Source organism: Nerophis ophidion, linkage group LG05 (genome assembly GCF_033978795.1).
Source record: "Nerophis ophidion isolate RoL-2023_Sa linkage group LG05, RoL_Noph_v1.0, whole genome shotgun sequence".
Lineage (NCBI taxonomy): Eukaryota > Metazoa > Chordata > Actinopteri > Syngnathiformes > Syngnathidae > Nerophis > Nerophis ophidion.
The window spans coordinates 70813414-70885502 of record NC_084615.1 but is presented as its reverse complement, the minus strand read 5'-3'; the positions used below and the strand labels follow the sequence as shown (position 1 = coordinate 70885502).

The 72089-nt window shown below is 42.7% G+C and overlaps 2 long non-coding RNA genes across 2 annotated transcripts in view; both read left to right on the top strand.

The window, feature by feature from the left end:
* Positions 1–4164, top strand: part of LOC133552408 (uncharacterized) — a 50241-nt gene extending 46077 nt beyond the window's left edge. The window contains exon 3 of the long non-coding RNA XR_009806709.1: positions 3895–4164. This is a non-coding gene — a long non-coding RNA (uncharacterized LOC133552408). The remainder of the gene's footprint in view (positions 1–3894) is intronic.
* Positions 4165–25355: 21191 nt separating this feature from the next.
* On the top strand, positions 25356–52971 carry LOC133552407 (uncharacterized). Its single transcript, XR_009806708.1, has 2 exons — positions 25356–25597; positions 52419–52971. It is a non-coding gene; the product is annotated as an uncharacterized LOC133552407 (long non-coding RNA).
* Positions 52972–72089: the final 19118 nt, after the last annotated feature.

Sequence of the window (72089 nt, the reverse complement as noted above, 5' to 3'; positions counted from 1 at the left end):
GTTACTATAACAATCTACAAGGTTAATACAGTTCGCTTCTCCTTCTATCCCTCCATTTATCTGCTTTCTTTTGTATTCGAAGTTATCAGTAAATATATGTATTGTTGCATTTGAAAAAATCGTATTGTTGATAATAGAGGTTAATTATTGTTATTTGTCATTATTAATAGTGTTATTTATATTTGTATTTTATTGCACCATTTGTAGTGCAATTATGTTCATTGTCATTTCCGTGTTATTATTTATTTCACTAACTGCTTGTATGCTGTAATTTTTCGTATCACATTTGTACAGATCGTATTTGCTAATGTTGTTCCGTTGTTGTTGTTGTTATTGTTGTTGTCTCTCTGTCTTATCACCCTCGTCTTGACTTTTCATCCCTAGCTGTAAATAAATGTTTATGTTTTAGCAATAACTTAGGAGTCAAAAGTATTTTGTATTCAAATAAGTGATCATGTAAGGCATGGGTGTCAAACTCTGGCCCGCCGTGTAATTTAATTTGGCCCTTAAAGCAATAGCATTAGAGCTGCCCCCCCCCCGGTGTATTAGCGGTGAATGCGGTGTTACAGCGGCACCGACGCTGTAACACCGCATTCACCGCTAATACTCATACTTGCCAACCCTCCTAATTTTCCCGATAGACTCCCGAAGTTCAGTGCCCTCCTGAAAATCTCCCGGGCAACCATTCTCCCGAATTTCTACTGATTTCCACCTGGACAACTATATTGGGGGCGTGCATTTAAGGCACTGCCTTAAGCGTTCTCTACAACCTGTCTTCACGTCCGCTTTTCCTCCATACTAACAGCGTGTCACATAATATTTGTGGCTTTTACACACACACACACACAAGTGAATGCAAGGCATATTTGGTCAACAGCCATACAGGTCACACTGAGGGTGGCCGTATTAACAACTTTAACACTGTTACAAATATGCGCCACACTGTGAAACCACACTAAACAAGAATGACAAACACATTTCGGGTGAACATCCGCACCGTAACACAACAGAACAAATACCCAGAACCCCTTGCAGCACTAACTTTTCCGGGGTACTGACCAATAATTAACGTTTTATTCATGCATTTTCTCTTGCTACTTCAAGGCTTGAATGTTTGGTTCATTCATTATTGTTATTTTATTTTCAAATGTATTATTAGCCTGTGGAAAAAATCAGATTTTTACCTCAGAAGATTGCAGATAGAAAAAAAGACATAACATTTTTATTTACATTTTATTTGATATGCCATTGATGTTCTTTCAATTATTATTATTTGAAACTGGATTTTGCATGTCATTAAAGTTATATAAGCCTTGCTTCTTTATTATTCAATGCAAAACTTGTTTGGGTCCCTATTAAAAGGTTAATTTTTTCAACCTCAAGCTTTGTTCCGTTTAAAATTTTGGCCCACTCTGTATTTGAGTTCGACACCCCTGATGTAATGACATTAAGACCGTAATGATCAAGGCGAGGCTGAGCATAACGCTTTACACACACGTCGATCGAAATACGGGCTGACAATTTAAAACACAGATCTGATGACACACACGGAGAATAATATACAGACACACACATCCGTACACACACATGAATTGCATTACACATGCCGAGATTGAGATACGCGTCTGCAAATGATTTTGCTACAGTAATTCTTCCATAAAAATGGTTTGTTCCACCTTGATGGCGGCAAACCTAACTTGGAACACTTCACGCTACATCGACGGCAGAACGTCAAAGCTCACATGCAAGCGTTCGCACACTGATCCGACATTTTGGAACAAGGATGAGGTGATAGTAGAAAGGTTAGTATGATTATCCACCTGTGGCAGCATAGTATAAAGTCATGTACAAGTTTCACATTTGCATCTCATTGCCCATAACTGTGATGCATTCAAGGACCCTGGATTAAAGTTAGAAACAGAGTTGTCACGAGATTTTAAAGATAAATTAATAAGAAATAATGTAATATCAAGATTTATATTATCCACAATTGATAATCCTACAGTATGTGTATCAACAAATCTCTACCTTACTCTCTGAAGTAAAGGGACATTTGACTTTTGATTGATTGATTAAAAATTTTTTTAGTAGACTGTATTGATCTGGCCCGGATAATATTATGATTAGATTTTTGAGTCTTTTGTGTTTTCTGTTGCTTTTGGACTCCTTCGGTTCCTGTTTGTGCACCTCTCAGTTGGTTACCATTGTTACTTATTATTTTCACCTGCCACTTGTTCTGAACGCACACCTGTGTTTTGTAATCACTGACATTATTTAAGCCTGCCTTCCCCCGTCAGTCAGTCTGGCTTCCTAGTTTGTCTTCGTACAAGTAATGCCGTTCCGTTTCCTGCTCGCTACCTGCTAGCTTCCACGCTAGGCTCTTTATTTTCTCGCTCCCATGCTAGCTCTTTGTTTTTTGCCTTAAGTGCTGAGCACGTTTTTCTTTGTTCTGTCTGATTTATTTCTTAATAAATCATTTTTCCTATATGCCCGTCTGCATTCCTGGGAGAACGAGCCCCCCATCACGATGCGACCCGGTCGTTACGTAGACTGCACAGTTCAGTGCATATTCCGTACAATTAACCACTAAATGGTAACACCCGAATAAGTTTGTCAACTTCTTTAAGTCGGGGTCCATGTTAATCAATTCATGGTAATCAGTGTCAAACTCATTTTAGCTCAGGGGCCGCATGAAGGAAAATCTGTTCACGTGGGCCGGACTATTAAAATCATGGCATTAAACTAAAAAATATAGACAACTTTAGATTGTTTTATTTGTCTTTCTTTGGCCATAACTAGAACAAACACATTATGAAAATCCATCGTTCCATCCGTCCATCCATTTTCTACCGCTTGTCACTTTTGGGGACGCAGGGGCTCTCAGCAGCCTATCTCAGGAGCCTATCTCAGCTGCAGTCGGGCACCCTGGACAAGTTGCCACCTCATCGCAGCATTATGAAAATATTACAATAAAAAATATAGAAAAAAAATACCTGGTGGTAAAGTTTAGATCCATGAAGGAAAGAAGAAAGGGAATGAATGTTTAAACTAAATACATTTAGCATAAAAAAATATTTTCTCTTGTATTATTTTTTTTCAATGAATTAAGTAAAGTTTTTGACAACCTTTTTCCAAAACACTATATAGAATGTGAGATATAACAGGATAATGCATACATTTATCATTTGTTTTCAAAACGCTTACAAAAAATTCCTAGCGCCAACACTGATGGATTATTGGTGCTTGCAAAACAGCAGCAGGTGGCTGTGGCCTGCGGGCCGTTTCTAATACTAATCAAATTTTAGACCGGGGCTCATGGATAATTTATTTACAAACCGGATATAGCCTGCGGGCCTTGACTTTGACACCCCTGATTTAATCATATTCTAATACACCGTATTTCCTTGAATTGCCACAGGGCATATACTGTAGTATGCGCCTGCCTTGAATTACTGCCGGGTCAAACTCGCTTCGCAAAATAATTAGCGCATGCTTAGTATTACCGCCTGGTCAAACTCGTGACGTCACGAGTGACACTTTCCCTGTCATCATTTTCAAAATGGAGGAGGCTGATTTCAATACCGGTAATTTGAAATCGCATAAAGGGAAGAAGATTAAGAGCAATTCAGTAGGATTTAAAGGACCGAGCTTACATCACACTCAGATTTTTACTGCATGCCTTTGGTAAGTGCCGGAGTGAGAAGAAGTTTTAAAATAATTAGCGCATGCTTACTTTTACCGCATGCCTTTGGTTAGCGCAGGAGTGAGGGGAGGTTTTAAATTAATTAGCGCCCCGGCGGCAATTCAAGGAAATACGGTAATTCCAACTTTTGGAGGCATTTTGTGTAAAACAAATCAAATAAAAAATTGGGTTTATGTAAATATGTTCCATAGATGAAGCGCTAGGTGTTCAAACTCAGGACCCGGGATGGACCACTCATCTGTGCATCAGTTGGGGACGTCTCTGCACTGCTGACTTGTCTCCACCCAAGACGATCTCCGGCTGGACCCACTATGGACTGGACTCTCACACTTTGTTCTAGATCAGTGGTTCTCAACCTTTTTTCAGTGATGTACTCCCTGTGGACATTTTTTTTTATTTAAATACCCCCTAATCACAGCAAAGCATTTTTGGTTGAAAAAAAGAGATAAAGAAGTAAAATAAAGCACTATGTCATCAGTTTCTGATTTATTAAATGGTAAATGCGTTGTACTTGTATTACATTTTATAACAGTGCAAAATATTGCTCATTTGTAGTGGTATTTTTTTCAACTATTTGGGGAAAAAAGATATAAAAATAAATAAAAACTTGTTGAAAAATAAACAAGTGATTCAATTATAAATAAAGATTTCAACACATAGAATTAATCATCAACTTAAAGTGCCTTCTTTGGGGATTGTAATAGAGATCCATCTGGATTCATGAACTTCATTCTAAACATTTCTTCACAAAAAAAGAAATCTTTAACATCAATATTTATGGAACATGTCCACAAAAAATCTAGCTGTCAACACTGAATATTTCATTGTTGCGTTTCTTTTCACAGTTTATGAACTTACATTCTTATGTTGAAGTATTATTCAATAAATATATTTGTAAAGGATTTTTGAATTGCTGCTATTTTTAGAATATTTAAAAAAAAATTCACGTACCCTTTGGCAAACCTTCAAGTACCCCCAGGGGTACGCGTACCCCCATTTAAGAACCACTGATCTAGATCCACTCGACGTCCATTGCACCGGTCCCCCAGGAGGCAATGGGGTCCCACATCTGCGGGTCCCCTCCAAGGTTTCTCATTGTAAACCCATTGGGTTGAGCTTTATCTTGCCCTGATGTGGAATCTGAGCCGAGGATGTCGTTGTGGCTTGTGCAGCCCTTTGAGACACTCATGATTTAGGGCTGTATGAATGAACTTTGATTGATTGATGTGAATTATATTTACATAGCGCTTTTTCTCGAGTGACTCAAAGCGCTTTACTTAGGGAAACCCAATATCTAAATTACATTCAAACCAGTGTGGGTGGCACTGGGAGCAGGTGGGTAAAGTGTCTTGCCCAAGGACACAATGGCAGTGACTAGGATGGCGGAAGCTGGAATCGAACCTGCAACCCTCAAGTTGCTGGCACGGCCACTCTACCAACCGAGCTAAATTCTAGGTATGTAAATCTCCTCTTAAAAAAGTCAAAAACCTAATTAAGATTTGCATGTGTTTAAAAAAAAAAGCTAATTTCAACAAAATCCCAGCCCTAATTATTTTTTAACACATGTAAACTTACAAAGAATTTGTGTGTGGAGCCCCCTGACTGCAGCAAGGCTGTCCATCACATCTCCAATGTTTAACCACGGTCTTCCGTGGGACTCCATATTTGAATGGCTGACATCACATGGTTGCAGTATAAGTCATTTACATGCACCATTACGTGGATCCGACTCCGACAGGTGATGCAAAGTTCTGTGTCTCAGCCTGCAGTGAAAACTGCTAAACTGGAGAGGGTTTGGGTGGGTTAGAGAGGGATGGAAGGCCTCCGCAGTGACACACGAGTCTGTGTCTCATCCTTCAACCAATTTCCTTCAACAATACTCCGGGGAAGGCTCTGATTTGCACCGGCTGCCTTCTCTGAGAAAGTGTTTATCCTGTTTTCACAATTAGATCTGGCTCCCAGTCGCCGCATTAATCAAATGGCCGGACGAACGCCCTGCGTTGGCGAGATTGAGGGAATGTGTCCGGCATGTCTTTCTTCGCTAACAGGCTGTGCAGCAACGCTGATATGACACGATTTTCAGGATGTTCTAAAAGGAAGCCAGAGTGACGGTCATTTTGATGCATGGTCAAAGGAAACGTGTGTACAACCTATGTAGTCAACAGATAGAATATTGCTCATATCTACCTCGGTATGACATTTTGTTTTGTGTTGGGTTTTTAGAATAGAATAGATTAGAGTTTTATTGTCATTATTGCAGTCACCAGGTTCAAAGAACAACGAAATAGGAGCAGATCCCCTAAGGTGCATACACAATTTGGTAATATAAAAAGTAAAAAAATAGATAGAAATAAAAGATGTATGTATATATATATGTATATATATCCACACACATGCATATATGCGTACATATGAATATACATATACTAGAGATGCGCGGATAGGCAATTATATCATCCGCAACCGCACCACCAAAGTCGTTATCCACCCGCCGTCCACCCGAACCCACATTTTATCAGAACCGCAACCGCCCGCCATCCGCCCTTTGAAATACATCCCAGATCGACCACCTTTACCACTCAAAGAGCTATTTAAGCCCGTTTCACAGAGTAAAGAAGACAATGGGAGCCGCTAACGTTCTCGCGAATATCCAATGGTGTTCATCCTGATGACAAGAATAAGGGCGTGCTGTGAAGCCATTGCCTTTGACACCTTCGACAACATGTACAAACCGATTGTTAGTCCAGCAACATGTTGTGTTCAGCTTCCGCAATCACACGTACAAGATTGAGAGGCATACTGGGTGATACAGAGTACACTGATGGTTGTGATATAAACAATTTTAACACTCTTACTAATCTGTGCCACGCTGTGAAGCCACACCAAACAAAAATGACACACATTTCAGGAGAACATCCTCCCAGTAATACAACATAAACGCAACACCACAAATACCCAGAATCCTTTGCATCCGTGAAAATTCCTGAATATATTTTACACCCCCGCGCCCCCAACTCCGACCACCTTACCGACGCACGGGGGTTGGGGGGGTTTGCTACTAGTGTGGTGTATAAAATAGTCAGGGGTGCATCATGGATGCAAAGGATTCTGGGTATTTGTTGTGTTGTATTTATGTTGTGTTACTGGGAGGATGTTCTCCCGAAATGTGTTTGTCATTCTTGTTTGGTTTGGCTTCACAGCGTGGCGCATATTACTAAGAGTGTTAAAATTGTTTATATCACAACCATTAGTATACTCTGTGTCACCCAGTATGCCTTGCAGTCGTGTGCGTGTGTCAGCGGAAGCGACACACAACATGTTGCTGGACTGACAAGCAGATCGTACATGTTGTAGAAGGCGACAAAGTCAATGGCTTCATAGCACGCCCTAATACTTATTAACTGGGTGACTGCCGGCAGTCATTCTAGAGAATGTTTGCGTCTTCTTCGCTGTTTGACACGGGTCTCAAATGGCTCTTTGAATGGTAAAGGATATCGATCCCAGAACCATGTATATCAAATATTTCCGAATGGTTCAACCGCCACCCGCCCGAATTTAATTAGAATCAATTTTTTCGTCATGTCACCCGCCCGACCCGCGGTTTATCTGCGGGCTCCGCGGATGAGACCGCAAACCGCGCATCTTGAATATATACACACATACATATAACATTATTGCACATTATAGTCCGAAAAAAATAAAAACAATTAAAAGACATGACACATGAGGACATGATGGACATATTGCTACTATGGCTCTTGGGTAAAAGCTGTTTTTTAGTCTATTTGTGGCAGCTTTTAGCACCCTTTAGCGTCTGCCCGAGTTCTAGGTGGCAGTGCCCGGGGTAAAATGGGTCTTTCAGGATGCTTTGTGCTTTCCTGAGACAGCGGGAGCTGTACAGGTCAGCCAGGGAGGGGAGGGGGCATCCGATGATCTTCTGGGCGGTCTTTATGACCCTCTGGAGCGCCGTTCTCCCTCCGGCCGTGCAGCTGCTGAACCACACGCAGATGCAGTATAGCTCAGGATGCTCTCAATGGAGCACCGGTAGAAGGACACCAGCAGTTCCTGAGAGAGGTGGTTGTTCCTGAGAATTCTCAGGAAGTGCAGTCTCTGCTGTGCCTTCTTGATGGTAGCCGTGGTGTTGGTGCCTTAGGATAGGTCGTCGGCCAGGTGGACTCCCAGGAGGCGGAAGTCGGAGACCCTCTCCACGCAGTCACCGCTTATGATCAGGGGCAGGATGTCCGTTTTATTCCTCCTGAAGTCTATGACCAGCTCCTTGGTCTTGGAGGTGTTCAGGGCTAGGTTGTTGACTGTGTACCAATCCGACAGCTTCTCTACCTTGTCCCGATATGCAGCCTCGTCTCCCTCCGAGATGAGCCCCACTACGGTGGTAGCCGTGGTGTTGGTGCCTTAGGATAGGCCGTCGGCCAGGTGGACTCCCAGTAGGCGGAAGTCGGAGACCCTCTCCACGCAGTCACTGCTGATGGTCAGGGGAAGGATGACAGTTTTACCCCTCCTGAAGTCTATGAACAGCTCCTCGGTCTTGGAGGTGTTCAGGGCTAGGTTGTTGACTGTGCACCAATCTGACAGCTTCTCTACTTTGTCCCGATATGCAGCCTCGTCTCCCTCCGAGATGAGCCCCACTACGGTGGTAGCCGTGGTGTTGGTGCTTTAGGATAGGTCGTCGGCCAGGTGGACTCCTAGGAAGGCGAAGTCGGAGACCCTCTCCACGCAGTCACTGCTGATGATCAGGGGAAGGATGACAGTTTTATCCCTCCTGAAGTCTATGACCAGCTCCTTGGTCTTGGAGGTGTTCAGGGCTAGGTTGTTGACTGTGCACCAATTGACAGCTTCTCTACCTTGTCCCGATATGCAGCCTCGTCCCCCTCCGAGATGAGCCCCACTACGGTGGTAGCTGTGGTGTTGGTGCCTTAGGATAGGTCGTCGGCCAGGTGGACTCCTAGGAAGGCGAAGTCGGAGACCCTCTCCACGCAGTCACTGCTGATGATCAGGGGAAGGATGACAGTTTTATCCCTCCTGAAGTCCATGACCAGCTCCTTGGTCTTGGAGGTGTTCAGGGCTAGGTTGTTGACTGTGCACCAATCTGACAGCTTCTCTACTTTGTCCCGATATGCAGCCTCGTCTCCCTCCGAGATGAGTCCCACTACGGTGGTAGCCGTGGTGTTGGTGCCTTAGGATAGGTCGTCGGTCAGGTGGACTCCTAGGAAGGCGAAGTCGGACACCCTCTCACGCAGTCACCGCTTATGATCAGGGGCTGGATGTCCGTTTTATTCCTCCTGAAGTCTATGACCAGCTCCTTGGTCTTGGAGGTGTTCAGGGCTAGGTTGTTGACTGTGTACCAATCCGACAGCTTCTCTACCTTGTCCCGATATGCAGCCTCGTCCCCCTCCGAGATGAGCCCCACTACGGTGGTAGCCGTGGTGTTGGTGCCTTAGGATAGGTCGTCGGCCAGGTGGACTCCCAGTAGGCGGAAGTCGGAGACCCTCTCCACGCAGTCACTGCTGATGATCAGGGGAAGGATGACAGTTTTACCCCTCCTGAAGTCTATGAACAGCTCCTCGGTCTTGGAGGTGTTCAGGGCTAGGTTGTTGACTGTGCACCAATCTGACAGCTTCTCTACTTTGTCCCGATATGCAGCCTCGTCTCCCTCCGAGATGAGCCCCACTACGGTGGTAGCCGTGGTGTTGGTGCTTTAGGATAGGTCGTCGGCCAGGTGGACTCCTAGGAAGGCGAAGTCGGAGACCCTCTCCACGCAGTCACTGCTGATGATCAGGGGAAGGATGACAGTTTTATCCCTCCTGAAGTCTATGACCAGCTCCTTGGTCTTGGAGGTGTTCAGGGCTAGGTTGTTGACTGTGTACCAATCCGACAGCTTCTCTACCTTGTCCCGATATGCAGCCTCGTCCCCCTCCGAGATGAGCCCCACTACGGTGGTAGCCGTGGTGTTGGTGCCTTAGGATAGGTCGTCGGCCAGGTGGACTCCCAGTAGGCGGAAGTCGGAGACCCTCTCCACGCAGTCACTGCTGATGATCAGGGGAAGGATGACAGTTTTACCCCTCCTGAAGTCTATGAACAGCTCCTCGGTCTTGGAGGTGTTTAGGGCTAGGTTGTTGACTGTGCACCAATCTGACAGCTTCTCTACTTTGTCCCGATATGCAGCCTCGTCTCCCTCCGAGATGAGCCCCACTACGGTGGTAGCCGTGGTGTTGGTGCTTTAGGATAGGTCGTCGGCCAGGTGGACTCCTAGGAAGGCGAAGTCGGAGACCCTCTCCACGCAGTCACTGCTGATGATCAGGGGAAGGATGACAGTTTTATCCCTCCTGAAGTCTATGACCAGCTCCTTGGTCTAGGAGGTGTTCAGGGCTAGGTTGTTGACTGTGCACCAATTGACAGCTTCTCTACCTTGTCCCGATATGCAACCTCGTCTCCCTCCGAGATGAGCCCCACTACAGTGGTAGCCGTGGTGTTGGTGCCTTAGGATAGGTCGTTGGGCAGGTGGACTCCCAGTAGGCAGAAGTCGGAGACCCTCTCCACGCAGTCACTGCTGATGATCAGGGGAAGGATGACAGTTTTATCCCTCCTGAAGTCCATGACCAGCTCCTTGGTCTTGGAGGTGTTCAGGGCTAGGTTGTTGACTGTGCACCAATCTGACAGCTTCTCTACTTTGTCCCGATATGCAGCCTCGTCTCCCTCCGAGATGAGTCCCACTACGGTGGTAGCCGTGGTGTTGGTGCCTTAGGATAGGTCGTCGGTCAGGTGGACTCCTAGGAAGGCGAAGTCGGACACCCTCTCACGCAGTCACCGCTTATGATCAGGGGCTGGATGTCCGTTTTATTCCTCCTGAAGTCTATGACCAGCTCCTTGGTCTTGGAGGTGTTCAGGGCTAGGTTGTTGACTGTGTACCAATCCGACAGCTTCTCTACCTTGTCCCGATATGCAGCCTCGTCCCCCTCCGAGATGAGCCCCACTACGGTGGTAGCCGTGGTGTTGGTGCCTTAGGATAGGTCGTCGGCCAGGTGGACTCCCAGTAGGCGGAAGTCGGAGACCCTCTCCACGCTGTCACTGCTGATGATCAGGGGAAGGATGACAGTTTTACCCCTCCTGAAGTCTATGAACATCTCCTCGGTCTTGGAGGTGTTCAGGGCTAGGTTGTTGACTGTGCACCAATCTGACAGCTTCTCTACTTTGTCCCGATATGCAGCCTCGTCTCCCTCCGAGATGAGCCCCACTACGGTGGTAGCCGTGGTGTTGGTGCTTTAGGATAGGTCGTCGGCCAGGTGGACTCCTAGGAAGGCGAAGTCGGAGACCCTCTCCACGCAGTCACTGCTGATGATCAGGGGAAGGATGACAGTTTTATCCCTCCTGAAGTCTATGACCAGCTCCTTGGTCTTGGAGGTGTTCAGGGCTAGGTTGTTGACTGTGTACCAATCCGACAGCTTCTCTACCTTGTCCCGATATGCAGCCTCGTCCCCCTCCGAGATGAGCCCCACTACGGTGGTAGCTGTGGTGTTGGTGCCTTAGGATAGGTCGTCGGCCAGGTGGACTCCCAGTAGGCGGAAGTCGGAGACCCTCTCCACGCAGTCACTGCTGATGATCAGGGGAAGGATGACAGTTTTACCCCTCCTGAAGTCTATGAACAGCTCCTCGGTCTTGGAGGTGTTCAGGGCTAGGTTGTTGACTGTGCACCAATCTGACAGCTTCTCTACCTTGTCCCGATATGCAGCCTCGTCTCCCTCCGAGATGAGCCCCACTACGGTGGTAGCCGTGGTGTTGGTGCCTTAGGATAGGTCATTGGGCAGGTGGACTCCCAGTAGGCGGAAGTCGGAGACCCTCTCCACGCAGTCACCGCTGATGATCAGGGGAAGGATGACAGTTTTATCCCTCCTGAAGTCTATGACCAGCTCCTTGGTCTTGGAGGTGTTCAGGGCTAGGTTGTTGACTGTGCACCAATCGTCTCCCTCCGAGATGAGCCCCACTACGGTGGTGTCATCCGCAAATTTGATGATGGAGTTGCTGGAGTGGGCAAGTGTGCAGTCGTATGTGTAGATGGAGTAGAGAAGGGGGCTCAGCACGCAGCCTTGTGGAGAGCCAGTGCTGAGGTACAGGCTCGATGTCCTTAAGAAGTCCTTAATTCACATGCAGATGGAGTTCGATAGACCCAGGTCCGACAGTTTGGACACCAGTCTATCAGGTATAATGGTGTTAAATGCCGAACTATAATCCACAAAAAGCAGCCGCACGTAGCTCCCCCCCGTCTCCAGGTGACCCAGGGAGGAGTGTAGGAATGTGGCGATGCCTCCTCTGTGGACCTGTTGGCTCTGTAGGCAAACTGGTGTGGTTCGAGCTCGGGAGGGAGGACTGAGGTAATATGGGTCCGTACCAGCTTCTCGAAGCATTTCATAGCTATAGGTATTTAATATCCTCAAAATGTGTTTTGACATCTTTCAAAAAAAAATGCATAATGGAAAATCCTGTTTTATAGGAAGGACTTGTAATAATATTTCACCTGTTGTATCAAAAAGGACAGGAAGTGGCACTACCGGGTATTAAAAATGTACCTTCTAGCACAGGCCTGGGCAAATATTTTTACTTGGGGGCCGAAATTTTGAGAAACAAATGTGTCTGGGGGCCGGTATATCTATTTTTAGGAAACTAATACAAAACCTTTCCTAAAAAAAAAAAAAGTTTGATAGACTTTGTATTAGGAAACTAATTGTCATGATCCACGTCTTGGATCATGGCATATTCTGGTTTTGGTTCTGTTTATCACATTCTGTCTAGTATTTGTCTTCCTCAGTTCTTTGTGGCACTTCCTGGTTTTGTTTCCGTTGTCATAGTTACCCATTTAGTGTCACCTGTCTCTGCTTTGATCACGCGCACCTGCCCTTGATTATTTATCTCCCTATATAGGCACGCCTCTGTTTGACATTCAGTCTTGGACTCTTGTTTGCTCCCATGCAACAGATGACGTCACATTCCAGCAGTGTGGTAACTATTAGCGCTCGATTAGCTTCCACGCTATTTTGTTTGTTCTTTTCCCTAGTTCTCACGCTAGCGCTTTCTGTTCTTCCTAGCTTCCACGCTAGTTCTGTTGTTTTGTTTGTTAGTGCCTTCGTGCAAAGTGTTTTGTTTCCTAGTCTGTTTTATTTTGTTCTTTAGTGTGTAAATAAATCATTATCCTTACCCTCACGCTGTGTTTCATCTTCTGCTGCACTCTCGAGAGAACAACTCGTCACCACAATGCCACCGAGACTTCACACTAATACAAAACCTGGCTTCACGGTGGCAGAGGGGTTAGTGCGTCTGCCACACAATACAAAAGTCCTGCAGTCCTGGGTTCAATCCCAGGCTGGGGATCTTTCTGTGTGGAGTTTGCATGTTCTCCCCATGAATGCGTGGGTTCCCTCCGGGTTCTCCGGCGTCCTCCCGCCTCCAAAGACATGCACCTGGGGATAGGTTGATTGGCAACACTAAATTGGCCCTAGTGTGTGAATGTGAATGTGAATGTTGTCTGTCTATCTGTGTTGGCCCTGCGATGAGGTGGCGACTTGTCCAGGGTGTACACCGCCTTCCGCCCGTTTGTACCTGAGATAGGCGCCAGCGCCCCCCGCAAACCCCAAAAGGGAATAAGCGGTAGAAAATGGATGGATGGATAATACAAAACCTCACATTAAATTCAGATTGAATGATAAACATGTTATGACACGGGATGGAATATTTTTTTTTCTATGAACGATAAAACCCTGAATATTGACAACATACGAACGTCACACCCGCTCTCAATCGACATATTTTACAATCAAGCCGAATACAACAAAAATTCAACAAACACTGCGGAATATGAACACAAAGGGAAAAACAAAACAAAAAAACATCTACAATCTGATTTATCTGATGCATTTCGAAGCTTTAGAACTTTGTTAAAAAAAAAAAAAAATCTCCTTTAGGTTCTGTCCCTGACTCCAGCATTTAAGGCTGGCCGCTCTGGAAACACTGTGGAAACACTCCTCTCCCAGACTGCTTGTGGTCTCGTCTGACCTGCTGTGACGTAGATTTCCATAGTAACTAGTAGGTTTGTACGGATATACGGGTATTAGTATAGTACCGCGATACTAATGAATCATATTCGGTACCATACCGCCTCTGAAAAGTACTGGTCCACCACACCCTAAGATTTCTTTGTTAAAGGGGAACCTTATCACAATTTCAGAAGCGTTAAAACCAATAAAAATCAGTTCTCCGTGGCCTATTTTATTTTTCAAAGTTTTTTTCAAAATTTTACCAATCCCGGAATATCCCTAAAAGTGCCTGATTTTCGCTATCTGTGAAACCACCGTCCATTTTCCTGCGACGTCATCCAGTGATGCCAATACGGCTAGCACAGCAAGATATAGCGACATTAGCTCGGATTCAAACTCGGATTTCAGCGGCTTAAGCTGAATCCTGATAAACATCTTGACCCTTATTAAAAAAGAAAATGTTCTTAATCTCATAGGATTTATTAAAGACATCGGTATAGCTCGGTTGGTAGAGCGGCCGTGCCAGCAACTTGAGGGTTGCAGGTTCGATCCCCGCTTCCGCCATCCTAGTCACTGCTGTTGTGTCCTTGGGCAAGACACTTTACCCACCATCTCCCAGTGCCACCCACACTGGTTTAAATGTAAAAATTAGATATTGGGTTTCACTATGTAAAGAGAAAAAGCGCTATATAAATATAATTCACTTCACAATGACTTTTACGTTTTGTTTGAACAGCCGTTTTACTGCCGGGTTTCAGGCACCGTCAGGAAACATTTAAGGTATGTAAATAAATATTTCATTTCACAACGTACCAGTATGTATCTGTGGCTTATACTCCAAGCCGGCTAATATATTTGTATATATTTTTTTTCTTCTAAAATTTAGTGGGTGCTGCTTTTATACCAATGTCACTTATAGTCCGGAAAATACGACACTCTGTTATAATATTTGCAATATTTTTGAAGTATTTTAATTACTAGTCTGTTCAACTTGCATGTCGCAAAAAGTCATAGTTTTAAAGTACCAGTTCAAGCACCAATAAGTAGAAGCATTTAAGTCTCACCTTAAAACTCATTTGTATACTCTAGCCTTTAAATAGACTCCCTTTTTAGACCAGTTGATCTGCCGTTTCTTTTCTTTTTCTTCTATGTCCCACTCTCCCTTGTGGAGGGGGTCCGGTCCGATCCGGTGGCCATGTACTGCTTGCCTGTGTATCGGCTGGGGACATCTCTGCGCTGCTGATCCGCCTCCGCTTGGGATGGTTTCCTGCTGGCTCCGCTGTGAACGGGACTCTCGCTGCTGTGTTGGATCCGCTTTGGACTGGACTCTCGCGACTGTGTTGGATCCATTATGGATTGAACTTTCACAGTATCATGTTGGACCCGCTCGACATCCATTGCTTTGCTCCTCTCCAAGGTTCTCATAGTCATCATTGTCACCGACGTCCCACTGGGTGTGAGTTTTCCTTGCCCTTATGTGGGCCTACCGAGGATGTCGTAGTGGTTTGTGCAGCCCTTTGAGACACTAGTGATTTAGGGCTATATAAGTAAACATTGATTGATTGATTGAATAAAGTACCATCAACATTTCAAAAGTACAGATTTGGCCCAAGTATCAGATAATATTTAAATTATCGGTAACAGGACAATATATTTTATTTATATGTGAACTCTGTAATACACCGTATCGCCGTCACTCCGTGTCTGAAAAGGAGTTTTTGTCCCTGAGTGCATTGTGGCCTTCGTTCGACTCGAACATGCTGCCCCCAAGCAAACGTGCATCTTTGTGGGCCAACAAACTCTTGCCCTAATTAGCCACAAATCATGAGTGCATTTGAAAATCATCACAAACCTTACCTATAAAGAACCACGATAAACATGAGCAGGTCTTCGACAAAAGCATTTAAAAGGCCATATATAAAGTGGGGTAGAGGACTACATTAAGTGATTGTGGTGGATTTAGATTGACATTATGTTCTGAAGCGAGAGAAATGCTTGCACACACACACACACACACACATATTTTTGTATTTCTTACCTTCTTGAGACCTCCGAAAAATGCCTACCTCTTTCGGACCACCCTTTCTAGATATATCAAAAATTGTATTTACAACATTAGTAATATAGACACACTATGCAAATATGAAAAAGGTAAGCTTTTAGTAAAAATTTGTTGTGTCATTTTTTGTTTGTAATCATTTTTTAATCTTCATTATTTACTTGAAGTTATTACAGTATAGTTATATATGTCAGGCTTGGACTGTGGATGTTTGTACTTCTTCGATGCAAGGATCAATCAATCAATCAATCAATGTTTACTTATACTGCCCTAAATCACTAGTGTCTCAAAGGGCTGCACAAACCACCACAACATCCTCGGTAGGCCCACATAAGGGCAAGGAAAACTCACACCCAGTGGGACATCGGTGACAATAATGACCCAGTGGGACGTCGGTGACAATGATGACTATGAGAACCTTGGAGAGGAGGAAAGCAATGGATGTCGAGCGGGTCCAACATGATACTGTGAAAGTTCAATCCATAATGGATCCGACACAGTCGCGAGAGTCCAGTCCAAAGCGGATCCAACACAGCAGCGAGAGTCCCGTTCACAGCGGAGCCAGCAGGAAACCATCCCAAGCGGAGGCGGATCAGCAGCGCAGAGATGTCCCCAGCCGATACACAGGCAAGCAGTACATGGCCACCGGATTGGACCGGACCCCCTCCACAAGGGAGAGTGGGACATAGAAGAAAAAGAAAAGAAACAGCAGATCAACTGGTCTAAAAAGGGAGTCTATTTAAAGGCTAGAGTATACAAATGAGTTTTAAGGTGAGACTTAAATGCTTCTACTGAGGTAGCATCTCGAACTTTTACCGGGAGGGCATTCCAGAGTACTGGAGCCCGAACGGAAAACGCTCTATAGCCCGCAGACTTTTTTTGGGCTTTGGGAATCACTAATAAGCCGGAGTCCTTTGAACGCAGATTTCTTGCCGGGACATATGGTACAATACAATCGGCAAGATAGGATGGAGCTAGACCGTGTAGTATTTTATACGTAAGTAGTAAAACCTTAAAGTCACATCTTAAGTGCACAGGAAGCCAGTGCAGGTGAGCCAGTACAGGCGTAATGTGATCAAACTTTCTTGTTCTTGTTCTTGGGACGAGTCAGGCATGAATGTAAGTACATGATATTTATTAAATAAACAAACAAACTACAAAAAGGCAAACCAAGGACGCGCTCTGTGGCGGATAATAATCTATACTAAACTTAAAACAAAACAGCACAATGGCATGACTATATACTAAAAAACAAAAGATACTATCTATGGCATAAACAACAAGACTTACTCGGCGTGGACCAAAACCAACAACAAGGCATGGAACGGATTATCGAGGTCGTGAAGGAGGTGCAGCATGGGTAGGGTGCGTGCGAGTGTGGGAACTAATGCGTTGGCATGGAAACAAACAAAACCAGGAAGTGCAAAACGTGACTGAATGTCCAAAATCAAAACATAACATGACAAAACAAAATATGATACATTTTTTAATTTTTTTATAATTTTGGCCCAAGGGGTGGCATTTCAATTTCTGACACACACTTGTTATTACATATGTTGGCCAGAGGGGGGAGCACTTCAAATTTTGACACACACTTGTTATTTCATAGACACACAGTCAATTTAAAAAATCAATTTAAAACAGACACACAGTCAATTTGAAAAAATCCCTCCTTTTTGGGACCAAACATCATTTTGATAGATTTCCTCACCAAGGGGTGCAAAGGAGATCTGTTTTTATTTTTGTATTTTTTATTTGTAATGTGCTTGTGGAGAGACGCAGCCGACGGGCCGACAGCCGGCGGACAGAGGCGTTCCGGACCAGAATGGAGGCCAGGAGGCGGGGTATGCGGCGGCGAGGAGAGGCAGGACGGCAATCGGAGTCAGGTGCGTAGGACACACACCTGCTCACAATCTGCGCATCTGCTCCTACACTTTAAGAGAGGTGAAGGGGCCACGATTGAGAGAGAGAGAGAGGAGGAAACCACGGCAACCCGACCACGAGCACGACAACAGAAGCACGGCAAGACGAGTCCCCGCCACCGACGCGGCAGGCGAGCACCGAAGGGTGCAGCGCGACCAGGAAGCACTAGAAATGGGCCCGAAGAAAGGTTGTGCGAACCAATAAAAGTCAATCAAACCTGCTACGGCGCGTCGTGTGTCCAGTGTCACCGCAACCCACACGAGGACGGCTGGGAGTCCGTCACAGTGCTTAAAGGCCAATGGCATACGAGTCAAGGACCACGGATGGCCCATGTGCCGCACTTTGGGCAACCCAGCTGTAGAAGCTAACTGTTAATGGTCATTATAGCCTTAGTACCGTGGTGTATTTGTACATCCTATGGTCAAATTTAGGAAGAGACGCGCGTTATCTTACATCAGCACCGGAAGTCGTAAAACCAGCTGTTCACTTGGCGGGGTTTTTTCGAGGATGAATAAGAAAAGTCCTTCTTTAGCTGCTGTCTCGTTTCATCCTATATTGCTGCCGTTGCACCTGTCAATGTTTACTTCTGTATGCACTTTAAAATCAAACAAAAAAATCTGACTTTGGAACAATGTTCACGGATTTTAGTATTTGGCTCCCTATTAGATGCAATGGTTTTCCGTATTGGGACCATGATTTCGGTCCTAACTTGTTCATCGGTCCTCATATGGACGATACTTTTCCTTGTTGATGTCTCAGGAATATCAAAAACTATCAAGTCTGTAGTTTTCGACTACATTCATCTTATTTATTGTGCTTGGCTCTGCCTGACATTATTTTACATACACTATTTCCTTGCTAAGCATGTTTATCCATCCATCATCTTCCGCTTATCCGAGGTCGGGTCGCGGGGGCTTCGTCCAGCTCTTCCCGGGGGATCCCGAGGCGTTCCCAGGCCAGCCGGGAGACATAGTCTTCCCAACGTGTCCTGGGTCTTCCCCGTGGCCTCCTACCGGTTGGACGTGCCCTAAACACCTCCCTAGGGAGGCGTTCGGGTGGCATCCTGACCAGATGCCCGAACCACCTCATCTGGCTCCTCTTGATGTGAAGGAGCAGCGGCTTTACTTTGAGTTCCTCCCGGATGGCAGAGCTTCTCACCCTATCTCTAAGGGAGAGCCCCGCCACACGGCGGAGGAAACTCATTTCGGCCGCTTGTAACCGTGATCTTATCCTTTCGGTCATGACCCAAAGCTCATGACCATAGGTGAGGATGGGAACGTAGATCGACCGGTAAATTGAGAGCTTTGCCTTCCGGCTCAGCTCCTTCTTCACCACAACGGATCGGTACAACGTCCGCATTACTGAAGACATGTTTATGTCTCTCTATTTACTTGAATACCCCCAATAAAAACACAATCTGGGACAGGACATTCAGCCAATATAACTGCTGTTATGATCGTCAATAAGCCACCGTTATTATCACACACATAAGAGAAATTTACATGCTAGAACAGACCTGGGCAAATTCCCAAATAGCTTTTTTCGATCTTTAAGATGAAAAGTGTAGCTGCGATTATGATGTGCAGTGATGTTTTCAAATTACCGTAAGTCTTGAACTATACAACATATTTCAATGGTTGGAATCTGCGCTTTTGCATGATATTTTAGTGACCAGGGTTGTCCTGATACCAATATTATTTCAATATTTTTTGGTACTTTTCGAAATAAAGGGGACCAGAAAAAATTGCATTATTGGGTTGAAAAAATCCAATGAGATTAAGAACATTTTCTTTTTTAATAAGGGTCAAGATGCTATTTAGGAGTCTTCTTTCTTGTACTTAGTGAACACAGTTTAAACAGTTTCCTAAAGCGGACTATTTTAGTACATTGTTTAACTTCTTTGCTTAATCAGTAATTTAGCCGTTAGCGAAAAAAAAAAACAATAGAATAGCCGTACCTTTGTATAAGCCGCAGGGTTCAAAGCATGGGAAAAAAAGTAGCGTCGCATAGTCTGGAAATTACGTTTTTGGTAAAGTAACAAGAAACCATAATTAACTACTTTTTAAAATTAATTTTTCACCACTGAGATGGGTGTACGGAAAAGAAAAGCTTGCGTTTACACACTTGAGTTACTGAAACTATAGAATTCTCAATGTTTTACTTGTTATCAGAGGTGGGTAATAACTCACTACATTTACTCCGTTACATCTACTTGAGTAACTTTTGGGATAAATTGTACTTCTAAGAGTAGTTTTTATGCAACATACTTTTACTTTTACTTGAGTATATTTATGGAGAAGGAACGCTACTTTTACTCCGCTCCATTTATCTACAAACAGGTCGCTACTCGCTACTTTTTTTTTTTTATCGATCTCTTAATGCACGGTTTGTTTGTTTTGATTTTGTCAGACACACATTCAAAGTAGGAACTACACATGCTTGCATTTCACCAATCACATGCAGTCACTGGTGATGTTGGACCAATCAAACAGAGCCAGGTGGTCACGTGACCGTCACACGTAGAACCCGACATGTTGAAAAACTTATTGGGGTGTTACCATTTAGTGGTCAACTGTACGGAATATGTACTGTACTGTGCAATCTACTAATAAAAGTTTCAATCAATCAACCAATCAATCAAAAGTGTAAAAGAAAAAAGACACTTTTTATTTAAACCGTACTTCCCGTCAAAAGCCTAAAGACTGATCGCACAGTTCCTGTCTTCACAATAAAAGTGCCGATCCATCGCACCTGCGCTAACAAAATAAGAGTCTCAGAAAGCCAGTGCAAACAAACTAGCAAGCTACGGAGTTTGCCGCCAATGTATTTCTTGTAAAGTGTATAAAAACGAATCTGGAAGCTGGACAAATAAGATGCCAAAAACCAACGACTTTCATGTGGTATTAGACAGGAAGGAGGAACTTTTTTTCTCCTCCATTTTGAAAACCGGGACGTTATCAGCACTATACTGTCTGATTCCAATCAATGCAAGTCATCAGAATCAGGTAATACACCAACTTATATTCTTGTCTTCATTAAAGATAGGAATCTATATGTTAAACATGCATGTATATTCATTAAAACACCTTTAACATGTCAACAAAAACCGCAAAATAAATAAATATAAATTATATACTGTATGGTATATATATATATATATATATGATATGTGTGTGTATGTATATGTATATATGAGGTAGATCACCTCGACTTGGTCATTTATTAAGTAATTGATTAACGTTGAAAAACTTATTGTGGTGTTACCATTTAGTGGTCAATTGTATGGAATATGTGCTGTACTGTGCAATCTACTAATACAAGTTTCAATCAATCGAACAATCAATCAATGCCTACTGAGCCTATGGTGCTGTTAAGTTATTGTGGCTCAATTTGCCTTAATTTTTTTTTATTTTAATGTATTATTATTTGATATATAATATTGTTTTAGTTGCTTAAGAGATATTCCTGGCTCTGAATTTGCTCATTGCTATTTTTATGTTTTTGTGCATTATTTGTTGCTGGAATCATTAAACGAACAGGTTACTCATCAGTTACTCAGTACTTGAGTAGTTTTTTCACAACATACTTTTTACTTTTACTCAAGTAAATATTTGGGTGACTACGCCTTACTTTTACTTGAGTAATAAATCTCTAAAGTAACAGTACTCTTACTTGAGTACAATTTCTGGCTACTCTACCCACCTCTGCTTGTTATACATTGTATGCAAAAAATGTATAATACTGCATTTTATTATCGAGATATTCTATTCAAGTTTTCGCTATTAATCCCAATATTGGAGATAATTATTTATAGGGACGGCGTGGCGCAGTGGAAGAGTGGCCGTGCGCAACCCAAGGGTCCCTGGTTCAAATCCCACCTAGTACCAACCTCATCACGTCCGTTGTGTCCTGAGCAAGACACTTCACCCTTGCTCCTGATGGGTGCTGGTTGGCGCCTTGCATGGCAGCTCCCTCCATCAGTGTGTGAATGTGTGTGTGAATGGGTAAATGTGGAAGTAGTGTCAAAGCGCTTTGAGTACCTTGAAGGTAGAAAAGCGCTATACAAGTACAACCCATTTACCATTTATTTATTTATCATTTATTTGCATGCAATGTCGAATGTTACATTTTTGTTAACAGAAGTATGTTATTCAATAGTGTTGATTTTTGTTCTTTGAAAATTATTTCATAAAAATAATTCATATCTGGTCCAAAAATAACAATATTACTCGAATTAGAATTGTGCAAAAACTACATACTAGTTTTTGATCAAATAGAGCATCGGTATCAAGCTCTGGCCCGCGGGCCAAATTTGGCCCTCCCTGTAATTTCATTTGGCCCTTGAGGCAATGTCAAATTAACCATAGAGCGGGCCCGCCGGTATTATACAGCGGCAGTTTCGCTGTAACACCGCATTCACTGCTAATACTCATACATGTCAACCCTACCAATTTTCCCAGGAGACTCCCGAAGTTCATTGCCCCTCCCGAAAATCTCCCCGGGGCAACCATTCTCCCCAATTTCTCCCAATTTCTACCCGGACAACAATATTGGGGGCGTGCCTTAAAGGCACTGCCTTTAGCGTTCTCTGCAACCTGTGGTCACGTCTGCTTTTCCTCCATACAAACAGCGTGCCGGCCCAGTCACATAATATATGCGGCTTTAGCACACACACAAGTGAATGCAAGGCATACTTGATCAACAGCCATACAGGGCACACCGAGGGTGGCCGTGTTAACAATGCCAACACTGTTACAAATATGCGCCACACTGTGAACCCATCCATCCATCCATCCATTTTCTACCGCTTATTCCCTTTCGGGGTCGCGGGGGGCGCTGGCGCCTATCTCAGCTACAATCGGGCGGAAAGCGGGGTACACCCTGGACAAGTCGCCACCTCATCGCAGGGCCAACACAGATAGACAGACAACATTCACACTCACATTCATACACTAGGGCCAATTTTAGTGTTGCCAATCAACCTATCCCCAGGCACTGTGAACCCACACCAAATAATAATGACAAATGAATTAATTGAATTATATTTTTTATATAGCGCTTTTCTCAAGTGACTCAAAGCGCTTTACATAGTGACACCCAATATCTAAGTTATATATAAACCAGTGTGGGTGGCACTGGGAGCAGGTGGGTAAAGTGTCTTGCCCAAGGACACAACGGCAGTAACTAGGATGGCACACGCGGGAATCGAACCTGCAACCCTCAAGTTGCTGGCACGGCCACTCTACCAACCGAGCTAAACCGCCACAAACACATTTCGGGAGAACACCTGCACCGTAACGCAACAGAACAAATACCCAGAACCCCTTGCAGCACTAACTCTTCCGGGACGCTACAATATACATCCCCCCGCTACCACCAAACCCCGCAGGTCCCTATTAAAAGTTTGATTTGTTCAGCCTTGGCCCGTGGCTTTTTTCAGTTTAAAATTTTGGCCCACTCTGTATTTGAGTTTGACACCCCTGAAATAGAGGAAAAACCCCTTTTGAATTATCTGTCATTTGTTTTCAATCTCCGGGTTGGGGAGGAGACCCTGCCCCAAGTGGAGGAGTTCAAGTACCTAAGAGTCTTGTTCACCAGTGGGGGAAGAGTGGATCGTGAGATCGACAGGCGGATCGGTGCGGCGTCTTCAGTAATGCGGACGTTGTACCGATCCGTTGTGGTGAAGAAGGAGCTGAGCCGGAAGGCAAAGCTCTCAATTTACCGGTCAATCTACGTTCCCATCCTCACCTATGGTCATGAGCTTTGGGTCATGACCGAAAGGATAAGATCACGGGTTCAAGCGGCCGAAATGAGTTTCCTCCGCCGTGTGGCGGGGCTCTCCCTTAGAGATAGGGTGAGAAGCTCTGCCATCCGGGAGGAACTCAAAGTAAAGCCACTGCTCCTCCACATCGAGAGGAGCCAGATGAGGTGGTTCGGGCATCTGGTCAGGATGCCACCCGTACGCCTCCCGAGGGAGGTGTTTAGGGCACGTCCAACCGGTAGGAGGCCACGGGGAAGACCCAGGACACGTTGGGAAGACTATGTCTCCCGGCTGGCCTGGGAACGCCTCGGGATCCCCCAGGAAGAGCTGGACGAAGTGGCTGGGGAGAGGGAAGTCTGGGCTTCCCTGCTTAGGCTGCTGCCCCCGCGACCCGACCTGGGATAAGCGGAAGAAGATGGATGGATGTTTTCAATGGGTTCTGTAATAAGTTAGTGGAAAAATCGTAAATCATATTTTTGGTGAAAAATCTCAGATTTTATTTAATTTTTAGGCCATGTTGCCCAGGCCAACGTGCTTCTAATAAACATGGCATCCACAGTCTTGCATATATAAGCTTGCACCCATCTGCGTGCTCGTGGGTGGGATGCGCTTCAAATGAGGTGTGGTACATTTATGTCGGACCATATGCTTAAAAAGAGCCCGGCATTTGGTTTGTAGCACGACTCCCTGTGAACGCGATCAAGGTATTGACATTGCACAGACGTATGGAAGCAGCTGTTAACTTATTCAACTTTTTTGGGTGGCAAACAGGAAAGTGTTACGTCCACATTCACTGTACTTTGTTGTAATTTTCTAGTTGCACCTCATAATATTCTATTGACCAAACAAACTCCCGCATTTTCCGGACTATAGAGCATTTTTTTTTTTTATTTGATTGAAACTTTTATTAGTAGATAGCACAGTTCAGTACATATTCTGTACTATTGACCACTAAATGGTAACACCCGAATACGTTTTTCAACTTGTTTAAGTCGGGGTGTCATGATCCGTGATCCGGATCATGTTTTTTTTAGTATGTTCTGTTAGTTTTGGACTCCCTTAGTTACTGTTTTGTGCACTTTGTGGTCTGGATTATGCTTTATTTTCAATCTAAGACTCTTTCGGTTCCTGTTTTTTGTGCACCCTTGTTTGTTTTGGTTACCATGGTTACGTATTATTTCCACCTGCTTCTAATTAGTGTTCACCCGCTCACCTGCTGCCTGAGCACTAATCAGAGCCATTATTTAAACCTGCCTTGCCCTCTAGGGAGTGCTGCAGTATTGTTTGTTGTTTGCTGTGGACTGCCTTTTTTCTGAAGCTGAGAGTTATTGTGAATTATTATGTGAATTATATTTATATAGCGCTTTTCTCTAGTGACTCAAAGTGCTTTACATAGTGAAACCCAATATCTAAGTTACATTTAAACCAGTGTGGGTGGCACTGGGAGCAGGTGGGTAAAGTGCCTTGCCCAAGGACACAGCGGCAGTGACTAGAATGGCGGAAGCGGGAATCGAACCTGCAACCCTCAAGTTGCTGGCACGGCCACTCTAGCAACCGAGCTATGCCGCCCCTGGATCCCGACTCCTGTCCCTGTTTCCTGGTTTCTGGTTTGTGTTTTCCTTGCCTTATTTTTTTGAACATTAAAACCATGTTCTCATTTTCCAAGCCTGTCATCTCTGCATCTTGGGGTTCGTCATTACCACTCCGTGACACTTTGGGTGTTTGTTTTGGTTTCCATGGGTACTAATTGGTTTCACCTGCCTCTGATTAGTGCTCTGCAGGTTCACCTGCTGTTGAGCACTAATCAGAGAGCTATTTAGTCACGTTGCTCGCCACAGTCGGTGTGGCTTCATTGTTTGTAGTATCCAACCGTCACTTTGGGGTATTCCTGATCTGAATCCTGTGCTAAACTGTAATCTTAGCTCCCCGTGCGATCGGCACGTTGTTTTTTGGTTTGTTCTGTCTTTTTGGTATGTTAATGATTTATGAGAAATAATTCATATCCTACCTCACGCTGTCGTCCGGAACCATCCGTTCTGCATTCCAGGAGAACAAACCCCGACCCGACCTCACGCTGAACGTGACACGGGGTCCAAGCAAATCAATTCAAGGTATGTGGATATAAAATATTTGACATATATTGGCCGCATTAGACTATAAGCTGCAGATATGTTGTGAAATGAGGTATTTACACAGAAAAATTTTGCAAATGTTTATTTACATACCTCAATTGCTTCCGAACGATGTCTTCAAGGTGATGTTTTGGTGAATTTACTGAGGATTTTTTTAAACTGAAACAAAACAAAAATAATGTAATTGTATGTTAAAGGCCTACTGAAGTCCAATACTACCGATCACGCAGTCTGATAGTTTATATATCAATGATGAAATATTAACATTGCAACACATGCCAATACGCCTGGGTTAGTTTACTAAATTGCAATTTTAAATTTCGCCCGAATTATCCTGCTGAAAACGTCGCGGTATGATGACGCGTGCGCGTGACGTCACGGATTGTGGCGGACATTTTGTTCCAGCACCGATCCCAGCTAAAAGTCGTCTGCTTTAATCGCATAATCACACAGTATTCCGGACAACTGGGTTGCTGATTCTTTTGCAATTTGTTCAATTAATAATGGAGACGTCAAAGAAGAAAGATGTAGGTGGGAAGCGGTGTATTGCGGCCGCCTTTAGCAACTCAAACACAGCCGGTGTTTCCTTGTTTACATTCCCGAAAGATGACGGTGAAGGTTTACTATGGAACAGAGCGGTCAAGCGAACATGGTTCCCTACCACATGTCAACCGGCAGGTTTCGGTGACAAAATGGTGGTAATAAGTCGGCTCTTACCGGAGAAATCAGCGGAGAGCTTGCGTCCTTCCACCTGCAGCTGCGGACTCTTTTGACTCCTCCCACCGGCCGCCCTCGACCGTCGGATGCTTACACCGTGAAGGAGGGAAGAAAAAAAAAATCTCAGCCCGGATGCCTTCGCCTCTTTGAGAAACGTGGCTTCCCTCGGAGAGACTGGCGGGTACCACACCCATGGCCACAACGCTCCGACTTTCTGGTTGTACAGGTACGACCATATAATATCACTTAAACACTAGTAACACAATAAGCAGATAAGGGATTTTCCAGAATTATCCTAGTAAATGTGTCTAATAACATCTGAATGGCTCCCACTGCCCTCGTCTTTTTTTTTTTTCTTTTTCCAGTCTTTCACTCTCACTTTCCTCATCCACGAATCTTTCATCCTCGCTCAAATTAACAGGGAAATTGTTGCTTTCTCGGTCCAAATCGCTCCCGCTGTTGGTGGCTATGATTGTAAACAATGTGAGGTTGTGAGGAGCTCCACAACCCGTGACGTCAAGCGCACATCGTCTGCTACTTCCGGTACAGGCAAGGCTTTTTCATTAGCGACCAAAACTTGCGAACTTTATCGTCTATGTTCTCTACTAAATCCTTTCAGCAAAAATATGGCAATATCGCGAAATGATCAAGTATGACACATAGAATGGACCTGCTATCCCCGTTTAGATAAGAAAATCTCATTTCAGTAGGCCTTTAATGGTACTAACACAGACACTCGTAGATGTGTAACCGTATTAGCTAATGCTTACAAAAATAGCATGTACAAAAATGCATGAAAACACTCCTCCATACATCACACATGGGACAGTTTAGTAAGAATGAGTCATTTTAGTCAAATTTGATAAACTTACAAATGTTACTTTGATTGATGAATGCAAAATCGTCTCAAGCAGAAACTATATGGCGCAGTGGGAGAGTGGCCGTGCGCAACCCGAGGGGCCCTGGTTCAAATCCCACCTAGTACCAACCTCGTCACGTCCGTTGTGTCCTGAACAAGACACTTCACCCTTGCTCCTGACGGGTGCTGGTTGGCGCCTTGCATGGCAGCTCCCTCCATCAGTGTGTGAATGTGTGTGTGAATGGGTAAATGTGGAAGTAGTGTCAAAGCGCTTTGAGTACCTTGAAGGTAGAAAAGCACTATACAAGTACAACCCATTTATTTATTTACTTTCAGTTTGAGGCAAAACACAAAGTACATTTTCAACTGGCAGCACCTGCATTGAGCAAGCTTGTCCAAAAAATGGCGCCATAGCGCAAACAATAACACGCTATTTCAGTGAAATAATGAGAACCATTGAACATAAAGCAATATGGCAATTAGTGAAAAAGAAAATCCATAAATTAGCCGCACCGTTATGTGGGCTACAGGGTTCAAAGGAAGTGTAGGAAGTGTGTCTGTGTATATATATATATATATATATATATATATATATATATATATATATATATATATATATATATATATATATATATATATACACACACACACACACATACTAGTGATTTAGGGCTGTATAAGTAAACATTGATTGATTGATTGATACATTCATATATATATATACATACATTCATATATATATATATATATATATATATATATATATATATACATATATATATACACACACACACATACTAGTGATTTAGGGCTGTATAAGTAAACATTGATTGATTGATTGATACATTCATATATATATATACATACATTCATATATATATATATATATATATATATATATATATATATATACATATATATATACACACACACACATACTAGTGATTTAGGGCTGTATAAGTAAACATTGATTGATTGATTGATTGATACATTCATATATATATATACATACATTCATATATATATATATATATATATATATATACATATATATATACACACACACACATACTAGTGATTTAGGGCTGTATAAGTAAACATTGATTGATTGATTGATACATTCATATATATATATACATACATTCATATATATATATATATATATATATATATATATATATATATATATATATATATATATATATATATATATATATATATATATATATATATATATATATATATATATATATATATATATATATATATATATATATATATATATATGTATGTATGTATGTATGTATGTATGTATGTGTGTGTGTGTGTGTGTGTGTGTGTATATATGCGGCGTTTTCAATAATGCGGACGTTGTATCGATCCGTTGTGGTGAAGAAGGAGCTGAGCCAGAAGGCAACGCTCTCAATTTACCGGTCGATCTACGTTCCCATCCTCTCCTATGGTCATGAGCTTTGGGTCATGACCGAAAGGATAAGATCACGGGTACAAGCGGCCGAAATGAGTTTCCTCCGCCGTGTGGCGGGGCTCTCCCTTAGAGATAGGGTGAGAAGCTCTGCCATCCGGGAGGAACTCAAAGTAAAGCCGCTGCTCCTCCACATCGAGAGGAGCCAGATGAGGTGGTTCGGGCATCTGGTCAGGATGCCACCCGAACGCCTCCCTAGGGAGGTGTTTAGGGCACGTCCAGCTGGTAGGAGGCCACGGGGAAGACCCAGGACACGTTGGGAAGACTATGTCTCCCGGCTGGCCTGGGAACGCTTCGGGATCCCCCGGGAAGAGCTAGACGAAGTGGCTGGAGATAGGGAAGTCTGGGCTTCCCTGCTTAGGCTGTTGCCCCCGCGACCCGACCTCGGATAAGCGGAAGATGATGGATGGATGGATGGATGGTGTGTATATATATATATATATATATATATATATATATATATATATATATATATATATATATATATATATATATATATATATACATATAATTTTTTAAATTTTTCACGAATTGATTATTGTTTTAAAAGCAGGTCTGTTGCTGATGAAGCTACACTTAAAAAGGTTGAATCGTTGTATAAAATGGCGCCTAAAAGGGAACTGCCATTGCTTTCTGGTTGCCTCACGGATGCAGAACAAACAAAAAACAAGCAGGAAGCAGGAGGAGCAGCGTGCAAGCAAGAATCTGTTTTAAGTCCAAAAGATGGAAATACAAAAAGAATCGCGTGTCGCCTGAAGGTGCACGGGAAGCCCAAAAAGCAGCACTTAGCTTCAGGCGCAGAACCAAAACTAGGAGAACGCCATCAGAAGCAAACGCAATAGTAGAGAACAGCAAGAAAGTCTTTGGTGTGAAAACAATAATAATGGTAAATGGGTTATACTTGTATAGTTCTTTTCTACCTTCAAGGTACTCAAAGGGCTTTTACACTATTTCCACATTCACCCACTGATGGCGGGAGCTGCCCTGCAAGACCCTAACCACGACCCATCAGGAGCAAGGGTGAAGTGCCTTGCTCAAGGACACACGGATCACGATTAGGTTGGTAGAAGGTGGGGATTGAACCAGGAATCCTCAGGTTGCTGGCACAGCCACTCTCCCAACCGCGCCACGCCGTCCTGATAATTAATAATAATTATTTTGGTATTATTGTGTATTATTTTGTTGGATTGATTAATAAAAAAAAAACACGCAATTTAGCCCAGGTGGCAACAGAATAAAAAGGGGAGTTGAAATGACTAAACAGAAACAGGGGTGTCTAATCAGCGCACCTAGCAACAAGAAAAGTAAACAAAGTAAGGCGCGCCGAGGACAAAACAAAACACTTTAAATTGCAAATAATAACCGGAACACAAAACAAGACACGATCTGGGACATCGGGTCATGACAATTGCACTTAAAAAAAAACAAAAAAAACGTTTTTCTGTTTTTAATGCATACTAACAAGTAAATAAATGACAGCAGAAGTTGCTCTTTTCTGCTTATTAAGGGCTTAAAAAAACATCCAGACACTTCCATCGAGGTTTTACATCCACATATGTAATGCAGTAACAGGCACCTTCATAATAACATGTAATATTTACGTATTTCGTACATTTTAAGCATACGTCGGCATATTATTTTAGCAAACGCGTCACAACGTTTCGGTTTTCCTTCAACAACAAAAAACTACTACTAATTATGGCAGATTCCATGAGAAACAACAATCATAGTCGCTTTTTTCTGCCTATTAAGTGCTTAAAAATCATCCAGACACTTCTATCAATGTTTTGCATACACAAATGTAATGCAGTAACAGGCACATTCATAATAACATGTAATGTTTACATATTTTGTACATTTTAAGCACACGGCAGAATATTATTTTAGCAAAAATCACAATGTTTAGGTTTTCCTTCAACAATAACAACTACTACTAATCATGGGATATTTCATAGATAGATAGATAGATAGATAGATAGATAGATAGTACTTTATTTATTCCGTCAGGAGAGTTCCTTCAGGAAAATTAAAATTTTCAGCACAATCCCATTCAAGATCAGACAAACATTACAGGGAGACAGAACAGGATCGCTGACGGGTCTGCCGGCTTCCAGCGCCCCTTACAAAAAAGATGACATACAGGTAAACAAGGGGGGAGGGGTGGGGGGGGGGGGGGGGGGGGAGAAAAACATAGAAGATTAAAATACAATTAAAAAATCGGTCTTAGCCTAGGGCCTGGAGTGGGGGTGCAGACTGAGGCCAAGGGAAAAAAACAAAAAAAAAAAAACAACTCATAGCCATAGTACACATCCCTCTTACATGTGTGTAAGAGGGAAACATCAAACATCAAAGAACACAGAGGACATTAAAGACATTAAAGCAGCAGATACAACCAGACACTTCTACATACAGCTATGAATAAAAAGTAAAATAAACATATCCACCGTGGTGGCCTCTGCGGTGTTCCACGAGAAACAACAAACATAATATTGCATCACTTACTGTACACTGTCTGCTCTCACTGGGATGCCGGTTTACTTTTCTTGTTACTATGTGCGCTGATTAGACACTCCAGTTTCTGTTTAGTCATTTCAACTGTTTCTACCTCGAATCACTCCCCTTGATATTCTGCCTCAAATGTTAGGATGTTGATATCTTCCCATTTGGATGAAAAAAGAATCATCCTCGCAAAGAAATGTACTTATTTCCTGAAAAAATTACTCAAGTATTGAGTAACTTGTGAGTAATTTCTTATTTATTTATTGTCCATCCATCCATTTTTTACTGCTTATTCCCTTTTGGGGTCGTGGGGGGCGCTGGCGCCTATCTCAGCTACAATCGAGCGGAAGGCAGTGTACACCATGGACAAGTCGCCTCCTCATCACAGGGCCAACACAGATAGACAGACAACATTCACACTCACATTCACACACTAGGGCCAATTTAGTGTTGCCAATCAACCTATCCCCAGGTGCATGTCTTTGGAAGTGGGAGGAAGCCGGAGTACCCGGAGGGAACCCACGCATTCACGGGGAGAACATGCAAACTCCACACAGAAAGATCCCCAGCCTGGATTTGAACCCAGGACTGCAGGACCTTCGTACCCAGCCTGGATTTGAACCCAGGACTGCAGGACCTTCGTATTGTGAGGCAGACGCACTAACCCCTCTGCCACCGTGAAGCCCGATTTATTTATTAGCTAATTTTAATGGTTCTTGGACTAAAATCATAGGGTGAATGCATGTGGGCTCGTGTGTGTGTTTGTGAGTGTCAGTGTGTATGCGTGCGCACGAAAAATCTAAAAATTCTATACATTCTGTTGCGACATGTTTTCTTTTGTTAGAAGTGGAATTCTTAAAGGCTGAAATATGTACATTTCTACTGACACAGATCAATCAATCAATCAATGTTTACTTATATAGCCTTAAATCACTAGTGTCTCAAAGGGCTGCACAAACCACTACGACATTCTCGGTAGGCCCACATAAGGGCAAGGAAAACTCACACCCAGTGGGACGTCGGTGACAATGATGACTATGAGAACCTTGGAGAGGAGGAAAGCAATGGATGTCGAGCGGGTCCAACATGATACTGTGAAAGTTCAATCCATAATGGATCCAACACAGTCGCGAGAGTCCAGTCCAAAGCGGATCCAACACAGCAGCGAGAGTCCCGTTCACAGCGGAGCCAGCAGGAAACCATCCCAAGCGGAGGCGGATCAGCAGCGCAGAGATGTCCCCAGCCGATACACAGACAAGCAGTACATGGCCACCGGATCGGACCGGACCCCCTCCACAAGGGAGAATGGGACATAGAAGAAAAAGAAAAGAAACGGCAGATCAACTGGTCTAAAAAGGGAGTCTATTTAAAGGCTAGAGTATACAAATGAGTTTTAAGGTGAGACTTAAATGCTTCTACTGAGGTGGCATCTCGAACTGTTACCGATGACAGCATATGATATAATGGTATTTTTTTTTTCTAGTTTAAAAGTAATTATTGAAGATTTGAGCTGCCTTGTCCAATGTCATTTCACTTTTTAGAGTCAGTACATTTCTATGCCCTAAATCTGTCTGACTTCTTTAACCTTTGTCTAAGTATGTGGTAATGTAAATACATTGGAAGAGGAAAATGCTACATGCTAATAAGTTAGTGATAATAACTTTCAAGCTCCGGATCGAACAGATACGTACTTTCTACTACTACTTGTTTGTTTTTTAGTAATGTTTAAATGTGTTTAAGTGACACTTTTAATTATTATGATCATCAAAAACATACAAAAGGATCGCTATTTTAGTGAACTGTTTTAAGTTTCTGTTCGCAAGTTCTCCGGGATATGCTGGCGTCATGTCACATAATTTAATGTCGTCTTTGGTATTATTATTGTAGGGCGGTATAGCTCGGTTGGTAGAGTGGCTGTGCCAGCAACTTGAGGGTTGCAGGTTCGATTCCCACTTCCGCCATCCTAGTCACTGCCGTTGTGTCCTTGGGCAAGACACTTTACCCACCTGCTCCCAGTGCCACCCACACTGGTTTAAATGTAACTTAGATATTGGGTTTCACTATGTAAAGCGCTTTGAGTCACTAGAGAAAAGCGCTATATAAATATAATTCACTTCACTTCACTATTCCACACTTGTTGACCAAGTAGGTTTCTATTTCATTATTTCTTTAAAAATTACGGACCTATTTCAGTTTCCACTTTATGCTTGTATGGCGTACACATTAAAGTCCCTCAACCCCGGCTTGTTATTCACCAGGGAGTCAAACGTCAATAGTGCTTACATTGGATTAGTAAAACGGAGTCATGTGACAGTGCCTACTGGAAGAAGGTTCGCTGGCATATACCATAGGATAGTTAAAAAATAACAAGTACTTAAATATCTGCTTGTCACTTGGAATAACGATGTCAAAGCAAGTTATCCGTCAATTTGTACGTACAAAAGTCAAATAACAAAATGCATAGGCAATTGTGCAATAATATAATTAGTCAATTACACTTTTATATTCTTACATTCAATGCTACAAACATTGTTGCCAACCTTGAGACCTCCGAATTGGGGAGCAAGGGGGGTTGTTTTCGGGTGGGGGGGCCAGGGGTATTTATAGCTATAATTCACTGAAATTCAAGTATTACTTTTATACATACACACATACATATATATATATATATATGTATATATATATATATATATATATATATTATGGCTGCAAATCTTTGGGTGTCCCACGATTCGATTCAATATCGATTCTCGGAGTCGCGATTCAATTATACATCGATTTTTTTTCGATTCAACGCAATTCTCAGTTCAAAAACGATATTTTTCCGATTCAAAACCATTCTGTATTCATTCAATACATAGGATTTCAGCAGGATCTACCCCAGTCTGCTGACATGCAAGCAGAGTAGTATATATTTTTTAAAAAAAGCTTTTAGAATTGTAAAGGACAATATTTTATCAACTAATTGAAATAATGTACATTTGTTTTAATTATTACCAAAAATACGACTTATTTTATCTTTGTGAAAACATTGGACACAGTGTGTTGTCAAGCTTATGAGATGCGATGCAAGTGTAAGCCACTGTGACACTATTGTTCTTTTTATTTTAATTTTTATAAATGTCTAATGATGATGTCAATGAAGGATTTTTAATCACTGCTATGCTGAAATTATAACTAATATTGATACTGTTGTTAATAATCATTTTTGTTTCACTACTTTTGGTTTATTCTGTGTCGTGTTTGTGTCTGCTCTCAAATGCTCTGTTTATTGCAGTTCTGAGTGTTGCTGGGTCAGGTTTGGTTTTGGAATTGGATTGCATTGTTAAAAAAATGAGAATCGATTCTGAATCGCACAACGTGAGAATCGCGATTCGTATTCGAATCGATTTTTTTCCCACACCCCTAATATATGTATGTATATGTATGTGTATATATATATGTATATATATGTAAATATGTACGTGTATATATATATATATATGTATATATATATATGTATATATACATATATATATATATATGTATATATATAAATGTATATATATATATATATATATATATATGTATGTATGTATGTATGTATGTATGTATGTATGTATGTATGTATGTATGTATGTATGTATATATATATATTGTGACAAACTCTCACCGTCCAGGTTCCATGGACCACTAAACATAGACATTGCGTCGAGCAGTTTTGTGACTTTTGTGTTATTATTTCAATAAATCCTTTCAGCTTTTGCTTTTCAGCCGGCCTCGTCTGCGTCTTCCTCCGGCTCTCTTCCTCTTCCGCGCTCGCTCCACAGCCGCTACTCTCTGGCGTCGTCTCTGGCCTCCGCCTCTCTCTTCCACATTTCCGGCTGTCGCCCTTTTATAGACTGCGCGAGGATTATTTGATTGTGCCCAGCTGGGCGCCCTGCACACCTGAACACGATTGCGGCGTTGCTCCCGGCGCGCCCCGTTTCACCGCTCGCTTGCCGTCCACGCCTGCTGGTCGCCATCTTGGGCCGGGCTCCGGTGTGCCCTGCCTCGCTGTCGGACTGCCGACCCCGCCCTCCACATATATTTATTTATATATTTATTAATTTATTTACACATATACACACACATACACTCCTCTACTCATTGTTGTATTTGAAGTACAATGCTTTGCAGCCAGTAGCACTGCTTTTGAAGGAGCATAGGTATGGGCAGCATCTGTTACATTTAATTTGCAGAAAAGGAGCGAGTTTAGGGTTGAAATGTCCATCCTCGTTCTATTCTCTGTCACTATCTTTTTTTGGACATTACTGGTGGTTTTGAAGCAATGCATGATGGGATTCCGAATGTTGTGTGTCAGTGTTTTAACGTGCCGGCTGGAATAAGCACAGGCTGAAAAATAGCTCTGTGGCTGCATACTTTATGGGTTATAGGTAAACCTATGGATAACGGAGACGTATATAATAGCCACCTTCTTGTCGTGCGTGCAGTTGTGCACTCTCTAAAAGCCGTAGATGTTATAACGTGACGACAGGCTGTCCTCACTCAGGTCCGGCTGGAAATCGGGAGAAATTCGGGAGAGTGGTTGTCCCGGGAGATTTTCGGAAGAGGCACTGAAATTCAGGGGTATCCCGGAAAATTCGGGAGGGTTGGCATTAAAACGTTCCCTCTAAGGTGCGCGCCTGTGCAATTGCGCACTGCTCACGAGTCCTTTGCCCACGGCAAATCTATGCCGTGCACAGAATCCAATAAAAAAATCAAAAATAAAGCAATTTTCAAAGTAACTGACGACAAGAGGCCACAACCGAGACAGCAGTTTTCTTTATCAGTGTTCAATTATTGTAAAGTCTTTCGAGATGCTTTGAGGAAGACATAAATTCCATCGATCACTTTATTGAGCAAAACTCTTTATAAACACATGACCAAAAACATTGCTAAACAATTTCTATCCAGCAAAGCTGGTCATTTTCTGCCGTACAAAGCAGACCAGAACCAACTTTGCCATCTGTCATATCAACAGCAGCCACGATCGCTCTTTCTCATTTGTGCCCACACATGAACATATGGGACTGAGCCAGTGAGGCGTTTACAGCCACACAAAAAGTCAGACATTTCCTACACCGCACATTATGTGTCATTCCAGGTCGTTAGACTATGAGTTACCAATCAAATATGTGCTCATTCTACTGTCATTTATTAAGAATCTTAATTTATAAATATTAATCATAAAATGCTGTTATTATATTAAAGAAATACTAATAAAAATATACCGTATTTCCTTGAATTGCTGCCGACATGTAATATGCGCCTGCCTTGAATTACTGCCGGGTGAAACTCCCAACCCATATTAATTAGCCCATGCTTACTTTTACCGCCGGGTCAAATCCATGACGTCACGAGTGACACTTCCCCTGTCGTCATTTTCAAAATGGCGGAGGAGATTTTTATTTTGCTTTTACTATGTGTAAACCAGGGGTCTTGTTCCACAGCCATACCGTTTACACTGACGGTTGTGATAAAAAAACAACTTTAACACTCTTACTAATATGCGCCACACTCTGTGAACCCACATTAAACAAACATGACAAACATATTTCTGGAGAACATCGGCTCTGTAACACATTATAAACGCAACATAATAATTACCCAGAATGCCATTCATCCATGACTCTTACCGGCTATATTATACACCCCGCTAGCACCAAACCCCCCCTCCGTGCGTTGGTTGAGGTGGGCGGGGTTGGGGGCGCGTATAATATAATCAGTAAGAGTCATGGATGCATTGCCTTCTGGGTAGTTGTTATGTTGCGTTTATAATGTGTTACAGAGCCGATGTTCTCCAGAAATGAGTTTGTCATTCTTGTTTAATGTGGGTTCACAGAGTGTGGCGCATATTAGTAAGAGTGTTAAAGTTGTTTATATCACAACCATCAGTGTTGACCAAGTATGCTTTGAAATCTCATACGAGTAGCAGCGAAACGCATGCGTCCGGCCGGCACGCGGATAGCATGGTGTAAAGGCGGGCGGGATGACATGTTGTAGAGCAGTGGTCCTCAACCACCGGGCCGCGGCTCGATTGGTACCTGGTCCAGAATAATTTTTTATTACGTTTTTTAAATGTGCTTTTCGTGATCACGGCCAATTTTTTACTGCATGCCATTGGTAAGTGCAGGGGTGAAAAGAGGTTTTAAAATTATTAGCGCATGCTTACTTTTACCGCATGCTTCGAATGAGCGCAGGAGTGCGAAGAGGTTTTAAATTGATTAGCGCCTATTCAAGGAAATACGGTATACATTTTACAAACGGAAAGTTACAGCAATGTTCACATGATCCAGCGCTTACATCTCATTGTGCAACATGTGAATGTTTTAATGGGAACTAAATGCGATATCTGAAAGGGGTACACATTATTTCCAAAGCAGGACCCCCACCCAGACACACAATATAGTACACAGCTCATTGAAAAACAATATTTGTTGTTCTTGTGATTGTAAATGGGTCAAAACACTTGCATTAGAAAACGATCACATTGAAGTGACTGCTGTCATTTGATTATCAATCAATCAATCAATGTTTACTTATATAGCCCTAAATCACTAGTGTCTCAAAGGGCTGCACAAACCACTACGACATCCTCGGTAGGCCCACATAAGGGCAAGGAAAACTCACATCCAGTGGGACGTCGGTGACAATGATGACTATGAGAACCTTGGAGAGGAGGAAAGCAATGGATGTCGAGCGGGTCCAACATGATACTGTGAAAGTTCAATCCATAATGGATCCAACACAGTCGCGAGAGTCCAGTCCAAAGCGGATCCAACACAGCAGCGAGAGTCCCGTTCACAGCGGAGCCAGCAGGAAACCATCCCAAGCGGAGGCGGACCAGCAGCGCAGAGATGTCCCCAGCCGATACACAGGCAAGCAGTACATGGCCACCGGATCGGACCGGACCCCCTCCACAAGGGAGAGTGGGACATAGATGAAAAAGAAAAGAAACGGCAGATCAACTGGTCTTATTATTAGAATAATAAGAAATGTAACTCGTTATTTAGTCAGGTTTGGGACAGGTGTGGCCTCAATGTGCACGTCTGATGTTGCTCACATGTGCTCCACTGAATGCTCAAGGAGTTTTCGCGTTTGCTCATACACATGAAAAGTTAGAGGGAACATTGGTTGGCAAGTATTGTTACTAGCGGCATTCTGATGTGGACCTCGGTGAAAACAAGTCCGACACCCCTGCTCTGAAAACCTAAAGTCATTCAACTCAAACTTAAACTCAAATTTCAATGTAGTCAATCAATCAATCAATCAATGTTTATTTATATAGCCCCAAATCACAAATGTCTCAAAGGACTGCACAAATCATTACGACTACGACATCCTCGGAAGAACCCACAAAAGGGCAAGGAAAACTCACACCCAGTGGGCAGGGAGAATTCACATCCAGTGGGACGCCAGTGACAATGCTGACGATGAGAAACTTTGGAGAGGACCTCAGATGTGGGCAACCCCCCCCCCCCAGGGGACCGAAAGCAATGGATGTCGAGCGGGTCTAACATGGTACTGTGTAAGTTCAATCCATAGTGGCTCCAACACAGCCGCGAGAGTTCAGTTCAAGCGGGTCCAAGACAGCAGCGAGAGTCCCGTCCACAGGAAACCATCTCAAGAGGATCAGGAGCGTAGAGATGTCCCCAACCGATACAGGCGAGCGGTCCATCCTGGGTCCCGACGAGCGGTCCATCCTGGGTCTCGACTCTGGACAGCCAGTACTTCATCCATGGTCATCGGACCGGACCCCCTCCACAAGGGAGGGGGGGACATAGGAGAAAGAAAAGAAGCGGCAGATCAACTGGTCTAAAAAGGAGGTCTATTTAAAGGCTAGAGTATACAAATGAGTTTTAAGGTGAGACTTAAATGCTTCGATGGTGTTTTACTTTAAAATCCGCAAAGGGGCGCACATTATAACCACAAAACGCTGTACCGCAAAGACAGCATGTGTGCTTTTCAGACAATTTTGGGTTGGTTAAAAATATGAAATATTAGACATATTTCATTCAGCCCACATATTCTCCTTTTAGTTTCATTCTTACCAATCCCCTGATGTTGGCAGACGTTTGTCACTTGGACCCAGTGTGCTCATCATGTCCTACTGACATTTGGGGACATTTTAAGAATGACTCAACCTCAAAAAGACACTTGTGTTTCACACGGTGTATTTGTTAGACCCATCTGCTTTCTCCAAGCCTGGCGTCAGTTTGACACTTACATTGCCGTGATCCGCGCCATTCATTTGCTTCTGTCCCTTTTCAATATTGCCTCTGTCATGTATGATTTGACACGAGGTTGATAAGCCAGCACTGACACCAGTGGCCATGAGGGAGATGCTTGAATTACTCCCAGCAAATCAACCTTCCCTCGTAATCAGCAGCCGCATAGGATGACTATATTAAAAATCATGTCAAATTACTTCTGTTTGAACTTAGGTCAGGTGTGCAGAATCAACTTCACGGCTGATTTAAGTCATCATTCACTCCTATTTAACCGAAAAAAAAAAAGGAGCTGTTATGCACGAAACACAAATGTCCACAGTGGACAAGGCTGCCAAGATCAGAGATGTGAAAGAAGAAGAACATTTAGAAAATCAAAACTACATTTCATGCCATTGGGTGCCTTTCTAGATGATATTTAACCTTTAGATTTGTTCTCATCCATTAATTGTTTTTAAGTGAAATATATTTATATAGCGCTTTCTTCTCGAGAGACTCAAAGCTCTTAACATAGTGAAACCCATTATCTACCATATTTTTCAGACCATAGGGCGCACCGGATTAAAAGGCGCACTGCCGAAGAGCGGGTCCATTCAGGTCTTTTTTCATACAAAAGGCGCACCAGATTATAAAGCGCATTAAAGGGGTCATATTAGGATTTTTTTCTAAATGTAAAACACGATTTTTTGGTCTACATCAGTGGTTCTCAACCTTTTTTCAGTGATGTACCCCCTGTGAACATTTTTTTAATTCAAGTACCCCCTAATCAGAGCAAAGTATTTTTGGTTGAAAAAAAGAGATAAAGATGTAAAATACAAAAAAAATGTATAACAGTGCAGAATATTGCTCATTTGTAGTGGTTTTTCTTGAACTATTTGGAAAAAAAAGATATAAAATAACTAAAAACTTGTTAAAAAATAAACAAGTGATTCAATTATAAATAAAGATTTCTACACATAGAAGTAATCATCAACTTAAAAGTGCCCTCTTTGGGGATTGTAATAGAGATGCATCTGGATTCTTGAACTTAATTCTAAACATTTCTTCACAAAAAAAGAAATCTTTAACATCAATATTTATGGAACATGTCCACAAAAAATCTAGCTGTCAACACTGAGTATTGCATTGTTGCATTTTTTTTCAGTTTATGAACTTTACATTCATATTTTGTTGAAGTATTATTCAGTAAATATATTTATAAAGGATTTTTGAATTGTTGCTATTTTTAGAATATTTAAAAAAAAATCTCAAGTACCGCCTTTTGAGAACCACTGGTCTACATAACATGTTTTGGTGGTTCTTTGGTCCAAATGTTGCATAGATTATAGATTAAAGTACCTTTTCTGAGCTTCTCTTCAGGATGTGCCATTTTGTGGGCGGTCTTACCCACGTGGCTCACCTTCGGCAGCGTCTTCTCCCCGTCATCTTTGTTGAGGCGGTGTAGCGTGCAAGGACGTGAGTGGAAGAAGTGTCAAAAGATGGAGCTAACTGGTTTAAAGACATTCAAACTTTATTTGAATCAATAACGAAGCAGCATCTCCTCATCAGTGGCTCAATCATAAAACATCAACGCCGTAAATGTGACCCATGAAAAACCGTCCGACCGAAACCCTATTATAACTTTGATAGCTAGTCTATATACAGTTATAAGTGAGAACTTTATATCAGAAAGGGCAACAGTGGAAGATGAATGTCACATAACAAGAAGCAACGACTACGGCGTCGCCAGGGACTACAAAAGCGGACCCACGCACATTTTCAGGACTTAGGCAGATCCCAAATACACATTAGCAGGTACCAAAAGGTAAGAAACTTTGTCATGATCCTTGGTCCGGATCATGTTTTTGTATTTTCTGTTAGTTTTGGACTCCTTTAGTTCCCGTTTGTGACACTTGGTTACTCATTGTGTTCAATTGTATGGAATATGTACTGAACTGTGCAATCTACTAATAAAAGTTTCAATCAATCAATCAATCAATCAAACCCCGCTTGCCTACTTGTATCTTAACTAGAGATGTCCGATAGTATCGGACTGCCGATATTATCGGCCGATAAATGCTTTGAAATGTAATACGTAAATCATCGGTATCGATTTCCAAAATTATCGGTATCTGTTTCAAAAAGTAAAATTTATGACTTTTTAAAACGCCGCCGTGTACACAGACGTAGGGAGAAGTACAGACCACCAATAAACCTTAAAGGCATTGCCTTTGCGTGCCGGCCCCGTCACATAATATCTACAGATTTTCACACACACGTATGCATACATGGTCAACTGCCATACAGGTCACACTGAGGGTGGCCGTATAAACAACTTTAACACTGTTACAAATATGCGGCACACTGTGAACCCACACCAAACAAGAATGACAAACACATTTCGGGACAACATCCGCACCGTAAAACAACATGAACACAACAGAACAAATAACCCTTGCAGCACTAACTCTTCCGGGACGCTACAATATACACGCACGCTAACCCTTAGACCCCCCCACCCCCCGCACACACCTCAACCCCGCCCCCCTCAACCTCCTCATGGTCTTTCAGGGAGAGCATCCAAGCTGCTGTTTTGAGGCATGTTAAAAAAAAAATTGCATTTTGTGACTTCAATAATAAATATGGCAGTGCCATATTGGCATTTTTTCCCATAACTTGAGTTGATTTATTTTGGAAAAGCTTGTTACATTGTTTAATGCATCCAGCGAGGCATCACAACAAAATTAGGCATAATAATGCGTTAATTCCACAACTGTATATATCGGTATAGGTTGATATCGGCATCGGTATGCAAGAGTTGGACAATATTGTAATATCGGCTATTGGCAAAAAAGCCATTATCGGACTTCTCTAATCTTAACACATTCAGTTTGGACAATATCCAAAATACCAACATTTTCTTTACCTCGTATTTTTATGGATATTCCATGGAAAAACAAAGCGCGGCAGTGATATTTTGACGTGAAAATGAATGTTTAAAAACGCGAGTTTTAGCGGTAATTTCACATGCCTGCGAGATTTATCCAATGTGAGCAATGGCATACATTTTGGGCACGAGAAGCGGAAATATGTCATCATCGTAGATACCAAGTGATGCTCTAACATCACTCTGTTAATAAATTGAGGTTATGTTTTTTCTAAAGGGCCGTTTGATAGCCACAAACATACTTTATTTGAATGCATTACATCGAATGTAAGTTTGGTTTGAAGGGTGTAATTCGATCATATTTATTGTGTCATATTCGAGGCTTGAGAGACCTCCAAAAGACTCTCTTGGCAGCCTCTCGAGCAGCAGAGCGCTGACAGTGCAGCTCCGTCACAGTGCTTTTATAATAGCATTCATCAAGCCTCAAACGCTGGGGAGAAATACTCTGCGTAGGGGGTCATTATTGTTGGCCTATAGATCCTATGCTGATAGACAGAGTGCAGCGTTTAGGAAAAATGAATGAACACACACAGTTTATCGCGGCAGCAGTGATCACTGGACTGGATTTGGGGAGGATATTCCTCCAATGCCCCCAAAAATAAGCAGCAATAATTCATCTTCTGAGTGCTCTGTACCAGAAAAGGTAACTTTTTAGAACCAATTCAGAGAATAGGAGGAATGTCTGTTGACATCGGTAGTGTTACTCTGCAGTAGGGTTTTACGGTATACCGGTATTAGTATAGTACCGTGATACTAATAAATCATATTCGGTACTATACCGTCTCTAAAAAGTACCGGTCCGCCAAACCTACCATCGTCGTAAAGTCGTAACATTGCTGGTCTACGAGCAGAGGAGCATGTTCCGCAGTGCACAAACACGGAGTACTTGCAAACAGACTCAGTTTGTGGACAAAAAAGGGAAAACTGATGCATTTTGGCCTAAAAACTAAAGAGAAAGGTGAAGTTATAACACAGACACACCCTCAGGAAGAGATTCTTTAAAGGCCTACTGAAATGAGATTTTCTTATTTAAACGGGGATAGCAGGTCCATTCTATGTGTCATACTTGATCATTTCGCGATATTGCCATATTTTTGCTGAAAGGATTTAGTAGAGAACATCGACGATAAAGTTCGCAACTTTTGGTCGCTAATAAACAAGCTTTGCCTTTACCGGAAGTCACAGACGATGACGTCACAAGGGTGAGGGCTCCTCACGTCCTCACATTGTTTATAACGGGAGCCTCCAGCAGCAAGAGCTATTCGGACCGAGAGAACGAATATTTCCACATTAATTTGAGCGAGGATGAAAGATTCGTGGATGATGATATTGATAGCGAAGGACTAGAAAAAAAAATAAAGTTAAAAAAAAAAAGGCGATTGCATCGGGACGGATTGAGATGTTTTTAGACACATTTACTAGGATAATTCTGGGAAATCCTTTATCTTTCTATTGTGTTGCTAGTGTTTTAGTGAGGTTAAATAGTACCTGATAGTCGGAGGGGTGTGTCCACGGGTGTCTTGACGCCAGTCTCTGAGGGAAGTCGAAGGCAGCTGCATGGACGGCGCAAGCTCAGCTGATCTCCGGTAAGAGGCGACTTTTTACCACAATTGTCTAACCGAAACCTGCCGGTTGACAAGTGGTCGGGAACCAGGTTCGCTAGACCGCTCTGATCCATAGTAAAGCTTTGCCTCCGGGAATTTTAAACAAGGAATCACCGTGTGTTTGTGTGGCTAAAGGCTAAAGCTTCCCACCTCCATCTTTTTACTTTGACTTCTCCATTTATTAATAGAACAAATTGCAAAAGATTCAACAACACAGATGTCCAGAATACTGTTTAATTGTGCGTTGAAAAGAAACGACTTTTAGCCGCAAATGCTGCTGCGCTAATATGTCCTGACAGTGCGTGACGTCACGCGTACACGTCATCATTCCGCCACGTTTTCAACAAGAAACTCCGCGGAAAATTTAAAATTGCAATTTAGTAAACTAAAAAGGCCGTATTGGCATGTGTTGCAATGTTAATATTTCATCATTGATATATAAACTCTCAGACTGCGTGGTCGGCAGTAGTGGGTTTCAGTAGGCCTTTAAAGTGTTCTTCTCTGGTGGGGAAGTTCACATATTTTTGGAATTTGGGCGGGACAGATTACATGTTGGCGTTGTTAAAATCTCCAGCTAGTGAGACCAAAATTGACCTTTTTGGTCAAAATTCTACTATGCGTGTTTGGAGGAAGAAAAATGATGCGTAGCATCCCAAGAACACCATCCCTACTGTGAAGCATGGGGGTGGTAGCATCATGCTTTGGGGGGGTGTTTCTGCTCGTGGGACAGGGCGACTATGCTGTATTAAGGAGAGGATGACTGCAGTCATGTATTTTGAGATTTTGGCCAAAAACCTCCTTCCCTAAGTCAGATCATTGAAAATGAGTTGTGGCTGGATCTTCCAACATGACAATGACCCAAAGCACACGGCCAGGATAACTAAGAAGTGGCTTCGTAAGAACCATATCAAGGTTCTGGAGTGGCCTAGCCAGTCTCCAGACCTAAATCCAATTTAGTAGTGGGTTTCAATAGGCCTTTAAGACAAGGCTGTCTAGCAGCTTAAGTCCATCAGTAGTCTGCAGTGTTTTAGCTACTTCCAAATCACTAATCCTCGCCTCCATGGCGACAAATAACGTAAGTTTCTTACAAGTATCATCTCTGCATGACGAGGAATAGTTAAACATGTTTCACTACACACCGTAGCTCACCGCTAACGATGCCGTTCCTGAATGTAAACAAACACCATTGGTGGATCTACACCTGACACACACTGTAATGATACCAAGTACAGGAGCGTATCTAGTCGATACTACTATGATTACATCTGTATTTTTGGGCATCACATCTTCTTTCGTTTTTTTAACATATATGTTATGTTTATAAACTAAGTAAATACGTCCCTGGAGACATGAGGACTTTGAATATGACCAATGCATGATCCTGTAATTACTTGGTATTGGATCGATACCCAAATATGTGGTATCATCCAAAACTACTGTAAAGTATCCACACAGAAGAATTAGTGATTATTACATTTTAACAGAAGTGTAGATACAACATGTTAAAAGAGAAAGTAAGCAGATATTAACAGTAAATGAAGAAGTAGATTAATAATCATTTTTTACAGCTTGTCCTTAATAATGTTGACAAAATAATAGAATGGAAAGTAACACAACATGTTACTGCATATTTCAGCAGCTAAATTAGGAACCTTTGTTTGTTTACTTACTACTAAAAGACAAGTTGTCTTGTATGTTCACTATTTTATTTAAGGACTAACTTTCAATAAGAAACATATGTTTGATGTACCCTAAGATTATTTATTAAAATAAAGCCAATAATGCAATTTTTTGTCGTCCCCTTTATTTAGAAAAGTACCAACAAGTATAAAAATACATTTTGGTACCGGTACCAAATTGTATGTGACTGGAGCCTATCCCAGCTGCATTCGGGTTGCAAAGACCCCGAGCCCAGGGATCAAATTCAAGATCTTATTGTGAGGCACACGCACTAACCCCTGAACCCTTGTGCTGCCCAGTGGAAATTTGACGAACGAGTCGCGTCTTTGGAACTACATCAAGTAAACGATGACAACCGTTTCACATTTGGTATTTGTTTGTTTGAGAGCCCTTCTTCATGGTGTTCTGACCACAGAACTTTCTTCCAGAAGGTCTTATCTTTGTCCTTGTGATGTCAGATGAAACAGAAATTAAGCTGTTTGGCAACAATACCCAGCAATATCTTTGGAGTAGAAAATGTGAGGTCTTTATTCTCAGGAACACCATTCATACCGTCAAGCATGGTTGTGGTAGTATTATGCTCTGGGCCTGTTTTGCTGCCAAAGGAACTGTTGCTTTACAGAGAGTAAATGGGACAATGAAAAAGGTGGATTCCCTCCAAATCATTCAGGACAACCTAAAATTATCAGCCCGGCGGCTGGGTCTTGGGTGCAGTTGGGTGTTCCAACAGGACAATGACCCCAAACACAGGTCAAAAGTGGTAGAGGAGTGGCTAAATCAGGCTAGTATTAAGGTTTTAGAATGTTTCTTCAGCATTGTCCACACTTAAATGTGTGGACAATGCTGAAGAAACAAGTCCATGTCAAAAAAAGAACAAATTTAGCTGAACTGCACCAATTCTGTCAAGAGGAGTGGTCAAAAATTCTACCAGAAGCTCGTGGATGGCTCCCAAAAGCGCCTTATTGCAGTGAAACTTGCCAAGGGACATGTAACCAAATATTAACATTGCTGTATGTTTACTTTTGACCCAGCAGATTTGGTCACATTTTCAGTAGACCCATAACAAATTCATAAAATAACCAAACTTTGTATATGTGTTTTGTGACCAACAAGTATGTGCTCCAATCACTCTATCACAAAAAAATAAAAGGTGTAGAAATTATTGGAAACTCAAGACAGCCATGACATTATGTTCTTTACAAGTGTATGTAAACTTTTGACCACGACTGTATTAACTAGCCAGTGTTTTGAACGGCTCATATAAAAGAACTGCTCCTCCCTTCAAAGAGCCATAAATGTCATCTCTAATTGCCAAGACAAAGATTCCACCTCAATTGAGTTTATTTTTGGATAGCAGTCATTGTGCTATTTTTAGTGCTGTCAAACATCCATCAATCCATTTCCTACCGCTTATTCCTTTTGGGGTCGCAGGGGCGGCTGGAGCCTATCTCAGCTACATTTGGGCGGAAGGTGGCGTACACCCTGGACAAATCGCCACCTGTCAAACAATTTATGAAAAAAATAAACCCATGCGATGAGGTGGCGACTTGTCCAGGGTGTACCCTGCCTTCCGCCCGATTGTAGCTGAGATGGGCGCCAGCGCCCCCCGCGACCCCGAAAGGGAATAAGCGGTAGAAAATGGATGGATGGATGGATGGATAAAATAAACAAAAAATACAAAATATACTAGAGCAGGAGTGCCCACACTTTTTCTGCAGACGAGCTACTTTTCAATTGACCAACTCGAGGGGATCTACCTCATTTATATATATCATTTATATTTATTTATTTATGAAAGAGACATTTTTGTAAACAAGTTAAATGTGTTTAATGATAATACAAGCATGTGTAACACATATAGATGTCTTTCTTTCACGAAGACAAGAATATAAGTTGGTGTATTACCTGATTCTGATGACTTGCATTGATTGGAATCAGACAGTAATGATGATAACGCCCATATTTTCAAATGGAGGAGAAAAAAAGTTGTCCTTTCTGTACAATACCACATGAAAGTGGTTGGTTTTTGGCATCTAATTCATCCAGCTTCCATACACTTTACAAGAAAAACATTGGCGGCAAATTCCGTAGCTTGCTTGATTGACATTCACGGCACCCGAGGGTCTTGTGAGATGACGCTGGCTGCTGCCAGTTCATTATTATGAAAAAATGACAGAGAGGAAGGCGAGAAACACTTTTTATTTCAACAGACTTTCGCGCCGTCCCTTCCGTCAAAACTCTAAAGGCCGACTGCACATTTCCTATCTTCACAATAAAAGCCCTGCTTCATGCTGCCCGCGCTAACAAAATAAGTGTCTCGGAAAGCTGGCGTGCACAAGTGATGTGCTTGTGCTCGCCAGTTTTCCGAGACTCTGTATTTAGTTAGCGCAGGCAGCATGAAGCAGGGCTTTTATTGTGAAGATAGGAAATGTGCAGTTGGCCTTTAGAGTTTTGACGGAAGGTACGGCACGAGAGTCTGTTGAAATAAAAAGTGTTTCTCGCCTTCCTCTCGGTCATATTTTCATAATAATGATCTTGCAGCAGCCAGCGTCATCTCACAAGACCCTCCGGTACCGTGAATGTTATTTAAGTGACGTCTTGGTGAAGATTGATGATCCCTAATTTTTAGGTCTATTTTTTTTAAAAGCATGGCTCGAGATCGACTGACACACCCCCCGCGGTCGACTGGTAGCTCGCGATCGACGTAATGGGCACCCCTGTACTAGAGAGTATACCAGTCGGACAGCCATCATTCATTGTTGCACTGACTTATGCATTTACCAAAAAAAGCATGTGCAGTAAAAATTAATTGCGCAATAAATGTGCGTTAATGTATGATTAGAGGCACGATAGAGCGCCTACTGACCAACTGCATCTCTGTCTGGACTGGAGCCTGCAGTGCCTCAGACTGGAAGTCTCTGCAGAGAGTGGTGAGGATGGCAGAAAAGATCATCAGGACTCCTCTTTCTCATAACCAGGAGATGGCAAAAAGCCGCTGCCTGACCAGGGCTCAGAAAATCTGCAGAGCCTCCTCCCACCGCCACCAAGGACTGTTTTCACTGCTGGACTCTAAAAGTGGTTCCACAGCCTCAGCAGCAGAACTTTGCGGTTCTGTAACAGCTTCTTCCCTCAGGCCATAAAACTTTTGAACACGTCCATAATAATTCGCTCAATCCTAAAATGGATTAACTGACTGGGATATAAAGACTATATTGTTGTGATCCGCTTCCGGGATAACATTCTTATTTTGGTTTTTGAGTCCTTTTGTGTTTTCTGATTTGTTTTGGACTCTTCCGGTTCCGAGTTTGTTTGTGCACTTCCCTATTTATTTTGTTACCATGGTTTCGCATTTGTTCCACCCGGTCTGCCTTTTGACCCGCACCTGTGGTAATTGTTTACTTCTGTATTTAAGCCTGCCTTCTCCCGCCGTTCATCCCTGATCCTTTGTTTGCGGTAAGTAACTTTCACTTGGTACCTTCCAATGTCTAGTTCTTGTGCTAGGTTTTACCTTAGCTTCCCGTGCGTTCGGCACGCGCTTTTCTTTTGTTAATTTTGTCTGTTTTGTACCGGTGTTATCTTTTTGCATATTAAACCAAGCTCTTACCTGCTATTCCTTTCCGATCTGGTCCATTTGCATCTTGGTGTGGTCAACACGAGCATCACCATGCGTGCCCCTCGCGACAAATATAACATACATCCATAAACGTGGATGCATATGCAAAAGTAAAATATATTTATCTGTATAGTAATCTATTTATTTATATCTGCATCTTATTGTTCTTTTATCCTGCACTACCATGAGCTAATGCAACAACATTTCGTTCTTATCCATACTTGCCAACCTTCCCGGATTTTCCGGGAGACTCCCGATATTCAGCGCCTCTGCCGAAAACCTCCCGGAAGAAATTTTCCCCCGAAAATCTCCCGAAATTCAGCTGGACTCATGCGGACATGTGTGGGGACAGCCTGTTTTCACGTCCACTTTCCTGTCATATAGACAGCTTGCCTGCCCAATCACGTTACAACATCTACGGATTTTAATAAAAAACTGCACACACAAGGAGACGAAGCAGAAGAACTAGGAAGTTACAGCCATGGCGACGCCGCCTGTAATAGAGTGATTCTATGTTGTCTGTCGCCATCTCCTGGTGAATGTTGGCTATAGCGTTATGGGGTTGCTTTTTGATTGGCCAATGTTGTACGTGGTGTTGCGCACCAGACGGCAAGTGACTCTAGCCAATGGAAGAACAAAGGTTACTGAAATAGTGAAAGGTAAGTGTTGTTGTTTTTTTTTTTTGTAACCAGCAAGCACAGTACAGTTAGTATAACAACTGTTTTTATAACTGTGTACTTGATAGGTGCCGTCTGAAATTCAACTATTTCTTTTATTTATGCATATATCAAATATATATAGGTAGGATTTACTGTATATATATGTGTGTATATATATATATATATATATATATATATATATATATATATATATATATATATATATATATATATATATGTATATGTATATATGAAATACTCGAGTTGGTGAATTATACTGCTCCCTTTTTAACCACGCCCCCAACCACACCTCCGCCCCACCCCCGACCACACCCCCATCACCTCCCGAAATTGGAGGTCTCAAGGTTGGCAAGTATGTTTCTTATCTGTACTGTAAAGTTCGAATTTGAATGACAATAAAAAGGAAGTCTAAGTCTATTAATGCAATCATTTTTTTGTGTTTAACTGTTTGCGGAAATTTTGACAGCCATGCTTATTTTATAAAAGTTTGGGTTTCCATAGTATTTTTAATTGTTATTATGTTCTTACATATTCTATGTTGCTCCACTATCTAAATATTATTTCCAAAGAGCAAGTCTTCTGGTTATTCCTATGGAAGCAAGCAAATAGGAAAACAGTGTTTGTCCATGAAAAGTGCTGGCTCACTGGACTCTTTGCATGCACAAAGTTAGCCCTTTACAAAGGTTCATAGATTGTTATGATGTCAGGGGACATGAAGATTCGTGAACCCGTTCTTTAAAAGCACCAACCGAGCACAGACCAACACTGGTTAAATAAAATTGCCCTCGTGTGTAATCTAAGCTCAGCACCATTCTGCCCATGGCGTTTCATTTCTAATAGTTATGTGAAGTCCACTGCATCAGCTCATGTGACCTAGAAGTGCCCTAGCCCTCCTTTTCTGCAGCCTTACAGTTGCAGACTGACAGCCACTTATTTTGCTTAGTCAGCTGTTGTTAGCTTTTCATGAAAGTTTTCGCATGTTGCATGAAAAGGTATTTTGGTTGAACATACAGTAGCTCAGTTTGTGTACATGGTATTTTGGAGTTTTCTCGGGTTATTGTGTAATATTTCTGTTAGAGCTTAGTGAAACTGACTGACTGAAGGGCAAGGAATAAGTTACTATACTGCATGTCTGGAGTCCCTTTGCTATTTTTTTGCTCCTGGAAGCTTGACAGTTGACTGACTTCTATGGACAATTGTGAAGAAGAGTAATAAAAATGGCACGTTGGCATAGCCTCCTTTTTCTGAGGCAACAGCTGCATGTAGAATACTTTATTCCACATCCGCTTAATAATTATTCACCGGCTGCATTCATACTCATGACTCAGACTCTTGTGCACTCTAATTATTCTTTACAAAGGAAATTGTTGCTTAGCAATCGCTTAACCCCTTCGACTTAAAAGGTTTTGGAAAATGTCATAATTGTACTCCTTCTTGTTTATAATCCTAAAAACAAAACAAAAAAGTTAACAACGGCCATGCAGAATATTGAAAAACACTGCCTCAATCAGAAGATTCTTCTGTATTTACAACAATTTTAAGCAAGGTTAGAGATTCTACCTATCACAGCTCATTGCGAGGTTTGTTCTCCCGGGATGCAAAAACTGACAACTCTGGACGAAAGCGTGAAGGTAGGACTTGATTGATTCTTCATAAAACATCCAACTACCAAGATACAGGCAAAACAACAAAGAGGCAAGCGTGCCTAACGAAACGAGAAGCTAAGACTTAGCATAGGCTCGGGAACTCCTCTCCCCTGCCACCTGCGGGCTGTGTGTCGGGCCACACCTGGATTAGCTGCGCCCTTGGATGTGCTGGCCCCCGCCAGGTTCCGTCTTGTGAACGCAAGATCTTTGACAAACAAAACGTTTATCCTGAAGGATTTCTTCACTTCACGCGGACTTGACTTCCTCTGTGTGACGGAAACATGGCTGAGAGCCGGTGAGTCCGCCCCTCTTAATGAACTTCTGCCTCCGGAGTGTTCCTACTTTAATTCTCCGCGGTCGTCCAGTCGAAAAGGAGGAGGATTAGCAGTCGTTTTTAAAAATGACTTTAAATGCTTCGAACGGTGCATGTTTGAGCTGGAGGGGGCGTGGCCTCCAGCTCCAGCTGATTTTCGGGAGAAAATTTCTTCCGGGAGGTTTTCGGGAGAGGTGCTGAATTTCAGGGAACAGACAAATCTTACCTGACATGAGCCTGAAGCAAACAATGAAGCCACGACGAGTGACCAGAAAAGGTAATGAGCAACAGGTGAGTGTAAAAGGCAGGTGAAAATCATAAGTAACCTTGGTGACTAAACAAACTCAGGAGGTGCACAAACAGGAACTAAATGAGTCCAAAAACAAACAGAACATAACTAAACAAAACATGATCCGGACCACGGATCATGACACTACCTCAGTAGTAGCATTTCGGTCCCATTTTTATACACTAACGTTTAAGTAGACCCCACTTTTAAACCAGTTGATCTGCCATCTCTTTTCTGCACAGATTAGTTGACCACTGAAGCTGTTCGAAGTTGGGACCCGGGATGGACCACTCATCTGTGCATCAGTTGGGGACGTCTCTGTGCTGCTGACTTGTCTCCACCCAAGACGATCTCCTGCTGGACCCACTATGGACTAGACTCTCACACCATGATCTCCATCCACTCGACGTCTATTGCACCCTGGTTAGGACGGTGTCCCGACATCTGCAGTCCTCTCCAAGGTTTCGCACAGTAATTCCATTGGGTTGAATTTTTTATTGGATGTTGTTGTGGCTTGTGCGGCCCTTTAGAGACACTAGTGATTTAGGGCTTTATAAATAAACTTTGATTGATTGATTGATTGATAGTAGACGGGAATAGAAAACCGGTTCTTGTTGAGAACCGATTCACAGTTTTTATTATTATTATCAAGGCCTGTAGGGGTGAATGGTCACCTTGCATGGCATCCAAACAGCACAAACGCTAGAGAGTTTGTTTACATTTCAGGCAAAAGGATGACAACAGTGCAACTTGCAATACTTATCAAAGGAAATAAATATTACCAATATACAGAAACATTTGCACACATTAAATGTGATCCATTTGAAGGAATGTTGCGTTTTTAATCCGCTCCAAGCCCGTAGTGAAAGACAACCATGGCAAGAGTTTATGTGGGCTGAAGCCCAGGGCCCCCCACCCTATCAGGGGCCCCTTATTTTGACAGCGAAATGCAATGATTGGTGTTCATAGATAGATAGTACTTTATTGATTCCTTCAGGAAAATTAGAAATGGCTGTCAATCACAAAGACAGCTCTGCTTCCTGTTGTGATTGTGTACTCTCGCTCTCTCAGCGGTGGTTTTTTTCGTTGCTCCCAGGCGGAGCCAGGTCAAGAGGTGTGAGAGCCAAGCGTGCTGACTACTGGCCAGCACAATTCTTGAAGTTGACTAGTCTCTGCCCCACTCTGAGACGCGAATGCGCTCGCCAGATTATCTTCAATTTAATTCAAATTTAACTGTAATTTAGAATTTTGCATTGCATCATTTTGTTAAGTAAAATCATGATGTTGTTAAAAGGGAACATTATCACCAGACCTATGTAAGCGTCAATATATACCTTGATGGTGCAGAAAAAATACCATATATTTTTTCAACCGAATTCCGAACTCTAAATGGGTGAATTTTGGCGAATTAAACGCCTTTCTGTTTATCGCTCATGTGGTGATGACGTCAGGACGTGACGTCACCGAGGTAATAAAGCCGCCATTTTCATTTTCAACACATTACAAACACCGGGTCTCAGCTCTGTTATTTTCCGTTTTTTCGACTATTTTTTGGAACCTTGGAGACATCATGCCTCCTCGGTGTGTTGTCGGAGGGTGTAACAACACTAACAGGGAGGGATTCAAGTTGCACCACTGGCCCGAAGATGCGAAAGTGTCTGCCGCCAGACCCCCATTGAATGTACCAAAGTGTCTCCACATTTTACCGGCGATGACAGAGATGTATGGATAACCTGCAGATGCATTTGCAACGATGAAGTCAACAAAATCACAAAGGTGAGTTTTGTTAATGTTGACTTATGTGCTAATCAGACATATTTGGTTGCGGCGCGACGGCCAGCTAATCGATGCTAACATGCTATTTACCGGCGGTGCTAAGACAGACATGGCACAGAGATGTATGGATAACCTGCAGATGCATTTGCAACGATAAAGTCAACGAAATCACAAAGGTAAGTTTTTTTTATGTTGACTGCCAGCTAATCGATGCTAACATGCTACGCTAATCGATGCTAACATGCTATTTACCGGCGGTGCTACAGCAGACATGGCACAGAGATGTATGGATAACCTGCAGATGCATTTGCAACTATATTACGTTTCATTCCACCCACATTTAATGCCAAACAAACACTTACCAATCGACGGATTTAAGTTGCTCCAGTGTCAAGAGATGCGAAAGTCCTGATCGTTTGGTCCGCACATTTTACCGGCGATGCTAACGCAGCTATTCGGCCATGCTATGGCTATGAATAGCGTCAATAACTTTTCGCTCAATAGCTTCAGTTTCTTCTTCAATACTTTCATACTCCAACCAACCGTTTCAATACATGCGTAATCTGTTGAATCGCTTAAACCGCTGAAATCCGAGTCTTATTCCGAGCTAATGTCGCTATATCTTGCTGTGGTATTCCCATTGTTTGTTTACATTGGCAGCACTGTATGACGTCACAGGGAAATGGATAGTCGCATCGCAAATAGCGAAAATCAAGCTCTTTAAAGCTTTTCTTAGGGATATTCCAAAACCGTTAAAATTTTGAAAAAAACTTAAAAAAATACAACAAGCCACTGGGAACTGATTTTTATTGTTTTTAACCCTTTTGAAAATGTGATAATGTTCCCCTTTAAGGTTTGGGGGCTCCCAAAACCCCCTTATGTTTAACGCGGCCTTGATGACAACCCAGTGGCCTCTGCTAATAATACTGCAGTACAGACCAAATGTTTGTCGGTGTTAGGGTGTCCACCCGCTCTTCTACTCTGAGTAATCCGATGTAACCTGTGGATTTGTGTGAAGTCAGAAAAAACCTTCAAGGCCTACTGAAACCCACTACTACCGACCACGCAGTCTGATAGTTTATATATCAATGATGAGATATTAACATTGCAACACATGTCAATACGGCTTTTTTAGTTTACCAAATTGCAATTTTAAATTTCCCGCGAAGTGTCATGTTGAAAACGTTGCGTTTGACGTCACTGGTTGTAGCGGACATTTTTTCCCAGCCCGATCCAAGCTATAAGTAGTCTGCTTTAATCGCATAATTACACAGTATTCTGGACATCTGTGTTGCTGAATCTTTTGCAATTTGTTCAATTAATAATGGAGAAGTAAAAGTAGAACGATGGAGGTGGGAAGCTTTTAGCCTTTAGCCACACAAACACAGCCGGTGTTTCCTTGTTTGAAATTCCCGAAGGTGAAGCTTTACTATGGAACAGAGCGGTCAAGCGAACATGGGTCCCGACCACATGTCAACCGGCAAGTTTCGGTGAGAAAATTGTGGTAATAAGTCGGCTCTTACCGTAGTTATTAGCGGAGCTTGCCTCCTCCTGCAGCTGCGGACTATTACCTCCTCCCACCGGAGACACTGGCGGTTACCGCACCCGTGGCCACACCCCTCCGACTTTCAGGTACCATATAATCTCACTAAAACACTAGTAACACAATAGGCAGATAAGGGATTTTCCAGAATTATCCTAGTAAATGTGTCTAATAACATCTGAATCGCTCTCACTGCCCTCGCCTTTTTTTTTTTTCCAGTCCTTCACCCTCACTATCCTCATCCGCAAATCTTTCATCCTCGCTCAAATTAATGGGGAAATTGTCGCTTTCTCGGTCCGAATCGCTCTAGCTGCTGGTGGCTATGATTGTAAACAATGTGAGGATGTGAGGAGCTCTACAACCAGTGACGTCACGCGCACATCGTCTGCTACTTCCGTTAAGGCTTTTTTATTAGCGACCAAAAGCTGCGAACTTTATCGTCAATGCTCTCTACTAAATCCTTTCAGCAAAAATATGGCAATATCGCAAAATGATCAAATATGACACATAGAATGGACCTGCTATCCCCGTTTGAATGAGAACATCTAATTTCAGTAGGCCTTTAATTGATAATCTGATTAACTCTTTATGCAGTTTTGTCAGATTTTCCTCCAGACTGTGAAACCATTGGTGAAAATGCAGTCAGTGAAGACTGTGGAGGGTTTAAAAAAATAAAGTTAAAGTACCATTGATAGTCACACACACACCAGGTGTGGTAAAATTACCCTTTGCATTTGACCCATCCCCTTGTTCCACACCCTGGGAGGTGAGGGGAGCAGTGAGCAGCAGCAGTGGCCGTATTCGGGAATAATTTTGGTGATTTAACCCCCAATTCCAACCCTTGGTGCTGAGTGCCAAGCAGGGAGGTAATGGGTCCTATTTTTATCGTCTTTGGTATAACTCACAACCTACCGATCTCAGGGCGGACACTAAACAGAAGGCCATTGAGCAGATGAGCAGGTACATAAAAATAGTTTTATTGTAGTATTTTTCTTTTGCTGCTTGTACTATATTGCTTTATTTCTATACTGTATTTAGTGTGATGATAAATAGTAATAATGCCGTCTCGTGTATGACATTTGCATTACATGACGAGGAACAGCGTCAGAATGGCTCAGAAGCTGGAAACCTCCACCCAGTCTGGGACGCCGTAAATCCAGGAAGATTGTGTAAATAAGAAGATATACTTATTTTTCTGCAAATAAGGGGCTTATTTTCAAAGTTGATGGTTGCAGAATTGCAATGACTTTGTCCTCGTCACCTAACCTTGTTGTGCATTAAGAATCTGGGTTTGAGGTTACTAAATGTCATGCATACAGAATTTTCGTTTGTAAATTATATCCCCATGCGTTTGCTTTTCATTTACATTACTTTGTGACTTGGTGCTCTGAAAAGATTTAAAATCAAAATCAGATTAAATATAATTTTGAACTGTGTTTATTCATGATTATCGCAATAAATTATTGCATGCATGGTTTAAATTAACCTGAAAAAAAACCCCAGTATGTTGATTCATAGGCAATTTAATTTTCAGAATACTGTACTTAAACATTTTTAAATGTTTTTTTTTAATTTACTTGCTCAAAACTTGGTAATAGTTTTGCCTAAGTTCCGTTTAGTTGTATTTTAAAGTAAAATTTGCCAACGAGTCTCATCACTCATATTTGCACTGATCTGATTGTGGAGTTAAAAACTCAGAAGTGTTAGTAATCTATGCCCTACATCAGTGGTTCTCAACCTTTTTTCGGTGATGTACCCCCTGTGAACATTTTTTTTAATTCAAGTACCCCCCAATCAGAGCAAAGCATTTTTGGTTGAAAAAAAAAAGATAAAGAAGTAAAATACAGCACTATGTCATTAGTTTCTGATTTATTAAATTGAATAGCAGTGCAAAATATTGCTCATTTGTAGTGGTCTTTCTTGAACTTTTTGGAAAAAATAAAAATAAAAATAACTAAAAACTTGTTGAAAAATAAACAAGTGATTCAATTATAAATAAAGATTTCTACACATAGAAGTAATCATCAACTTAAAGTGCCCTCTTTGGGGATTGTAATAGAGATCCATCTGGATTCATGAACTTAATTCTAAACATTTCTTCACAAAAAAAATAAATCTTTAACATCAATATTTATGGAACACGTCCACAAAAAAATCTAGCTGTCCACACTGAATATTGCATTGTTGCATTTCTTTTCACAGTTTATGAACTTACATTCATATTTTGTTGAAGTATTATTCAATAAATATATTTATAAAGGATTTTTGAATTGTTGTAATTTTTAGAATATTTTTAAAGAAAATCTCACATACCCCTTGGCATACTTTCAAGTACCCACAGGGGTACGCGTACCCCCATTTGAGAACCACTACCCTACATGGTCAAAATCATTGAAAACTACAATTCCCAGAATCCCAGGTAAAATGGCCGCCAACATTACTGATTGAAAGCACCTCAAAAGGAAGGAGGTTCAGTCAGACTCATTCACCAAACAAGCTACATGGAAGAAAGAACAACAAGCAGCCACAACTGCAAGATCCGCTCTGCAAGTTTCTCCAAACACACCAATGGTCGGTGAATATGCTTCATTTGATGACGATCGAAATGCTTTGTTTTATATGCTTAACTTGTACCTGCAAGCTAGTTAAATTTGCTTACTGAACTATCTTAATTTGTTTGTTTTAAACTGCTGGGTTCAAGTTGAATTACTGCATTACACTTTGAGAATTGATTGCATAATGTGTTTGACCAGTTTAAAGCACACGTAAAAGTTTAAAGGCCTACTGAAACCCACTACTACCGACCACGCAGTCTGATAGTTTATATATCAATGATGAAATATTAACATTGCAACACATGCCAGTACGGCTTTTTTAGTTTACTAAATTGCAATTTTAAATTTCCCGCGGAGTTTATTGTTGAAAACGTCACGGAATGATGACGCATGCGCGTGACATCACGGACTGTTAAGGAAATATTAGCGCTGCACGACTCGCGGCTAAGAGTCGTCTGCTTTAACCGCATAATTACGCGTTTTTTGGACATCTGTGTTGCTGAATGTTTTGCAATTTGTTCAATTAATATTGGAAATGTCAAAGTAGAAAGATGGAGGTGGGAAGCTTTAGCCTTTAGCCACACAAACACACGGTGATTCCTTGTTTAAAATTCCCGGAGGTGAAACTTTACTATGGATCAGAGCGGTCAAGCGAACATGGATCCCGACCAAATGTCAACCAGCATTTTTCGGTGAGAAAATTGTGGTAAAAAGTCGCCTCTTACCGGAGATCAGCTGAGCTTGCGCCGTCCATGCAGCTGCCGTCGACTTCCATCAGAGACTGGCCTCAAGACTCCCGTGGACACACCCCTCCGACTATCAGGTACTATTAAACTCACTAAAACACTAGCAACACAATAGCAAGATAAGGGATTTCCCAGAATGCAATCACCTTTTTTTTTCTAGTCCTTCGCTATCAATATCCTCAAACACAAATCTTTCATCTTCGCTCTAATTAATGGGGAAATTGTCGTTTTCTCAGTCCGTTTAGCTTTTACTGCTGGTGGCTCCCATTATAAACAATGTGAATATGTGTGGAGCCCTGCAACTCTTGACGTCGCGCGGACATACTTCCGGTAAAGGCAGGGCTTTTCTATTAGCAACCAAAAGTTGCAAACATTATCGTCGATGATCTCTACTAAATCCTTTCAGCAAAAATATGGCAATATAGCGAAATGATCAAGTATGACTCATAGAATGGACCTGCTATCCCCGTTTAAATAAGAAAATCTCATTTCAGTAGGCCTTTAAAGCTGAAGTTAAAGTGTTAAATGGTTTAAGCTTAAGTTAAAATGTCAAATGATTTAAGCTAAAAGGTTTAAAGTCAAAGCTTATGGTTTAATGTTTAAAAGTTAAAACAATATGTAGAAAGTTTAAAACATTCAGAGGTTTAAAAGCATTTGTAAAACATTGTTTGAAAATACCTGTGTTATTAGATTAACATCTCTGTTTCTGTAGTTTAAAGGTTTACAATAGAGATGCGCGGATAGGCAATTATATCATCCGCAACCGCATCACCAAAGTGGTCATCCACCCGCCGTCCACCCGAACCAACATTTTATCAGAATTGAACCCGCCCGCCAACCGCCCGCTGAAATACATCAGAGGTCGGCCGCCATTACCACTCACAGAGCTATTTAAACTTGTTTCACATAGTAATGAGGATTATTGGAGCCGCTAACGTTCTCGTGACTATCCAATAGTGTTCATCCTGATGACAAGAATAAGGGCGTGCTGTGAAGCCATTGCCTTTGACACCTTTAACAACATGTACAAACCGATTTCTAGTCCGGCAACATGTGTGCAGCTTCCGCAATCAGATGTACAAGATTCAAAGGCATACTGGGTGACACAGAGTACACTGATGGTTGTGATATAAACAACTTTAACACTTACTAATATGTGCCACGCTGTGAAGCCACACCGTGGGTCCTTTTTGGAGTAGAAGAGTGGAACTTAACACTGATCACTGACCCTATAAAAGTCTGTGCCGCCTTTCAGGTAACCATCCAGGGTTAAGGTATATGAGCATTGGCAAATAAATCTGATTCTGATGTGTGGTCAAACAAAATTGTATGTTTAATGTGCGTTTATCCATGATTAATGGAATGTTTTGTCATAAATCGCATGAGTTAAGTCGTTAAAGGGGAACATTATCACCAGACCTATGTAAGCGTCAATATATACCTTGATGTTGCAGAAAAAAGACCATATATTTTTTTAACCGATTTCCGAACTCTAAATGGGTGAATTTTGGCGAATTAAACGCCCTTCTGTTTAGCCCTCTTGAAGCGATGACGTCAGTATGTGACGTTGCCTGGGTAAGAAAGCCGCCATTTTCATTTTCTCAAACACATTAAAAACATTGGGTCTCAGCTCTGTTAATTTCCGTTTTTTCTACTATTTTTCAAACCCTTAGAGACATCATGCCTTATCGGTGTGTTGTCGGAGGGTGTAACAACACTAACAGGGAGGGACTCAAGTTGCAACACTGGCCCGAAGATGCGAAAGTGGCAAGAGATCTGCCGCCAGACCCCTATTGAATGTGCCGCAGTGTCTGCACATTTTACCGGCGATGCTAAGACAGACATGGCACAGAGATGTATGGATAACCTGCAGATGCATTTGCAACGATAAAGTCAACAAAATCACAAAGGTGAGTTTTGTTGATAATGTTGACTTATGTGCTAATCAGACATATTTGGTCGCTGCGTGACGGCCAGCTAATCGATGCTAACATGCTATTTAGGCGATAGCTGTATGTACAATTGAAACTATATTACGTTTCCTTCCGCCCACATTTAATCCGAAAAAAGCACTTACCAATCGACCGATTTAAGTTGCTCCAGTGTCACAAGATGCGAAAGTCCTGATCCTTTGGTCCGCACATTTTACCGGCGATGCTAACGCAGCTATTCGGCCATGCTATGGCTATGAATATCGTCAATAGCTATTCGCTCCATAGCTACAGTTTCTTCTTCAAAACTTTCATACTCCAACCAACCGTTTCAATACATGCGTAATCTGTTGAATCGCTTAAGCTGCTGAAATCCGGGTCTGAATCCAAACTAATGTCGCTATATCGTGCTGTGCTATTCGCCATCGTTTGTTGGCAGCACTGTATGACGTCACAGGAAAATGAACAGTGGCTTGGAGAGAGCGAAAATAAGGCACTTTAAAGCTTTTTTTAGGGATATTCCAGGACCGGTAAAATTTTGAAAAAAAAATTCAAAAAATACAACAAGCCACTGGGAACTGATTTTTATTGTTTTTAACCCTTCCGAAATTGTGATAATGTTCCCCTTCAAATCATTGTGAGGTATTCCTCATTTCCTTACTTCCAGCCAATGGGGCAGTATAGCTCGGTTGGTAGAGTGGCCGTGCCAGCAACTTGAGGGCTGCAGGTTCGATTCCCGCTTCCGCCATCCTAGTCACTGCTGTTGTGTCCTTGGGCAAGACACTTTACCCACCTGCTCCCAGTGCCACCCACACTGGTTTAAATGTAACTTAGATATTGGGTGTGACTATGTAAAGTGCTTTGAGTCACTAGAGAAAAGCGCTATATAAATATAATTCACTAATTCACTCTTCCCATGTATTCCTCTCCTGGCCTGTCTCTCTCCCTTTTCCTTCAGTTGCTTTGACGTTGGTGGAAGGCTGACTGGAGGTACTGAGCACACCTGTCTCTAATTACTGCCTCTCTTTTTAAGTTGATTTCCTGCACCTGCTGGATCGCTGGTTCTTTCCTTTGTGATCTCCGCTACAGTACATACAGACCATGCCGACCTGTCTAAAGGGTTTCATGTGCCTTAAATCTAATTTTTTTCTTCAGTTGCTTTGACGTTGGTGGAAGGCTGACTGGAGGTACTGAACACACCTGTCTCTAATTACTGCCTCTCTTTTTAAGTTGATTTCCTGCACCTGCTGGATCGCTGGTTCTTTCCTTTGTGATCCCCGCTACAGTACATACAGACCATGCCGACCTGTCCAAAGGGTTTCGTGTGCCTAAAATCAAATTTTCTTTGCTACTTCAGCAAGTTGTGTGTTAAAACTTTTTTTCTATTTTTTGTGGCTCTGGTACTACAACCAGTTCCATTATGGATTGTGTTATTCCCATGTTCTTTGCACAGTTAAGACTTTATACTCCTGCCTCCTCTCTGCTTCAGGGGTCCCTTCGCAAACTGAGCGTAACATTTTTAATTGATATAAAATTTGTGGTAAAATCAGTACAATGCTGGAGTTTGCTTCCATCTTACGGATCACCAGCCTGCTGTTCTTTGTCTACAGACAGTGGTCGAGTGTTCAAGGAGATCCACGTTCCGGATGCTGTTGCCAAATCTTCTTGAGCAGTGAAATAAAGGCTCCAACAGAGCCATGATACTACAGTAAGACGAAACACCAATTCCAGTCTCTGTGCTAAGTAATAGCCTTAGCTTCCTGTGTGTTCGGCACGTTGTCTTTTTGTTTCTAGACTTCTTGCTAAGTGTTAGCCTTAGCTTCCCGTGCGTTCGGCACATTCAATGTTTATTTATATAGCCCTAAATCACAAATGTCTCAAAGGACTGTACAAACCACTACGACTACGACATCCTCGGAAGAACTCACATAAGGGCAAGGAAAACTCACACCCAGTTGGACGCCAGTGACAATGATGACTATGAGAAACCTTGGAGAGGATCTCAAATGTGGGCAACCCCCCCCCCCCCCCCCCCCCCCTCTAGGGGACCGAAAGCAATGGATGTCGAGCGGGTCTAACATGATACTGTGAAAGTTCAATCCATAGTGGCTCCAAGACACCAGCGAGAGTCCCGTCCACAGGAAACCATCCCAAGTGGAGGCGGATCAGCTGCGTAGAGATGTCCCCAACCGATACACAGGCGAGCGGTCCATCCTGGGTCTCGACTCTGGAAAGCCAGTACTTCATCCATGGTCATCGGACCGGACCCCCTCCACAAGGGAGGGGGGGACAGAGGAGAAAACGAAAAGAAATGGCAGATCAACTGGTCTAAAAAAGAGGTCTATTTAAAGGCTAGAGTATACAAATGAGTTTTAAGGTGAGACTTAAATGCTTCTACTGAGGTAGCATCTCAAACTGTTACCGGGAGGGCATTCCAGAGTACTGGAGCCAGAACGGAAAACGCTATATAGCCCGCAGACTTTTTTTGGGCTTTAGGAATAACTAATAAGCCGGAGTCTTTTGAACGCAGATTTCTTGCCGGGACATATGGTACAATACAATCGGCAAGATAGGATGGAACTAGACATTGTTCTTTTGTTCGTTTCTGTCCGCTTATACTGTGTATTATTTATTAAATCGTCCTACTTTATACGTTTTCGTCCGGAGTGTCCTTTGCATCCTTGGGGAGAACAAAAACGCGCATCACCATGCGCTCAGAGTGTGACATTATTGACCTCAACCGCGAATACTAGCCCTTCGCCTGCTACACACACCAATTTTTTAACGACACCTATTTCCTCTCTTTTCCTCCCGCCTCTGGGTCAGGTCAGAGAACACCCAGTACCCTAACTGAGCTGTCCCAGGGTACACCTGTCACGCATTGAAATGTATTTAGTGAACAAATTTGGCACAGAGTCTTGGACACACATGAAGATACTGAACGACAAGAAATGAGTTGTCTTGGACATCTAGTCCAGATCTCTCCTGACCGCATCCTTGGTCAGGTGTCCTAGGTATGCTTAGCAGGAAGGAGACCCTTAGGTAGACCGAGGACATCCTGGAAGGATTGTGTCTCGCAGATGACCTGGGAATGCCTCAGTGTTCCTCGTGGAACTGAAAGAGGTAGCTAGAGACCGAGCAGTCTGGGCTTCCCTACTGAAAACACTGCCCCTGTGACCTGGATAAGCGGAAGAAAATAAATAGACGTATAGAACCACAACAGTCCAACTGCAATGCTAAATGTTCATGTCTCTACTCTATTGATATGACGTGTTTGTGTCTCGAAACAAAACCACTAAACTCTCATAGTAGAAAGGTGCTCAGTTCGGATGTTACTCACGGCTTAGCACAGCTCAAAAGATTATCCTTCAAGTTCTGTGCCTTCTCCCTTCCTTTCCTGGCTGTCTTGTCTTATTTCATTCTGCCTGGTCACATTACACGTGACACACACACACACACACACACACACAGACTTTTCATTTCCTGTCTGGCCTAAGGGTTTTGGTGCGATTTCATGCCCTTTTCCAGCATTTGAGTGGGTCTCAAAGAAACAATGGTGTGACATCCCAAGAGTGTGGCACCTTCCCTAATTGGTGTCTTTTTTTTTTTTTTTTTTACCGAGTACATCACATTTGCGCCTGTTCACCTGAAGTTCCCTCAGCAAAAGAACCCTTACCGTCCTACCTTGCTGTATCAACTTCAGCAAAATATCCAAGTTTTGGCAGATGCTCATCAAGATTTCTTTAACATAAGCATCTTGTTTGTGTGTGTTGTGTTTACAGAAGGTAAAGAAATCTGCACGTATTTAAGTATGCTTGCCTATAATTGTTTTCCCTAGCACTAATGACGGAGCTGGGGTTGAGTCTGCTGTTGTGTGTGTGTGTGTGTGTGTGTGTGTGTGTGGGGTGAAGTAATTCGATCAGCCAGAACTGTGAAATCACACATTAATGTCAGAAAAAATGAACTAATTTGTGGAAATAATTGGATAATCCAGTGGAAATAAATGTATTTCCCAGCTGTCTTGATTGACTGAGAAAAGGACTCTTGCATACAGCTCACAGAAGCTTTGAGTTCATGTTTTTGTGTAGATTTTTAAAATTTGCAGTTTTGATGGTAACAAGAGATTAGGGCTGGTTGGTGATATGGTCGATGATTGTGATACATTTCAGCTGGATTACGTCGATCAGTTGTTGGTATGGTACCTTGATCAAGCGACATGAGCTAATTGGTCAACTTTTTCCAGCTCCAATCAATTTTCCGTTCGGGCTCCAGTACTCTGGAATGCCCTCCCGGTAACAGTTCGAGATGCCTCCTCAGTAGAAGCATTTAAGTCTCACCTTAAAACTCATTTGTATACTCTAGCCTTCAAATAGACTCCCTTTTTGAACCATTTGATGTGCCGTTTCTTTTCTTTTTCTCCTATGTCCCACTCTCCCTTGTGGAGGGGGTCCGGTCCGATGTCCATGGATGAAGTTCTGGCTGTCCAGAGTCGGGACCCAGGATGGACCACTCGTCTGGAGTTGGGACCCAGGATGGACCGCTCGCCTGTGTATCGGCTGAGGGACATCTCTGCGCTGCTGATCCGCCTCCGCTTGGGATGGTTTCCTGCTGGCTCCGCTGTGGACTGGACTCTCGCGGCTGTGTTGGATCCACTATGGACTGTACTTTTCACAGTATCATGTTAGAAACGCTCTACATCCATTGCTTTCGGTCCCCTAGAGAGGGGGGCGGGTTGGTTGCCCACATATGTGGTCCTCTCCAAGGTTCTCATAGTCATCATTGTCACCGACGTCCCACTGGGTGTGAGTTTTCCTTGCCCTTATGTGGGCCTACCGAGGATGTCGTAGTGGTTTGTGTTGTGGTTTGTGCAGCCCTTTGAGACACTAGTGATTTAGGGCTATATATATAAACATTGATTGATTGATTGAATCACCGCGGAAATAAAGAGTACGAGCGAACCCGGAGCTAAACGCGCAGCTGAGGGCAGCAAAATAAATGTCAACCGTTACTTGGCGATATCTGTCGGAAAAGAAAATATTTTTGAGAAGAGAACTAACTCAATGCTGGTCGTGTGTCAGTGTTTTGATTTGCCAAAAGTCGATGTTAGAGGTATGTACAACACTACTGTTAGCGATATTTTAACTTGAATCCATCTGTATTATTAATAGAGTTTCCACATTTGCAAGTAACAATAATGCCAACAGTTTATGCAGTATTATAATTCAAATATGGTAAGGATTACTGTGGAAGTTTCTCTTCTCCGGGTTCCTCGGACCACCAAGCACTGACATGACGATTCAGTTTCAAGGTTCAGAACACCGTTTTTATTTTCCAAGAGTTCAATCGCTCAGGTGCTTTTCAGCAATTATCTTTTCTGGCTCTCTCCTCTCTCCTCCCCGGCTGCTGCCTTTTAACAGAGCGACAGGTGATTAGATAACCAGGCCCAGGTGGGCCATCTACGCACCTGTCGCTGATCTCGAAGCCGGTCCTTGCACACCCCGTTTCGCTGAAAGTCCGCAGGCTACGCCCCCCTCCACAATTACATTTTAAAACTTCTTCATTATCCCAGGCGGGCCCTTTTGTATAGTTTGGGTCTTGCATCCCTGCACAAACACCCAGGATTGTAAAATAGTTTATTTTATCTATCCATCCATCTATTTTTTACCGCTTATTCCCTTTGGGGTGGCGGGGGAAGCTGGTGCCTATCTCAGCTACAATCGAGCGGAAGGCAATGTACACCCTGGACAAGTCGCCAACTCATCACAGGGCCGACACAGATAGACAGACAACATTCACACTCACATTCACACACTAGGGCCGATTTAGTGTTGCCAAGCAACCAATCCCCAGGTGCATGTCTTTGGAGGTGGGAGGAAGCCGGAGTACCAGGAGGGAACCCACGCAGTCACGGCAAGGACATGCAAACTATACACAGAAAGATCCCAAGCCCTGGATTGAACCCTGACTACTCAGGACCTTGGTATTGTGAGGCAGACGCACTAACCCCTCTGCCACCTTGAATATGTTTCTATATTTGGCTTGCTATCGAGTAAAAATATATTTTATGATATGTTGTCATGCTCAACCTTTTTTTGAAGGCGTTGTTTGCAACCGTTTTACACAGACGCCCAGAGTTTGCCAACTTTCCAATTTGTTTTAAGCATTATTATCCCACACTCGGTGTCAGAGCTTGGTCCGCATTGCCGGCAGTAAGTCGAACACATTTCCAGTGAGGGTTGGACTCCGCCAAGGCTGTCCTTTGTCACCGATTCTGTTCATAACTTTTATGGACAGAATTTCTAGGCGCAGTCAAGGCGTTGAGGGGTTCCGGTTTGGTGACCGCAGGATTAGGTCTCTGCTTTTTGCATATGATGTGGTCCTGATGGCTTCATCTGACCGGGATCTTCAGCTCTCACTGGATCGGTTCGCAGCCGAGTGTGAAGCGACCCGAATGAGAATCAGCACCTCCAAGTCCGAGTCCATGGTTCTCACCCGGAAAAGGGTGGAGTGCCATCTCCGGGTTGGGGAGGAGACCCTGCCCCAAGTGGAGGAGTTCAAGTACCTAGGAGTCTTGTTCACGAGTGAGGGAAGAGTGGATTGTGAGATCGACAGGCGGATCGGTGCGGCGTCTTCAGTAATGCGGACGTTGTACCGATCCGTTGTGGTGAAAAAGGAGCTGAGCCGGAAGGCAAAGCTCTTAATTCACCGGTCGATCTACGCTCCCATCCTCATCTATTGTCATGAGCTTTGGGTCATGACCGAAAGGATAAGATCACGGGTACAAGCGGCCGAAATGAGTTTCCTTCGCCGTGTGACGGGTCTCTCCCTTAGAGATAGGGTGAGAAGCTCTGCCATCCGGCAGGAACTCAAAGTAAAGCCGCTGCTCCTTCACATCGAGAGGAGCCAGATGAGGTGATTCGGACATCTGGTCAGGATGCCACCCGAACGCCTCCCTAGGGAGGTGTTTAGGGCACGTCCAACCGGTAGGAGGCCACGGGGAAGACCCAGGACACGTTGGGAAGACTATGTCTCTTGGCTGGCCTGGGAACGCCTCGGGATCCCCCGGGAAGAGCTAGACGAAGTGGCTGGGGAGAGGGAAGTCTGGGTTTCCCTGCTTAGGCTGCTGCCCCCGCGACCCGACCTCGGATAAGCGGAAGAAGATGGATGGATGGATGGATATCCCACACTCTTCCAGCTTCCAGCATGCAATGACGTAACCACGCCTTTACGTAAAATGTGCACTCGCATTATTTTTGTGTGTTTTTAGCAAATAAATGATAAATGGGTTGTATTTGTATAGCGCTTTTCTACTTTCAAGGTACTCAAAGTGCTTTGACACTACTTCCACATTTACCGATTCACACACTGATGGAGGGAGCTGCCATGCAAGGCGCTAACCAGCACCCATCAGGAGCAAGGGTGATGTGTCTTGCTCAGGACACAACGGACGTGACGAGGTTGGTACTAGGTGGGGATTGAACCAGGGACTGCCTCTCTTTTTAAGTTGATTTCCACGCCATCCCTGACTAAATGATAGCGATTGAGGGTATATTCCATCATCATAACAACAATTCTGCAAATAGTGCATGAGAAGGGCCCTGAGTGACAAGCCTAAAAGCTGAATACATTCCTCAGAATGATGAGCAATTTTTCTTTCAATGTGATTAGTATTTTGGGAAAAATATATAAAGTAAATAAAAAAAAAAGCCTACACAAGTACAGTATGTTCTGTTAAACTACCAAAGGTAAGTTAGCCGGTGGTGTTCTTGTACTATTTTTTCCTTTTAAAATTCAATTGTAAGCAACTTGCAAACAACCCTTTTAATTTTCTTTATTCAGTTTGCGTGTTAATAAATTAAAACACTAACTAATTTAGCTAGTTTATTTAGATTTTAGTACTGATGCTTTAAAACCTGCATTAATGAAAATGAAATTAAACGTTGTTTTTTTTTGTTTTTTTGGACATATTCCCAACCCTATCTTATGTTCTACTGAATTACTTCCAAACATAACAGGAAACTGTTCTGATGAATATGCCTACAAGGCAGTTTATCCCTTTTAGTGATGCCGGCTCAATTACAGATTCTCCCAACTGAGTACTAAAAGTAAGCTTTTTTCCTCTTTGGTCGGAGAAATAAAAATGCGGGTATTAGTCGTTGCTTGTTTTAGAGCAGGGATGTCAAACGTACGACCCGAGGTCCGGATCAGGCCAGCGACCAGGTTTTATCCAGCCCGGGACTAGTTTGCTAAGTATAGCAATTAACCAGAATTTATTTAATGACGGAAACAGCTGTTCTAAATGTGTCCACTGGATGTTGCAATGTCAACTAAATCCAACCCCCCCGTCCCAACCCCCTCTACATCCCACCCCCCGGATTGTAAATAATGTTAATAATTAAATGTATATACTCTGATGATTAACTTGTGTGATGACTGTATTATGCTGATAGTATATATTTGTACTGTCGTTTGTTTGTGATCATGTTCTGTTTAGTTATGTTCTGTTTTGTTTTTGACTCCATTAGTTCCTGTTTTTGCGCACCCTGGTTTGTTTTAGTTTCCATGACTACCAAATAGTTTTCACCTGTCATGCCACGCACCTGGTTCATTTGGACTCATGCACCTTTTAATCACCACAGCATTATTTAAGCCTGTAGTTGCCAGGCAGTCAGCTTGGCGACATCACCCTCTATCACCTTCTAACACAACCTTGTTATCCATGCCGATGCTCTCCAGCCATCATCCTGTGGGTAGCATGGACCATCGGTACATGATGAATGATAGCAGGTTTGACTCTCGTTTATTATTTCAATAAACATGTCTTGGCTCCAGTCGGTCGCGCCAATTTCTAGCGCGACCACTTTTCCTGCTCGTCTCGGCGCACTTTTCGGTGGCCGGTGGCTGCGTCTTCGGCGGGGGCTCATCTCTCTTCTGGTCGCTCTTGTCGTCTTTGTCGTCTGTCGTTTCCTCTCCTACTTCTGCCACAATTGCTCCTCCTTCTCCCCTTTTAAACTGCAGGAGCAGATGCAGGGATTGAGAGCAGGTGTGTGGTAGACTGATGGCTGCCGCGTCACAGACACGGCGTGAAGGTAAGGACATCTTTTAATCAATAACTCAAAAAAGGAACGAACGAAAGGCGCTCACAACGGAGGTACAAAACTTGGCTATGAAAACAAGAACTTGCACTACGGCAAAACTATGGTCATACTGTAAAACAAGAACTTGCTCTATGGCATTGTGGAGAGGCCGAGCCGACAGCAGGATAGGACAAACAGCGGTCCTACCAAAGATATAAATGACGAAAAATAAAGATAGAATGCTATTAACCGCAACATGTAAGTGATTCCCAAAGCCCAAAAAAAGTCTGCGGGCAACAGAGCGTTTTTATTTCGGGCTCCAGTACACTGGAATGCCACTTCAGTAGAAGCATTTAAGTCTCACCTTAAAACTCATTTGTATACTCTAGCCTTTAAATAGACTCCCTTTTTAGACCAGTTGATCTGCCGTTTCTTTTCTTTTTCTCCTATGTCCCACTCTCCCTTGTGGAGGGGGTCCGGTCCGATGGCACTGGATGAAGTACTGGCTGTCCAGATTCGGGACCCAGGATGGACCGATGGCGGCATAGCTCGGTTGGTAGAGTGGCCGTGCCAGCAACTTGAGGGTTGCAGGTTCGATTCCCGCTTGTGCCATCCTAGTTACTGCCGCTGGGAGCAGGTGGGCAAGACACTTTACCCACCTGCTCCCAGTGCCACCCACACTGGTTTAAATGTAACTTAGATATTGGGTGTCACTATGTAAAGCGCTTTGAGTCACTTGAGAAAAGCACTATATAATTCACTTCACTTCACTTCACCGCTCGTCCAGAGTCGGGACCCAGGATGGACCGCTTGCCTGTGTATTGGCTTGGGTCATCTCTACGCTGCTGATCCGCCTCCGCTTGGGATGGTTTCCTGCTGGCTCCGCTGTGGACGGGACTCTCGCTGCTGTGTTGGGTCCGCTTTGGACTGGACTCTCGCGGCTGTGTTGGAACCACTATGGATTGAACTTTCACGGTATCATGTTAGACCCGCTCGACATCCATTGTTTTAGTCCTCTCCAAGGTTCTCATAGTCATCATTGTCACCGACGTCCCACTGGGTGTGAGTTTTCCTTGCCCTTATGTGGGCCTACCGAGGATGTCGTAGTGGTTTGTTTTGTGGTTTGTGCAGCCCTTTGAGACACTAGTGATTTAGGGCTATATAAGTAAACATTGATTGATTGATTGATTGATGATTTGTACATTTTCAGAATATGCTTTTTTTAAACAAAGATTTGAAGTTGTCTTTATCTTTAAGTTATATTGCCGTGATTTAACCCGTCCGGCCCACTTGGGAGTAGATTTTTCTCTAAAATGAGTTTGACACCCTTGTTTTAGAGGCAGGGGGCAGCTCTGTTGTGCACTGAAACGATGAGGTCGTATTAATTTGGTAACCAGTTCTCATCTGTGCATTGGTTGCTGGGTTTTGGATCTTCTTTTGTGTAAAAAAATACTGCAGTTATTTCCCCTCTGAAATCCCCTTGCTTTCCAGCATCGGTGACTAAGTCAGCCCTGCATCGCGTGTCACGCTTGTCTGCAATAATTGTTCTCTCATTTCCACAGTCTATCTCTGTGGCAGATGATTGCATGTTTAAGGCTGACTCACAGTTCAGCCGCCTTTTGTCCTAGTTTTCCTGCATCTGAAATGGTTTCACACCTGTCTCATGAACCTCTTTCATGAGCTCACTAACTCGGCATTAAACAGCCACAACACTAAATTCACCCCCAGCCATAAGTAGACAGGAGTTCACTCCACTGCTTCCCCATATTCTTCCAATCTTGCTGGCTCCCTCATTATCAATGCATGGTTGCATGTGTTAGTCAGTGTAGTGTAAATGCTTTCAATAGCTATCTGGGAGGGCTGGGAGAGTTAAAATTTCCATTCTATTGCACATTCCTCTCTGCCGGGTCTCCGGGGACGGTTCGGGGATTGCTGGGGATCCCTGGAGGTTGAACACCAAGCCTCGGGCAGTGTGAACAGATTCAGTTCAAGATGGAAATTCAGATTATTTGTCCTTATACAGAATGTATACTGTTGTGTGTCATGGGACAGAATGGCTGTTTGGTTTGTCATCTCATGACAGATTGCACGTTTTACTATGTATACAAAGTTGCCTTTGCTTGCGGTTTTCTTAGCGTTTGTGTTAATATTTATTTAGTAGCATATTTGCTCCAAGTTTACACAATGAACAGTCGTGGTCAAAAGTTGACATATAATCAGGGGCGGTTCTAGGCATGCTTATATGAGGGGGCAGTCAGATATGTGAAGGGGGCATCATGTGTACA